The sequence below is a fragment of the Ovis aries genome, chromosome X (genome assembly GCF_016772045.2).
Source record: "Ovis aries strain OAR_USU_Benz2616 breed Rambouillet chromosome X, ARS-UI_Ramb_v3.0, whole genome shotgun sequence".
Lineage (NCBI taxonomy): Eukaryota > Metazoa > Chordata > Mammalia > Artiodactyla > Bovidae > Ovis > Ovis aries.
In genome coordinates this window covers 52,539,314-52,611,402 of record NC_056080.1, presented here as the reverse complement: position 1 = coordinate 52,611,402, position 72,089 = coordinate 52,539,314, and the positions used below count along the sequence as shown (strand labels likewise).

Sequence of the window (72,089 nt, the reverse complement as noted above, 5' to 3'; positions counted from 1 at the left end):
TCTAAATATGCTGTCTAGGTTGGTCATAACTTTTCTTCCAAGGAGTAAGCGTCTTTTAATTTCATGGCTGCAATCACCATCTGCAGTGATTTTGGAGCCCCCAAAAATAAAGTCTGACACTGTTTCCACTGTTTCCCCATCTATTTCCCATGAAGTGATGGGACTGGATGCCATGATCTTCATTTTTTGAACGCTGAGTTTTAAGCCAACTTTTTCACTTTCCTCTTTCACTTTCATCAAGAGGCTCTTTAGTTCTTCTTCACTTTCTGCCATAAGGGTGGTGTCATCTGCATATCTGAGGTTATTGATAGTTCTCCCAGCAATCTTGATTCTAGCTTGTGCTTCATCCAGCCCAGCATTTCTCATTATGTACTCTGCATGTAAGTTAAATAAGCAGGGTGACAATATACAGCCTTGACATACTCCTTTCCTGATTTAGAACCAGTCTGTTGTTCCATGTCCAAGTTCTAACTGTTGCTTCCTGACCTGCATCCAGACTTCTCAAGAGGCAGGTCAGGTGGTCTGGTATTCTCATCTATTTAAGAATTTTCCACGGTTTATTGTGATCCACACAGTCAAAGGCTTTGGCATAGTCGATAAAGCAGAAGTAGATGTCTTTCTGAAACTCTCTCATTTTTCAATTAGCCAACGGATTTTGGCAAACCAATTTCAGCAACACAATAAAAGAATCATACACCATAGTCAAGTGGAATTTTTCCAGAGATTCAACAATGGTTCAACATCCACAAATGAAACAAATATTCACAAAATGATAAAAATCATATGATCATATCAAAAGAGATAGAAAAGACATTTGACAAAATTTGACATGTGTTTATGATTTAAAAAAAAAAAACTCTCAATATAGAGGGAACATGTCACAGCATTATAAAAGTCACAGAAGACAAGCCCACATCTAACATCATACTCAGTGGCTAAACACTGAACGTATTTCCTCTAAGGTCAGAAATGAGACAAAGATGCCCCCTTTCTTCACTTTTATTCAACATAAGATTGGAAGTCCTAACCACACCAGTCACACAAGGAAAGGAAATAAACGGAATCAAATTGAAAATGAAAAGTAGAATTGTCATTCTTTGCAGATGAAATGATACTACATATGGAAAATCCTAAAGACACCATGAAAATATTATTAGAACTAATAAAAACATTCAGTAAAGTTGTAGGATACAAAATTAATATACAGAAAACAGTTGCCTATGGACACTGGAGGCAAGAACACACAAGAATAGGGCCAGATTAGAGTCTGAGCTGTCCCCACAGCAAGACCAGAGACCAGCCCAGTATTGAAGAGCTTCCTAGGGAGGTGGGGGTTCCCTGCCTCACAGTGAGTGAAAGGACAGTGACAGCTGAGGCCTGAGAAAAACTTTTGTATTATTCTTATATTTTGATTTGTTCTGCAGTTAGTTATGCATTTTTTCTTTCTCTTTTTTTCCTATGTTGCTGTGGTTGTTGATTTTATTATTACTCTTAACTCTATCCAAGCTTTTGAGAACTTTTTTAAAATCATACTTTTTATTCCCTTTATGTATTTCTACCTCACAATTGGATTTTTGTGGCTTTGTGGTTTGGGGTTTTTTTTGTTGTTGTTGTTGTTTTAGTTCTCTGGGTTTTATTTTTGGTCTTTGTTTGTTTGTTTTTCTTATTGCTCTTTCCCTGTTATAGTTATTCTTTAACATATATAAATCTTTTTATATACTTCTGTTCAACTTTCATATTATATTTTTTCTTTTTTCTTTTATTTTTTTATTTCATCATTTTGTTAGTTTGCTTTGTTTTCCTTCCTTTATTCCCATGTGACACTCTGCTTTGGTTTTGTTTTCCAATTTGTGTTTTAGTTAGTTTTGTTTTTAATTGGTCAATATCATTTTTGGTCTTCTTTGCCCAGTTATATTCCTGTACTTTCTTTATTTGGACTGTTTTGGTCTTGTTTGTGTGTGTGTGTGTGTGTGTGTGTGTGTGTGTGTGTGTGTATGTATGTGTGTTCCTTTGTTTTTGTTATTATTTGTCTGATTTTGTATTTACCATTTGTCCAGTGTTCATTTAGTTTTTGTTTTTCTGTTTGTTTTAATCCCCTTTAATGCCATAACAAATGGCTTGTGAAACCTCTGTCCCCTGGCCAGAGATTGGGTCTGAGCCTTTAGACTGGGTGCGTTGAGTCCAGGACTCTAGACTGCCAGAGAACTCCTAACTGCATGGAGTAGTAATTAGTGAGAACTACCACAAAGACCTCCACCTGTATACAAGATGTGGCATCACCCAAATGCCAGCAGAACCCATTGCAGGACACCTCACTGAAAAAAGAAAGACAAAAACACAAACCCAATCATCAGCAGACAGTCTCCCCACAGACATCCCAAAACATATCACCTCACACAGCCCTGTGGACCCGAGGATGAAAACACTTCTCCTCCCACCAGAATGGAGGCACAAATCCCTCCCAACAAAAAGCCTACAAAAGCCACTGGACAAACCTTACCTACTGAGGGCAGAAACCCAAAGGAAGAAGTAATTGGACCCTAGAGCCTGAGAAAAGGAGGCCTAAAAGACAGTACGTTAGAAAAAAAATGAAGAGATGGAGAAATATAAGGCAAATGAAAGAACAAGGTAAAAATTCACAAGACCAAATAAACTAAGAGGAAATGGGCAAACTACCTGAAAAAGAATTCAGAGTAATGATAGTAAAGATGATCCAAAACCTCAAAAATAGAATGGAGAAAAAGCAGGAATTAACTAACACATTTAACAAAGACCAGGAAGAAATAAAGGAAAAAAAGAGACAAAAAACACAATTACTGAAATTAAAAATACTCTAGAAGGAATAAATAGTAGAATAACTGAGGCACAAGAATGGATACTGAGCTGGATGATTCAATGGTGGAAAAACTCCTGAAGAGCAGAATAAAGGGAAAAGAATGAAACTAATTGGAGACAGTTTCAGGGACCTCTAAGCCAATATTAAATGCACCAAAATTCAAATTATAGGGGTCCCAGAAGAAGGGGGAAAGAAAGTGACTGAGAAAATTTTTGAAGAGATTATAGTCAAAAACTTCCCTAACATGGGAAAGGAAAGCCAATTGAGTCCAAGAGGTGCAGAGGGTCCCATACAGGATAAACCCAAGGAGAAACATGCTGAGACACATACTAATCAAATTAACAAAGATTAAACACAAGGAAAGAATATTAAAAGCAGCAAGGGAAAAGCAACAAGTAACATACCAGGGAAACCCCACGTGGTTAACAGCTGATCTTTCAGCAGAAACTCTGCAGGCCAAAAGGGAATGGCAGGATATATTTTAAGTAAATAAAATAAAAAATGAAGTCGCTCAGTTATGTCCAACACTTTGCGACCCCATGGACTGTAGCCTACCAGGCTCCTCTGTTCGTGGGATTTTTCCAGACAATAGTACTGGAGTGGATTGCCATTTCCTTCTCCAGCATATTTAAAGTACTGACAGGGAAAAATCTACAACAAAGATTACTCTACCCTACAAGGATCTCACTCAAAATTTATGGAGAAATCAAAAGCTTTATAGACAAGCAAAAGTTAAAACCATTTAGCACCACCAAACCAACTTTACAACACATGTTAAAGGGACTTCTATAGACAAGAACCACAAGAGAAGGAAAAGACCTACAAAAACAAATCAAAAACAATTAAGAAAATGCCAGTAGGAACAGATATATCAATAATTGCTTTAAATGTAAATGGATTAAATGCTCCAACCAAAAGACAAGACTGGCTGAATGGATACAAAAACAAGACCCATATATATACTGTCTACAGGAGACCCACTTCAGACCTAGATACATATATAGATTGAAAGTGAAAGGACAGAAAATTTTATTCCTTGCAAGTGGAAGTCAAAAGAAAGCTGGAGCAGCAATTCTCATATGAGACAAAATCGACCTTGAAATAAATAATAAGTTATAAGGAAGGACACTACACAACAATCAAGGGATCAATCCAAGAAGACATAACAATTGTAAATATTTATGCACCAAACCGAGTACCTCAATTCATAAGGCAAACACTAACAGACATAAAAAGGGAAATTGACAGTAAAATAATAATAATAAGGGACTTTAACACCCCACTTACACCAATGGACAGATAATCAAAAGAGAAAATAAGGAAATACAAGCTTTAAATGACACATTAGACCAGATGGACCTAATTGACATCTTAAGGACATTCAATCCAAGCCCAGAAGAATATACATTTTTCAAGTGCACAAGGAACATTTTCCAGGAAAGACTATATCTTGGATCACATATATCAAGCCTCAGTAACTTTAAGAAAATTGAAATCGTATCAAGCATCTTTTCTGATAACAACACTATGAGACTAGATATCAGTTACAGGGGGAAAAACTGTAAAAGGAAAAAAAAAACACAAATAAATGGAAATTAAGCAATACGTTTCTAAATAGCAAACAGGTTATTTATGAAGTAAAAAGAGAAATCAAAAAATTTCTAGAAGCAACTGACAATAAAAAATGACAACCCAAAATCTATGGAATGCAGTAAAAGCAGTTCTAACAGGAAAGTTTATAGCAATACAATCCTATCTCACCAAACAAGAAAACCATTGAATAGACAACCTAACTTTACACCTAAAACAACAGAAAAAAGATGAACAAAATAATCCAAGGTTAAAGTGAAAGTGAAGTCACTCAGCTGTGTCCGACTCTTTGCAACCCCGTGGACTGTAGCCTACCAAGCTACTCTGTCTGTGGGATTCTCCAGGCAATAACACTGGAGTGGGTTGCCATTTCCTTCTCCAGGGGATCTTCCTGACCCAGGGATCGAAGCCGGGTTTCCCACATTGGAGGCAGTCGTTTTAACCTCTAAGCCACCAGCAAAACCCATAATCCAAGGTTAATGGAAGGAAAGAAATCATGAAGATGAGAGCAGAAATAAATGAAAAAGAAATGAAGGAAACAATAGTAAAGATTAATACAACAAAAACCTGGTTCTCAGAGAAGAGAAACAAAATTAACAAACCATTAGCAAGACTCACTAAGAATAAAAAAAAGGAAAATAATCAAATCAACAAAACTAGAAATGAAAAAGAAGAGGTTACAACATATAATGCAGAATTACATAGGATCCTAAGAGAATATTATGAGCAACTATATACCAATAAAATGAACAACCTGGAAGAAATGGACAGATTCTTAGAAAAGTTCAACCTTCCAAGACTGAACTAGGAAGAAATAGAAATTATGAACAAGCCAGTCACAAGCACTGAAATCAAAACCATGATCAAAAATATCCCAAAAAACAAAAGCCCAGGGCCAGATGGCTTCACAGGTGAATTCTATCAAACATTTAGAGATGAGCTAATGCTTATCCTTCTGAAACTCTTTCCAAAAATTGCAGAGGAAGGAATAATTCCAAACACATTCTACTAGGCCATCATCACCCTGATACAAAACCCATATAAAGACATCACAAAAAAAGAAACTTATAGGACAATATCACTGGTGAACATAGATGTAAAAATCCTCAACCAAATTCTAGCAAATAGAAAAGATCATACATCATAATCAAGTTGAATTTATCCCAAGAATACAAAGATTCTTCAATATACTCAAATCAATCAACGTGATACACCATATTAACAAATTGAAAAATGAAAACCATATGATAATCTCAATGGATGTAGAAAAAGCTTAGACAAAATTCAGCACCCAGTTATGATTTTAAAAAAACTTCAAAAAATGAACATAAGAGGAACCTACTTCAACATAATAAAGGCCATATATGATAAACCCACAACAAACATCATTTACAATGGCAAAAACCTGAAAGCATTTCCTCTAAGACAAAGAACAAGACAAGGGTGCCCACTCTTGCCACTATCATTCAACAAAGTTTTGGGAGTCCAAACTGTGGCAATCAGACAAGAAAAAGAAATAAAAGGAATCCAGATTGAAAAAGAAGAAATAAAGATATCACTGTTTGTAGTGAAAGTGAAAGTCATTCAGTCGTGTCTGACTCTTTGTGGCCGCATGGATTTTTCTAGGCCAGAATACTGGAGTGGGTAGCCACTCCTTCTTTACTGCTGAGTCACCAGGGAAGCCGAAACACTGGAGTACATATATCTTTTCCAATTATAGTTTTCACAGTGTGTATGTCCAGTAGTGGGATTGTTTGGTCATATGATAGAGAGCTAATCAGTGAATTTAGTAAGGACCTAAACAGACATTTCTCCAAAGAAGACATATAGATGGCTAATAAACACATGAAAAGATGTTCAACATTGCTCGTTATTAGAGAAATGCCACTCAAAACTACAATGAGATATCTCTTCACACAGGTCAGAATGGCCATCATCAAAAACTCTACAAACAATAAATGCTTGAGAGGGTGTGGAGGAAAGGGAACCCTCTTGCACTGTTGGAGGGAATGTAAATTGATACAGCCACTATAGAAGACAGTATGGAGGTTACTTAAGAAACTAGAAATAAAACTATTATATGACCAAACAATCCCAATACTGGACATATACCCTGAGAAAACTATAACTGAAAAAGAAATATGGAGGAGAACAAGATAGTGGAGCAATAGGTGGATATGGAGTACATCTCTTGAGACACAGAAGTGCATGCAGAACACCAGCTGAGAGGAGACAGGAGTACCTGACTACCAGAAAATAATATATAGAACTGTCACGAGAGTGTATGTTCCTCAGTTCTTTGTCTCATCACAACAAAGATTTGGAGTGATGGACATTAAAGCCTCCTTGGCATGTCACTGCTCTCAGGTCTTGGATAGACCATGTTATAGCTCTCAGGTCTTGAAAGAACCATGTTATAGCTCTTAGACAAATCAGTGTTACAGCTCAGTGTTACAGCTCTATTTTATTTAGAAGATAGCAGGAAAACCAATGTCTGAGGTGTGAGGGCACGTCGATCCAAAGACTTGAAGAGAAGAGTGCCCTAGCTCACGTTGGGGGGGGGGGGGGGCAGAGAGAGAGAGAGCTAGCTTTGGCTCCTCTTTTTATATGTTTATTTCTCCCTGGGCCTGTCCTATGTAAATTGGGCCAGCCAGGAGTGTTGTTTGTTTTACCTGAGGTCCTTACTCTGGTCCTCGGACCTTCTTTTTGTTCTATTTTCACAGGCTTTTCCCTTCTTTGTCTTTTAGCCACTGCCATTTTGGACTCCTTTTCCCTATTCTACCTACCTAACAGAACCAAGCAAAACTTGGTAGGATGAAGGAACTAGGGGGAAAAACAGGAGTGTTAGTAGGACTGAACCTGCCCTCAGCAGGTGGGGGAACTGAATCAGGGGTCCGATCCCCACAGCGGGGCAGTTGAGTCACAGGAGAAACATTTAAGGCTGAGAGTGAAATCTGATCTGTGGCAGCCTAAATGGAATGAGAATCAGACAGTCCTTGCCAAAGCCATACATACCCTGGACAGGAACACTGGTCTCCTGGAAGGTGCAGAGGCTGGGAGATGGAGTTTAGAGATTTTGGAGCAATCTCAGGGTGAGGGCTGCTGTTGACTGTGGAGAGTCAGATTGAGAGGATGTGAGGGAGGAGATCTTGGTGGGAAATGCCTGGGGAGGAAAGCTGGGGAGCCATGGAAGCAAGGTGATACTGCTGAGTCATGCTTAGGGGGTGGAGCCATCATCATAGCCTCTCTCTTCCCAGGTGCCAGCATCAGCAGCTGAACAATAGGGAGGCTGACCCATCAAACGCCTGATGCACTGAACTACAGAGTAGGACCCCACTCAGAGTGCTCCTTTAAGTGTCTGACGTGCAGATCTACAGAGTAGGACCCCAGCCAGGGGGGTCCCTCTATGTGCATGAGGCACTAAACAACAGAGAAGGACTCCAGGCAAGGGAGTCCTCTAAGTGCCTGAACAGGCGGAGCTTCAGAGAAAGACTGGCCAAAGAGGCCTTCTGATCGCCAGCTACAAGAGGCTCAAAAAAAGACTCTGATAGGGCCATAACTCATGCAGCCGAGCACACTTGGTGCCACCAGGGTCCCTGCAAACCAAGCAGCTGTGCCACCTTCATGCTCAACCCTCACTGGGGCAGAGCTGCCACAGGCAAAAGAAAAAGTCTTGCGTCTATGTATGCAGGGTAGCTTCAATTCTATCCAACTCTTTGTGACCCTGTAGACTGTGGCCTGCCAGGCTTCTCTGTCAGAGAGGGGATTCTCCAGGCAAGAATACTGGAGCACTATATTTCCTTCTAGAGCACTATATTTCCTGCTCCCCTAGCTGCCAACCTCCCTGAGTACCTGGTGCCTCCAGAACCCCTTCGACCCAAGCATCTGTACCACCTCTAAACCTGGCCCTCACAGAGGCAAACCCAAGCCCTCCAGGGCAGCCTCAGGAACTAAACCCCAGTGGATGACCCACATGTGGAGGTGGAAATAAAACCACAATTGAAACCCAGGGGCAGTGTGGCCAAGGAAGAAGATCCAAAACCTTCCCACCAGTTGTAAAAGCTGCAGATTAAATCCACATGATCAACTAAGCAGACTCTGTGATGATGGAATATATAAAAGGCCATCGAGAGCTCCCACAAAAGAAATCACACTAGCTCTGATAGCTGTGGACATTGGAGGCAAGAACAAAGAGTGGGACCAGATTAGAATCTGAGCTGCCCCCATAGCAGGTCCAGAGATGAGCACAGGAAGGCATCCTAGGGAAGTAAGGTGGACTGTGACTCTCAGTGAGGGAAAGGACTCTGAGAGCAGTGACTCAAGAAAAACATTTATTATTCTTATTTTTTGACTTGCTCTGTAGGTTCTTTCGGATTTTTTCCCCTTTTTTATCCTCCTCCCCGCCCCCGTCCCATTGTAGTTGTCAATTTTATTGGCAGTAAGAAATCCAATTAAGCTTTTGAGCTTTTTTTTTTCCTCAGTCACATTTTTTATTGTTGCCATAAACCTCTGCCACTCCATTGGGCTTTCGCAGTTCTGTAGAGTTTTCCCCTTTTTTGTGCTTTTCTCTTTTTTTAAGTTTTTTTCTTTTTTAGTTCTTTATTTTTTAAATTTTAAAATCTTTAATTCTTACATGCGTTCCCAAACATGAACCCCCCTCCCACCTCCCTCCCCACAAAATCTCTCTGGGTCATCCCCATGCACCAGCCCCAAGCATGCTGCACCCTGCGTCAGACATAGACTGGCGATTCAATTCTTACATGATAGTATACATGTTAGAATGCCATTCTCCCAAATCATCCCACCCTCTCCCTCTCCTTCTGAGTCCAAAAGTCCGTTATACACATCTGTGTCTTTTTTCCTGTCTTGCATACAGGGTCGTCATTGCCATCTTCCTAAATTCCATATATATGTGTTAGTATATTGTATTGGTGTTTTTCTTTCTGGCTTACTTCACTCTGTATAATCGGCTCCAGTTTCATCCATCTCATCAGAACTGACTCAAATGTATTCTTTTTAATGGCTGAGTAATACTCCATTGTGTATATGTACCACAGCTTTCTTATCCATTCATCTGCTGATGGACATCTAGGCTGTTTCCATGTCCTGGCTATTATAAACAGTGCTGTGATGAACATTGGGGTACATGTGTCTCTTTCCATTCTGGTTTCCTCGGTGTGTATGCCCAGCAGGGGGATTGCTGGGTCATAAGGTAGTTCTATTTGCAATTTTTTGAGGAATCTCCACACTGTTCTCCATAGTGGCTGTACTAGTTTGCATTCCCACCAACAGTGTAGGAGGGTTCCCTTTTCTCCACACCCTCTCCAGCATTTATTGCTTGCAGATTTTTGGATCGCAGCCATTCTGACTGGTGTGAAGTGGTACCTCATTGTGGTTTTGATTTGCATTTCTCTAATAATGAGTGATGTTGAGCATCTTTTCATGTGTTTGTTAGCCATCCGTATGTCTTCTTTGGAGAAATGTCTATTTAGTTCTTTGGCCCATTTTTTGATTGGGTCGTTTATTTTTCTGGAATTGAGCTGCATAAGTTGCTTGTATATTTTTGAGATTAGTTGTTTGTCAGTTGCTTCATTTGCTATTATTTTCACCCATTCAGAAGGCTGTCTTTTCACCTTGCTTATAGTTTCCTTTGTTGTGCAGAAGCTTTTAATTTTAATTAGATCCCATTTGTTTATTTTTGCTTTTATTTCCAGAATTCTGAGAGGTGGATCATGGAGGATCCTGCTGTGATTTATGTCTGAGAGTGTTTTGCCTATGTTCTCCTCTAGGAGTTTTATAGTTTCTGATCTTACATTTAGATCTTTAATCCATTTTGAGTTTATTTTTCTGTGCGGTGTTAGAAAGTGATCTAGTTTCATTCTTTTACAAGTGGTTGACCAGGTTTCCCAGCACCACTTGTTAAAGAGATTGTCTTTACTCCATTGTATATTCTTGCCTCCTTTGTCAAAGATAAGGTGTCCATATGTGTGTGGATTTATCTATGGGCTTTCTATTTTGTTCCATTGATCTATATGTCTGTCTTTGTGCCAGTACCATACTGTCTTGATGACTGTGGCTTTGTAGTAGAGCCTGAAGTCAGGCAAGTTGATTCCTCCAGTTCCATTCTTCTTTCTCAAGATTGCTTTGGCTATTCGAGGTTTTTTGTATTTCCATACAAATCTTGAAATTATTTGTTCTAGTTCTGTGAAAAATGTGGCTGGTAGCTTGATAGGGATTGCGTTGAATTTGTAAATTGCTTTGGGTAGTATACTCATTTTCGCTATATTGATTCTTCCGATCCATGAACATGGTATATTTCTCCATCTATTAGTGTCCTCTTTGATTTCTTTCATCAGCGTTTTATAGTTTTCTATATATAGGTCTTTACTTTCATTAGGTAGATATATTCCTAAGTATTTTATTCTTTTCGTTGCAATGGTGAATGGAATTGTTTCCTTAATTTCCTTTTCTACTTTCTCATTATTCGTGTATAGGAATGCAAGGGATTTCTGTGTGCTGATTTTATTCCTGCAACTTTACTATATTCATTGATTAGCTCCAGTAATTTTCTGGTGGAGTCTTTAGGGTTTTCCATGTAGAGGATCATGTCATCTGCAAACAGTGAGAGTTTTACTTCTTCTTTTCCAATTTGGATTCCTTTTATTTCTTTTTCTGCTCTGATTGCTGTGGCCAAAACTTCCAGAACTATGTTGAATAGTAGCGGTGAACGTGGACACCCTTGTCTTGTTCCTGACTTTAGGGGAAATGCTTTCAATTTTTCACCATTGAGGATAATGTTTGCTGTGGGTTTGTCATATATAGCTTTTATTATGTTGAGGTATGTTCCTTCTATTCCTGCTTTCTGGAGAGTTTTTGTCATAGATGGATGTTGAATTTTGTCAAAGGCCTTCTCTGCATCTATTGAGATAATCATATGGTTTTTATTTTTCAATTTGTTAATGTGGTGAATTGCATTGATTGATTTGCGGATATTGAAGAATCCTTGCATCCCTGGGATAAAGCCCACTTGGTCATGGTATATGATCTTTTTAATGTGTTGTTGGATTCTGATTGCTAGAATTTTGTTGAGGATTTCTGCATCTATGTTCATCAGTGATATTGGCCTGTAGTTTTCTTTTTTTGTGACATCTTTGTCAGGTTTTGGTATTAGGGTGATGGTGGCCTCATAGAATGAGTTTGGAAGTTTATCTTCCTCTGCAATTTTCTGGAAGAGTTTGAGCAGGATAGGTGTTAGCTCTTCTCTAATTTTTGGTAGAATTCAGCTGTGAAGCCGTCTGGACCTGGGCTTTTGTTTGCTGGAAGATTTCTGATTACAGTTTCAATTTCCGTGCTTGTGATGGGTCTGTTAAGATTTTCTATTTCTTCCTGGTTCAGTTTTGGAAAATTGTACTCTTCTAAGAATTTGTCCATTTCTTCCACGTTGTCCATTTTATTGGCATACAACTGCTGATGGTAGTCTCTTATGATCCTTTGTATTTCTGTGTTGTCTGTTGTGATCTCTCCATTTTCATTTCTAATTTTATTGATTTGATTTTTCTCTCTTTGCTTCTTGATGAGTCTGGCTAATGGTTTGTCAATTTTATTTATCCTTTCAAAGAACCAGCTTTTGGCTTTGTTGATTTGTGCTATGGTCTCTTTTGTTTCCTTTGCATTTATTTCTGCCCTAATTTTTAAGATTTCTTTCCTTCTACTAACTCTGGGGTTCTCCAATTCTTCCTTTTCTAGTTGCTTTAGTTGTAGACTTAGGTTGTTTATTTGACTTTTTTCTTGTTTCTTGAGGTATGCCTGTATTGCTATGAACTTTCCTCTTAGCACTGCTTTTATAGTGTCCCACAGGTTTTGGGTTGTTGTGTTTTCATTTTCATTAGTTTCTATGCATATTTTGATTTCTTTTTGATTTCTTCTGTGATTTGTTGGTTATTCAGAAGTGTGTTGTTCAACCTCCATATGTTGGACTTTTTAATAGTTTTTCTCCTGTAATTGAGATCTAATCTTAATGCATTATGGTCAGAAAAGATGCTTGGAATGATTTCGATTTTTTTGAATTTGTCAAGTTTAGATTTATGGCCCAGGAAGTGATCTATCCTGGAGAAGGTTCCATGAGCACTTGAAAAAAAAGGTGAAATTCATTGTTTTGGGGTGAAATGTCCTATAGATATCAATTAGGTCTAACTAATCTAATGTATCACTTAAAGTTTGCGTTTCTTTGTTAATTTTCTGTTTAGTTGATCTGTCCATAGGTGTGAGTGGGGTATTAAAGTCTCCCACTATTATTGTGTTATTGTTGATTTCCCCTTTCATACTTGTTAGCACTTGTCTTACATATTGCGGTGCTCCTATATTGGGTGCATATATATTTATAATTGTTATATCTTCTTCTTGGATTGTTCCTTTGATCATTATGTAGTGGCCTTCTTTGTCTCTTTTCACAGCCTTTGTTTTAAAGTCTATTTTATCGGATATGAGTATTGCCACTCCTGCTTTCTTTTGGTCTCTATTTGAATGGTGTATCTTTTTCCAGCCCTTCACTTTCAGTCTGTAAGTGTCCCTTGTTTTGAGGTGGGTCTCTTGTAAGCAGCATATAGAGGGGTCTTGTTTTTTTATCCATTAGGCCAGTCTTTGTCTTTTGGTTGGGGCGTTCAACCCATTTACGTTTAAGGTAATTATTGATAAGTATGATCCCGTTACCATTTACTTTATTGTTTTGGGTTCAGGTTTATACACCCTTTTCATGTTTCCTGTCTAGAGAATATCCTTTAGAATTTGTTGGAGAGCTGGTTTGGTGGTGCTGAATTCTCTCAGCTTTTGTTTGTCTGTAAAGCTTTTGATTTCTCCTTCGTATTTGAATGAGATCCTTGCTGGGTACAGTCATCTGGGCTGTAGGTTATTGTCTTTCATCTCTTTAAGTATGTCTTGCCATTCCCTCCTGGCCTGAAGAGTTTCTATTGAAAGATCAGCTGTTATCCTTATGGGAATCCCCTTGTGTGTTATTTGTTGTTTTTCCCTTGCTGCTTTTAATATTTGTTCTTTGTGCTTGGTCTTTGTTAATTTGATTAATATGTGTCTTGGGGTGTTTTGCCTTGGGTTTATCCTATTTGGAACTCTGTGTTTCTTGGACTTGGGTGATTATTTCATTCCCCATTTTAGGGAAGTTTTCAACTATTATCTCCTCAAGGATTTTCTCATGATCTTTCTTTCTGTCTTCTTCTTCTGGGACTCCTATAATTCGAATGTTGGGGCGTTTCATATTGTCCTGGAGGTCTCTGAGATTGTCCTCGTTTCTTTTAATTCGTTTTTCTTGTTTCCTCTCTGATTCATTTATTTCTACCATTCTATCTTCTATTTCACTAATCCTGTCTTCTGCCTCCATTATTCTACTATTTGCTGCCTCCAGAGTGTTTCTGATCTCATTTATTGCATTATTCATTATATTTTGACTCTTTTTTATTTCTTCTAGGTCCTTGTTAAACCTTTCTTGCATCTTCTCAATCTTTGTCTCTAGCCTATTTATCTGTGATTCCATTTTGATTTCAAGATTTTGGATCATTTTCACTATCAATATTCGGAATTCCTTATCCAGTAGATTCCCTACTTCTTCCTCTTTTATTTGGTTTGGTGGGCAGCTCTCCTGTTCCTTTACCTGCTGAGTATTCCTCTGTCTCTTCATCTTGGTTATATTGCTGCGTTTGGGGTGGCCTTTTTATATTCTGGTAATTTGTGGAGTTCTCTTTATTATGGGGCTTCCTCACTTTGGGTGGGGTTCTATCAGTGGCTTGTCAAGGTTTCCTGTTTAGGGAGGCTTGTGTTGGAGTTTGGGTGGGTGGAGCTGGGTTTCTTCTCTCTGGAGTGCAGTGGAGTGACCCGTAATGGGTTATGAGACATCAAAGGTTTTGGGATATTTTTGAGCTGCCTGTATATTGAAGCTCAGGGGAGTGTTCCTGTGTTGCTGGAGAATTTGAGTGGTATGTGTTGTTTTGGAACTTGTTGGCCCTTGGGTGGAGCTTGGTTTCGGTGTAGGTATGAAGGCATTTGATGAGCTCCTATTGCTTAATGTTCCCTGAATTCAAGAGTTCTCTAATGTTTTCAGGCTTTGGATTTAAGCCTCCTGCTTCTGGTTTTCAGTTTTATTTTTACAGTAGCCTCTAGACTTCTCCATCTATACAGCACCGATGATAAAACATCTAGGTTAAAGATGAAAAGTTTCTCCACATTGAGGGACACTCAGAGAGGTTCACTGAGTTACAAGGAGAAGAGAAGATGGAGGGGGTAGTTAGAGGTAACTGGAATGAGATGTGGTGAGATCAAAAGAGGAGAGAGCAAGCTAGCCAATAGTCACTTCCTTATGTGCGCTCTATAGTCTGGACCACTCAGAGGTTTTTACAGAGTTATACGGGAAAGAGGAGAGGGAGGAAGTAGACAGAGGTGACCAGGAGGATAAGAGAGAGGAATGAGTAGGAGAGAGACAAATCCTGCCAGTAACCAGTTCCTTAGGTGTTCTCCACCGTCTGGAACACACAGAGATTCACAGAGTTGGATAGAGAAGAGATGGGGGAGAAAAGAGACAGAGGCCACCTGGTGGAGAAAAAGGAGAGTCCAGAGGAGGAGAGAGTGGTCAAGCCAGTAATCTCACTCTCAGGTAAACTTGGGTAGTGAAGTTTGGGTTTTTAAATGTACAAAATTGACAACAAAAACCTAAGAGCAAAGATTAAAAATCTAGAGTAGAGATTGGATTTTCAAAGATACAATATTAAAGAAAAGCAGAAGGAAAAAGGAAGAAAGAAAAAAAGAATTATTAAAAAACAAACAAACAAACAAACAAAAACCACCAACAACCATCCAAAGACTATATATGGTGTTTGCCTTAAAAAAAAAAAAAGTCTTTTTTTTTAATAGTAATAATAGGTTATAGAAATAAAAATTAGGGGAGAAATAGAAGACTTAGCAATTTTTTAAAAAAAGTTAGAAAAAAAAGAAAAAAGAAAAAAAAACAAAAAAGCAAAAAAAAAAAAAAGGAATGATTTTAAAAATAGTAAAAATATATCTAGCCCTTCTCTGGTGTTATGGGCCGTGTGGGATCACTTCCAAGGTGGTTCCCTCTGCTTAACTTCTTCTGTTTGCTGGTTTTTTAGGCTCACTAAGTCAGTCACGCTGTGGGGAGGGGGGATGCTGCAAACAAATAGCACTGTCGTGTGCACACAGTATCTCTGCCCCGCTTGACCTGTCCCTTCTTGAGGCGCACAAACTGCTCCGGCTCTACGATGCTCAGCCGGGAACCGTCTGGGGCCGGCCCTAGGCTGTGTACACTTCCCCGGTCCAAGCCGCTCAGGTTCGGGGCTCAGGCAGCCCTCAGAGGCACAGATTCGGCTGGGACTGCGCTTTGTGCCCTTCCCAGGTCCGAGTAGCTCAGGAGTTTGGCGAGCGCAATCGCCGCGGCTTGTCACCTTTTCTGCCACTGCTGCTCAGCTCTCTGGGTGGACCGCTGGCGCACCCGGTGAGGCAGATTGTGACTGTCCAGCACCCCAAGAAGTCTTAGCAAAGGAGCCTGCTTGCAGTTAGGTAAGTAAAGTCTCTCCGGGTCTGCAATTGCCCCTTTCCAGTCCCTACGGCTCTGGCTGCCTGTCCCCGGCGGGGGATGGTCAGCAGCCGGCTTTTTCCGTTCCATCCTTTGTTCTGTGCTCGGTCCTGGCGGTGTCTTATGTTCGAGCTTTTCGCGTGGTAGCTATCCCACAGTCTGGTTTGCTAGCCCAAGTTAGATCGTTCTGGTTGCGCGTGGGGCGTTCCTGCCCGATTCTTACAAAGCTCTGCAGCCCGCGCCTCCCGCGCGTCCCTGCCCTGCCCCCACTTCCCAATGGCGGATGCAGGCGTCTGTGCTGCTTTTCCGCTGGGGGAGTTACTGTTGGGCTTGTAATCTGTTGGTTTTAATTATTTATCTATTTTTCCTTCCTGTTATGTTGCCCTCTGTGTTTCCAAGGCTCGCCACAGACTCGGCAGGGAGAGTGTTTCCTGGTGTTTGGAAACCTCTCTTCTTCAAATTCCCTTCCCGGGACGGGCTTCCCTTCCCGGGACGGAGCTCCCTCCCCACCTCCTTTGTCTCCTTTTTCGTCTTTTATATTTTTTCCTACCTGTTTTTGAAGACAATGGTCTGCTTTTCTGGTTGCCTAATGTCCTCTGCCAGCCTACAGAAGTTGTTTTGGGGAGTTTGCTCGGCGTTGAAATGTTCTTTTGAGGAATTTGTGAGGGAGAAAGTGGTCTTCCCGTCCTATTCCTCCGCCATCTTTCCCTAACTCCTCCCTCGTTTTTTAATTTTAATTTTTTAAACCTGCTATTATTTTTTCTACATTTATTCCTTTTTTTGCTTTTCCTACTGTTCTTTTCCCCTTTCAGTTAATCTTTAATGTATATAAATCTTCTTTATCTATGTCTATTTAACTTTCATAACTATTCTTCCTTTCTTTTCTTTCTCTCCTTTCCTCTCAACATATCTGTTAGTTTTATTTTCATTGCTTTATTCCCCAATTGGCACCTTGCTTTAGTTTTGTTTTCCAGTTTGTGCTTTAATTACTTTTGTTCCAGTAGATATAATTTTTGGTATCCTTTGTTCTCCAGGTCAATCTATTGTACCTTATATTTGTTGAACTGTTTTGATTTTGATTATGGGTGGATATGTACATGTGTATATTCAGTCACACTTTCTATTGTTATAAACCTCTGCCTCTACACTGGGTTTTTGCAGTTCTGTGGAGTTTTCCTTTTTCCCCCTTTTTTTCTTCTTCCTTTTTATTTTTTTTCATTTTTATATTTTTAATTTTTTTAACCTATTATATTTTTTCTACATTTATTCCTCTGTTTGCTTTTCCTACTGATCTTTTCCTCTTGCAGTAAATCTTTAATGTATATAAATCTTCTTCACCTACCTCTATTTAACCTTGCATATCTATTCTTTCTTTCTTATCCTCTCAACATGTTTGTTAGTTTTCTTTTAATTGCTTTATTCCCTGCTTGGGACCTTGCTTTAGTTTTGTTTTCCAGTTTGTGCTTAAGTTATTTTTGTTCATAACTAGTAAATATAATTTTTGATTCCCTCTGTTCACTGGGTCAATATACTGTACTTTGCTTTTGTTGGATTGTTTTCACTTTACTCATGGGTGTATATGTATATGTGTATATTCCATTATTTTAATTATTATTTGCCTGATTTTGTAACTGTGATTTGTCTGGGGTTCATCTTTGGTTTCTTGTTTTTAGATATTTGTTTAATCTCACTTAATGCCATAACAAACCACTTGTGTAATCTTCATTCCCAACCAAAGATCAAGCCATGAGCTTCTGGAGGAGGAGCACTGACTCCAAGACCCTAGACTACCAGAGAGCTAACCCTAAGGAGTATCAAATAGTGAAAACTCACACAAAGGAAACCACTTGAATACAAGACCCTGCATCACCCAACCACTCTGTGCACCCTGTGCAGGATGTTTCATCTAAATAACAAACAAAACAAAAATACAAACCCAAGCATCAGTAGACAGGATTACCACCTCACTCAGCCTTGCCCATCAGAGGAAAAACAAACAAAAACTCAGCACACTGGGAAAACTGGTCAACCACTTGTAAAAGAATTAAATTAGAACACTTTCTAACACCATACACAAAAATAAACTCAAAATGGATTAAAGATCTAAACATAAGACCAGAAAACATAAAATTCCTAGAGGAAAACACAGGCAAAACACACTCTGAGATAAATCACAGCAGGATCCTCCATGACCCACCTCCCAGAGTAATGGAAATAAAAGCAAAAATAAACAAATGGGACCTAATTAAGCTTAAAGGCTTTAGCACAACGAAGGAAACTATAAGCAAGGTGAAAAGACAGCTTTCAGAATGGGAGAAAATAATAGCAAACAAAGCAGCTGACAAAGAATTCATCTCAAAAATAAACCAGCAGCTCCTGCAGCTCAATTCCAGAAAAATAAACGACCCAATCAAAAAATGGGCCAAAGAACTAAACAGACATTTCTCAAAGAAGACATACAGATAGCTAACAAACACATGAAAAGATGCTCAACATCACTCATTATCAGAGAAATGCAAATCAAAACCACAATGAGGTACCATCTCACACTGGTCAGAATGGCTGCTATCAAAAAGTCTACAAACAATAAATGCTGGAGAGGGTGTGGAGAAAAGGGAACCCTCTTACACTGTTGGTGGGAATGCAAACTAGTACATCCACTCTGGAGAACAGTGTGGATATTCCTTTAAAAACTGGAAATAGAACTGCCATATGACCCAGCAATCCCACTGCTGGGCATACACACCGAGGAAACCAGAATTGAAAGAGACACATGTACCCTAATGTTCATCGCAGCACTGTTTATAAAAGCCAGGACATGGAAGCTACCTCAATGTCCATTGGCAGACGAATGGATAAGAAAGCTGTGGTACATATACACAATGGAATATTACTCAGCTATTTAAAAGAATGCATTTGAATCAGTTCTAATGAGGTGGATGAAACTGGAGCCTATTATACAGAGCAAAGTAAGTCAGAAAGAAAAACACCAATACAGTATATTAATGCATATATATGGAATTTAGAAAGATGGTAATGATGACCCTATATGGAAGACAGCAAAAGAGACACAGATGTATAGAATAGTCTTTTGGGCTCTGTGGGAGAAGGTGAGGGTGAGATGATTTGAGAGAATAGCATTGAAACATGGATATTATCATATGTGAAACAGATCGCCAGCCCAGGTTCGATGCATGAGACAGGGTGTTCAGGGCTGGTGCACTGGGATGACCCTGAGGGATGGGGTGGGGAGGGAGGTGGGAGGCGGGTTCAGGATTGGGAACGCATGTACACCCATCGCTGATTCATGTCAATGTATGGCAAAACCACTACAATATTGTAAAGTAATTAGCCTCCAATTAAAATAAGTTAATTAATTTTTAAAAAAAACTCAGCACAAATCTAACCCTATACAAAGCTCACTTAGACCACTGGACCAATCTTAGGAGGGCAGAAACCAAAAGGAAGAAAGAATTCAACATTCTTCAAGGAAAGAATTCAACTTTCCTTGAAGCCTGTGAAAGGAAACCTCAAATACTACACAAATAAAGGAACAAACTAGAAACCCAGAAGTATAAATAAATGAAGAGGTAATAGGCAAACTCCCTGAAAAAGAATTCAGAATAATGATAGTAAGGATGATCAAAAACCTTGAAAACTGCGGGGGACGACCCGTGAAGGGTTAAGTCTTGGGAGCTGCTCGGCAGGTATGCAGAGCCTTAGGCATGTTCCTAAGCTCCCTGTCCCACCACCCTCAAGAATTTTTATAGCCCTTAAGGCTCCAAGATGTTTGGTTTTGGCAACATTTCATAGAAGATAGATTATCTTATCATGTATACTTCATAGAAGATAGATTATCTGATTGTGTTCTGTATACAATGGTAAGGGTCTGGTGATTGTATCTTGAGATTAAAAACAACCTTGTGAATGTCATAAGTCACGTACTTTACCCTATATATACTGCAGCACAATAAAGAAAGGCATCAGCCATTTTGGTCTGATCCTCTCAACCCCATCTTTTGTCTCTCTCTTATTTTTCTTAGCGGGGACGCTCCGTTCTCTCCCTGTGCAGGTGCGACTCTTGTTTGTGCTGGCCGCGGCAGAAAACAGCATGGAAAAAAATGCAAGAATCAATTAACAAAGACCTAGAAGAGTTAAAGAATAAACATACAGAGACAAACAACACAAAGGCTGAATTTAAAAACACTCTAGAAGGAATCAATAGCAGAATATCTGCAGAGGAAGAACAAATCAGTGAGCTGGAAGATAAAATAGTGGGAATAACTTCTGAAGAGTACAATAAAGTAGAAAGACTGAAAAGAGCTGAGGACAGTCTCAGAGACCTCTAGGACCATATAAAATGCACCAACATTCAAATTATAGGGGTCCCAGAAGAAGAGAAAAACAAAGGTATGAGAAATTTTTTGAAGAGATTATAATTGAAGATTTCCCCAAGATAGAAAAGGGAATAGTCAACGAAGTCCAGGAGGTGCAGAGAGTCCCATACAGGATAAACCCAAGGAGAAACATGCAAAGACCCTACTGATTAAACTAACAAAGACTAAACACAAAGAAAGCTTATTAAAAGCAGCAAGTAATATATAAGAGAAACCCCATATGCTTATCAGCTGACCTTTCAGCAGAAACTCTGCAGGCCAGAAGGGAATGGTAGGATATATTTAAAATACTGAAAGGGAAAATTCTAAAACCAAGATTACTGTACCCAGCAAGAATCTCATTCAAAACTGATGGAGAAATAAAAAGCTTTTCAGACAAGCAAAGGTTAAGAGAATTCATTACCACCAAACCAGCTTTAGAACAAATGTTAAAGGGACTTATATAGTCAAGAAATACAGGAGATGGAAAAGATCTACAAAATCAACCCCAAACCATTAAGAAAATACAATAGGAACATATATATCAATAATTACTTTAAATGTAAATGGATTAAATGCTGCAACCAAAACACACAGACTGGCTGCATGGATACAAAACAAGACTCCTATATATGCTACCTACAAGAAACCCATTTCAAACCTAAAGACACATGTAAACTGAAAGTGAGAGGAAGGAAAAATATATTACATGCAAGTGGGAAGCAAAACAAATCTGTAATAGCAATCCTCACATAAAACAAAATAGACCTTAAAATAAAGAAGATTACAAGAGATAAAGAAGGATACCACATAATGATCAAGGGATCAATCCAAGAGGAAGACATAACAAGTGTAAATATCCAACATAGGAGCACCCCAATACATAAGACAAACACTAATAGACATAAAAGGAGAAATTGACAGTAACACAATAATAATAGGAGAATGTAAAACCACACTCACACCAATGGACAGATCATCAAAACAGAAAATAAATAAGGAAACAAAAGTCTTAAATGATAAGTTAGATGAGATAGATCTCATTAATATCTTCAGGACATTGCATCCAAATGCAGAAGAATACACCTTCTTCTCAAGTGCACATGGAACATTCTCCAGGAGAACCACATCTTGGGTCACAAATCAAATCTCAGTAAATTTAAGAAAATTGAAATTGTATCATGCATCTTCTCCAACCACAATGCTATGAGAATAAATATCAATTACAAGGAAAAAAGTGTAAGAAACATAAACACATGGAGATTAAACATCACGCTTCTAAATAACCAACAGTTTCCTGAAGAAATCAAAAGGGAAATTAAAAAAATTCTAGACACAAATGACAATGAAAACACAACAACTCAAAACCTATGGGATGCAGCAAAAGCAGTTCTAAGAGGGAAGTTTATAGCAATACAATTCTACTTTAAGAAACAAGAAAAACATCGAATAGACAAACTATCTTTACATCTAAAACAACTGGAAAAAGAAGAACAGAAACACCCCAAAATTAGTAGAAGGAAAGAAATCGTAAAATTCGAGCAGAAATAAATGAAAAAAAAATGAAAAAAAATAATAGGAATGATTAATACAAATAAAAGCTGGTTCTTTGAGAAGATAAACAAAATTGACAAACCTTTAGCCAGACTCATCAAGAAAAAAAGAGAGTAGCCAGACTCATCAAGGAAAAAAGACAGAAGAATCAAATCAACAAAATTAGAAATGAAAAAGGGAGGTTACACCAGACAATGCAGAGAAACAAAGGATTATAAGAGACTATTATGAACAACTATATGGCAATAAAATGTATAACCTGGAAGAAATGGAAAGATTCTTAGAAAAATTAAATCTTCCAAGACTGAACCAGGAAGAAATAGAAATTACGAACAACCCAATTACAAGCACTGACACTAAAGCTGAGATCAAAAATCCCCCCAAAAAGCAAAAGTCAGGACCAGATGGCTTCACAGGAGAATTCTATCAAACATTTACGGAAGAGCTAATGCCTATTCTTCTAAAACTCTTTCTAAAAATTCCAGAGGAAGGAACAGTTCCAAACTCATTCGATGAAGCCACCATCACCTGATACGAAAACCAGACAAAGAAAACACAAAAAAGAAAACTACAGGCCAATATCACTGATGAATATAGATGTAAAAATCCTCAACAAAATTTTATTGATACTCAAACAGAATTCAGCAACACATCAAAAACATGATCAAGTTTGGTTTATTCCAGGGATGCAAAGATTCTTCAATATATGAAAATCATTCAAGTGACACACTGTATTAACAAATTAAAATATTAAAACCACATGATAATCTCAATAGATGCAGAAAAATCCTTTGACAAAATTCAGCACCCATTTATGGTTAAAACTCTTTTATAATGGGCATAGAAAGAACCTACCTCAACATAGTAAAAGCAATATATGATAAGTTTACAGCAAACATTATTCTCAATGGTGGAACCTAAAAGCATTCCCCCTAAGATCAGGAACAAGACAAGGGTGTCCACTTTCATCACTAACATTCAACATATTTCTGGAAGTCCAGTTCAGTTCAGCTCAGTTCAGTTCAGTCACTCAGTCGTGTCCGACTCTTTGCGACGCCATGAATCACAGCACGCTAGGCCTCCCTGTCCATCACCAACTCCCGGAGTTCACTCAGACTCACGTCCATCGAGTCAGTGATGCCATCCAGCCATCTCATCCTCGGTCGTCCCCTTCTCCTCCTGCCCCCAATCCCTCCCACATCACAGTCTTTTCCAATGACTCAACTCTTCACATGAGGTGGCCAAAGTATTGGAGTTTCAGCTTTAGCATCATTCCTTCCAAAGAAATCCCAGGGTTGATCTCCTTCAGAATGGACTGGTTGGATCTCCTTGCAGTCCAAAGGACTCTCAAGAGTCTTCTCCAACACCACAGTTCAAAAGCATCAATTCTTCAGTGCTCAGCCTTCTTCACAGTCCAACTCTCACATCCATACATGACCACAGGAAAAACCATAGCCTTGACTAGACGGACCCTTGTTGGCAAAGTAATGTTTCTGCTTTTCAACATGCTATCTAGGTTGGTCATAACTTGTTTTCCAAGGAGTAAGCGTCTTTTAATTTCATGGCTGCACTCACCATCTGCAGTGATTTTGGAGCCACAAAAAAATAAAGTCTGACACTGTTTCCACTGTTTCCCATCTATTTCCCATGAAGTGATGGGACCGGATGCCATGATCTTAGTTTTCTGAATGTAGAGCTTTAATCCAACTTCTTCACTCTCCTCTTTCACTTTCGTGAAGAGGCTTTTTAGTTCCTCTTCACTTTCTGCCACAAGGGAGATGTCATCTGCATATCTGAGGTTATTGATAGTTCTCCCGGCAATCTGGATTCCAGCTTGTGCTTCCTCCAGCCCAGCATTTCTCATGATGAACTCTGCGTATATGTTAAATAAGCAGGGTGACAATATACAGCCTTGATGTACTCCTTTTCCTATTTGGAACCAGTCTGTTGTTCCATGTCCAGTTCTAACTGTTGCTTCCTGACCTGCATATAGGTTTCTCAAGAGGCAGGTCAGGTGGTCTGGAATTTTAATCTCTTTCAGAATTTTCCAGTTTATTGTGATCCACACAGTCAAAGGCTTTGGCATAGTCAATAAAGCAGAAATCGATGTTTTTCTGGAACTCTCTTGCTTTTTCGATGATCCTGAAGATGTTGGCAATTTTATCTCTGGTTCCTCTGCCTTTTCTAAAACCAGCTTGATCATCTGGAAGTTCACGGTTCACGTATTGCTGAAGCCTGGCTTGGAGAATTTGGAGCATTACTTTACTAGCATGTGAGATGAGTGCAATTGTGCGGTACTTTGAGCATTCTTTGGCATTTCCTTTCTTTGGGATTGGAACGAAAACTGACCTTTTCCAGTCGTGTGGCCACTGCTGAGTTTTCCAAATTTGCTGGCATATAGAGTGCAGCACTTTCACGGCATCATCTTTCAGGATTTGAAATAGCTCAACTGGAATTCCATCAGCTCCACTAACTTTGTTCGTAGTGATGCTTTCTAAGGCCCACTTGACTTCACATTCCAGGATGTCTGGCTCTAGGTGAGTGATCACACCATCGTGATTATCTGGGTCGTGAAGATCTTTTCTGTACACTTCTTCTGTGTATTCTTGCCATCTCTTCTTAATATCTTTTGCTTCTGTTAAGCCCAAACCATTTCTGTCCTTTATCGAGCCCATCTTTGCATGAAATGTTCCCTTGGTATCTCTAATTTTCTTGAAGAGATCTCTAGTCATTCCCATTCTGTTCTTATCCTCTATTTCTTTGCATTGATTGCTGAGGAAGGCTTTCTTATCTCTTCTTGCTATTCTTTGGAACTTTGCATTCAGATGCTTTTATCTTTCCTTTTCTCCTTTGCTTTTCGCTTCTCTTCTTTTCACAGCTATTTGTAAGGCTTCCTCAGACAGCCATTTTGCTTTCTTGCATTTCTTTTCCATGGGCATGATCTTGATACCTGTCTCCTGTACAACATCATGAACCTCATTCCATAGTTCATCAGGCACTCTATCTATCAGATCTAGGCCCTTAAATCGATTTCTCACTTCCACTGTATACTCATAAGGGATTTGATTTAGGTCATACCTGAATGGTCTAGCAGTTTTCCTTACTTTCTTAAATTTAAGTCTGAATTTGGCAATAAGGAGTTCATGATCTGAGCCAGTCAGCTCCTGGTCTTGTTTTTGTTGACTATATAAGGCTTCTCCACCATTGGCTGCAAAGAATGTAATCAATCTGATTTCGGTGTTGACCATCTGGTGATGTCCATGTGTAGAGTCTTCTCTTGTGTTGTTGGAAGAGGGTGTTTGCTATGACCAGTGCATTTTCTTGGCAAAACTCTATTAATCTTTGCCCTGCTTCATTCCATATTCCAAGGCCAAATTTATCCGTTACTCCAGGTGTTTCTTGACTTCCTACTTTTGCATTCCAGTCCCCTATAACGAAAAGGACATCTTTTTGGGGTGTTAATTCTAAAAGGTCTTGGAGGTCTTCATAGAACCATTCAACTTCAGCTTCTTCAGCGTTTCTGGTTGGGACATAGACTTGGATTACTGTGATATTGAATGGTTTGCCTTGGAAACAAACAGAGATCATCCTGTTGTTTTTGAGATTGCATCCAAGTACTGCATTTCGGACTGTTTTGTTGACCATGATGGCTACTCCATTTCTTCTAAGGGATTCCTGTCTGCAGTAGTAGATATAATGGTCATCGGAGTTAAATTCACCCATTTCAGTCCATTTTAGTTCGCTGATTCCTAGAATGATGATGTTCACTCTTGCCATCTCTTGTTTGACCACTTCCTTGACTTGATTTAGGGACCTGACATTCCAGGTTCCTATGCAATATTGCTCTTTACAGCATCGGACCTTGCTTCTATCACCAGTCACATCCACAGCTGGGTATTGTTTTTGCTTTGGCTCCATCCCTTCATTCTTTCTGGAGTTATTTCTCCACTGATCTCCAGTAGCATATTGGGCACCTATTGACCTGGGGAGTTCCTCTTTCAGTATCGTATCATTTTGCCTTTTCATACTATTCATGGGTTTCTCAAGGCAAGAATACTGAAGTGGTTTGCCATTCCCTTCTCCAGTGGACCACATTCTGTCAGACCTTTCCACCATGACCCGCCCATCTTGGGTGGCCCCACGAGCATAGCTTAGTTTCATTGAGTTAGACAAGGCTGTGGTCCTAGTGTGATTAGATTGACTAGTTTTCTGTGATTATGATTTCAGTGTGTCTGCCCTCTGATGCCCTTTTGCAACACCTACCATCTTACGTGGGTTTCTCTTACCTTGGAAATGGGGTATCTCTTCACGGCTGATCCAGCAAAACGCAGCTACTGCTCCTTACCTTGGATGAGGGGTATCTCCTCACCGCCGCCCCTCCTGACCTTGAATGTGGAATAGCTCCTCTAGGCCCTCCTGCGCCCACACAGCTACCGCTCCTTGGACGTGGGGTTGCTCCTCCCAGCCACCGCCCCTGGCCTCGCACGTGGAGTAGCTCCTCTCGGCTGCTCCTGTGCTGTCGCAGCCTGGCACCCTCAGCTGTCGCCCCTGACCTCAGACACAGGGTAGCTCCTCTCGGCTGCCACCCCTGACCTCGGACGTGGGGTACCTCTTGGCCATTCCTGCGCCGTCACAGCCTGGTACTCTCAGCCACCACCCCTGACCTCAGACATGGGGTAGCTCCTCTTGGCTGCCACCCCTGACCTCAGATGTGGGGTATCTCTCAGCCATTCCTGTGCCGTCACAGCCTGGCACTCTCAGCCACCACCCCTGATCTCAGACACGGGGTAACTCCTCTTGGCTGCTGCCCCTCGGGCATAGGGTCCTCCTGGCCTCTGCCCCTGCCCTCGGACGTGGGGTAGCTCCTCTCAGCCACACTATGTGTGCTGGTTGCAGCCACCCAGCTATGTGCGCCAGTCACAGCTGCCCGCACCAGCTACAGCAATTAGAGAAGAAAAAGAAATAAAAGGAAACCAGATTGGAAAAGAGTAAAGCTGCCACTGCTTGCAGATGACATGATACTGTACATAGAAAATCCTAAAGATAATATTAGAAAATAACTAGAGCTAATCAGTGAATTTAGTAAAGCTGCAGGATACAAAATCAAGACACAGAAATCACTTGCATTTCTACATACTAACAAGGAAAAATCAGAAAGAGAAATTAAGGAATCAATCCCATGCACCATTGTAAAAAAAAGAATTAAATATTTAGGAATAAACTTACCTAAGGAGACAAAAGTACTGTACACAGAAAATTATAAGACACTAATAAAAGAAACAAAAGATGACATAAACAGATGGAGAGATATTCCATGTTCCTGGGTAGGAAGAATCAATATTGTGAAAATGACTATACTATCAAATGCAATCTACAGATTCATTGTGATCCCTATCGAATTACCAATGGCATTTTTCATAGAACTAGAACAAAAAATTTCACAGTTCATATGGAAACACAAAAGACCCTGAATAGCCAAAGCGGTCTTGAGAAAGAAGAATTCAGCTGGAGGAATCAACCTTCCTAACTTCAGATTATACTACAAAGCTACAGTCATCAAGACAGTATGGTACTTGCACAAAAGCAGAAATATAGGCCAATGGAACAAGATAGAGAGCCCAGAAATAAACCCCGGCACCTATAGGTACCTTATTTTTGACAAAGGAGGCAAGAATATACAATGGGGCAAAAACAGCCTCTTCAATAAATGGTGCTGGGGAAATTGGATAGCTACATGTAAAAGAATGTAATTAGAACACTTCCTAACACCATACACAAAGAGAAACTCAAAATGGATTAAAGACCTAAATATAAGACCAGAAAATATAAAATTATTAGAGGAAAACATAGGCAGAACACTCAATGACATATGTCAAAGCATCTTTTCATGTGTTAGCCACATGTGTTAGCCATCTATATGTCTTCTTTGGAGAAATGTCTGCTGAGGTCTTTTTCCCACTTTTTGATTGGCTTTTTGTTTTTCTGGTATTGAGTTGTATGAACTGCTTGTATACATTGGAAAGCAAGATACTCTGACTCACCTCCTAGAGTAATGGAAATAAAAACAAAAGTATACAAGTGAGACCTGATTAAACTTAAATCTTTTGCACGGCAAAGGAAACCATAAGCAAGGTGAAAAGACAACCCTCAGAATGGGAGAAAATAATAGCAAATGATTAATTTGCTACAAAGTAGAAAATAACAAAGGATTGAATTCCAATGTATACAAGCAGCTCATACAACTCAATACCAGAAAAACAAACAAGCCAATCAAAAAGTGGGGAAAAGACCTCAGCAGACATTTCTCCAAAGAAGACATATAGATGGCTAACACATGAAAAGATGCTCAACATTGCTCATTATTAGAGAAATGCAAATCAAAACCACAATGAGATATCACCTCACACTGGTCAGAATGACCCTCATCAAAAAGTCTACAAACAATAAATGCTGGAGAAGGTGTGAAGAAAAGGAAACTCTCTTGCACTGTTGGTGGGAATGTAAATTGATACAGCTACTATGGAAGACACTATGCAGATTCTTTTAAAAACAAGGAATAAAACCACCATATGATCCAGCAATCCCACTCCTAGGCATATACCCTGAGGAAACCAAAATTGAAAGAGACATATGTATCCCATTGTTCATTGCAGCACTATTTACAATAGCTAGAACATGGAAGCAACCTAGATTTCCATCGGCAGATGAATGGATAAAGAAGTTGTGGTACTACACAATGGAATATTACTCAGCCATTAAAAGGAACACATTTGAGTCAGTTCTAATGAGGTAGATGATGAACCTAGAACCTATTATACAGAGCGAAGCAAGTCAGAAACGGAAAGATAAATACCATATTCAGAATCTATAAAAATGAAGAATTTATTTACAGGGCAACAATAGAGAAAAAGATATAGAGAATGGACATATGGACATCGGGAGAGAGGAGGAGAAGTTGTGATGTATGGAAAGAGTAACATGGAAACTTAAACTACTATATATAAAATAAATAGCCAAGAGGAATTTACTGTATGGCTCAGGAAACTGAAACAGGGGCTCTGTATCAACCTAGAGGAGTGGGATGGGGAGGAGGATGGGAGGGAGGTTCAAAAGGGAGGGGGTATATGTATACCTATGGCTGATTCATGTTCAGGTTTGACAGAAAACAGCAAAATTCTGTAAAGGAATTATCTTTCAATAAAAAATAAATTAATTGTTTTTAAAAACTAGAAAAAGATATATGTACTCCAGGGTTCAGGCTTCCCTGGTGACTCTGTGGTAAAGAATTCACCTGCAATGCAGAAGCTTCAGAACACCTGGGTTTGATCCCTAGGTTGGGAAGAACCCCTAGTGCATGGAAACCCACTCCAGTATTCTTGCCTGGAGAAGCCCATGGACAGAGGAACATGGTGGGCCATACTCTTTGGGTCACAAAGAGTTAGACATGACTGAAGTTAGCAGGCACACATGCACCCCAATGTTCAATGCAGCACTATTTACAATAGCTAGGACATGGAAGCAACCTAGATGTCCATCAACAGATGAATGGATAAAGAAGCTATAGTGTAAATATACAATAGACTATTACTCAACCATTAAAAGGAACCCTTTTGAGTCATTGCTAATAAGGTGAATGAATCTAAAGAATATTATACAGAGTAAAATATGTCAAAAAGAGAGAAATAAATATTGTATATTAATACATTATAATGCATTAATTAATACATTATTGCATATATGGGGCTTACCAGTGCATACCAGTGGCTCAGCTGGTAAAGAACCCACCAGCCAATTCAGAAGATTAAAGAGATGCAGGTTGAATCCCTGGGTTAGAAAGAGGCCCTGGAGAAGGAAATGGCAACCCACTCCAGTATTCTTGCTGGGGAAATCCCATGAACAGTGGAGCCTGGCAGGCTACAGTCCATGGGATTGCAAAGATTTGGACACAAGTGAGCAGCTGAACAACAATCAAAAGTGGGTAGGAGACCTAAACAGACATTTCTCCAAAGAAGACATGCAAATGGCTAATAAACACACGAAAATATGCTCAACATTTCTCATTATTCAGTTCAGTTCAGTTCAGTCGCTCAGTTGTGTCCAACTCTTTGTGACCCCATGAATCGCAGCATGCCAGGCCTCCCTGTCCATCAATAACTCCTGGAGTTCACTCAGATTCACATCCATCGAGTCAGTGATGCCATCCTGCCATCTCATCCTCTGTAGTGCCCTTCTCCTCCTGCCCCCAATCCCTCCCATCATCAAAGTCTTTTCCAATGAGTCAACTCTTCGCATGAGGTGGCCAAAGTACTGGAGTTTCAGCTTTAGCATCATTCCTTCCAAAGAAATCCCAGGTCTGATCTCCTTCAGAATGGACTGGTCGGATCTCCTTAGAGAAATGCAAATCAAAACTACAATGAGATATCACCTCACACTGGTCAGAATGGCCCTCATCAAAAAGTCTACAAACAATAAATCCTGGAGAGGGTGTGGAGAAAAGGGAATGCTCTCGCACTATTGGTGGGAATGTAAATTGATACAGCCACTATGGAAGACAGTATGGAGACTGCTTTAAAAACTAGGAATAAAACCACCATATATGACCCAGCAATCCCACTCCTAGCCATATACCCCAAGGAAACCAAAATTTAAAACGGCCAATGTTCCCCCAATGCTCATTGCAGCACTATTTGCAATAGCTATATCATGGAAGCAGCCTAGATGTCCACTGACAGATGAATGGAAAAAAGCTGTGGTACCAATGGAATACTGCTGTTGCTGCTGCTGCTAAGTCGCTTCAGTAATGTCCAACTCTGTGCAACCCCATAGACGGCAGGCCACCAGGCTCTGCCGTCCCTGGGATTCTCCAGGCAAGAACACTGGAGTGGGTTGCCATTTCCTTCCCCAATGCATGAAAGTAAAAAGTGAAAGTGAAGTTGCTCAGTCATGTCCGACCTCAGCGACCCCATGGACTGCAGCCTCCCAGGCTCCTCTGTCCATGGGATTTTCCAGGCAAGAGTACTGGAATGGGGTGCCATTGCCTTTTCTGACAATGGAATACTACTCAGCCATAAAAAGGAATGCATTTGATTCAGTTCTAATGAGGTAGATGAACCTAGAGCATATTATACAGAGTGAAGTAATTCAGAAAGAGAAAAACAAGTACTGTATATTAATGTATACATATATGGAATCTAGAAAGATGGTAGTGATGAACCTATTTGCAGGGAACCAATGGAAAGGCAGACACAGAGAAAAAGCTTGTGGACACAAGTTGGGGAAGGAGAGTGTGGGACAAATGGAGAGAGTGGTATGAAACCATATACACTATCATATAGACAGCAAAATAGATAGCCAGTGGGAATTTCTGTATGATTCAGGGAACTCAAACCAGGCCTCTCTGACAACCTAGAGGGGTGGCATGGGGTGGGAGGTGGGAGGAAGGTTCAAAAGGGAGGGGATATATGTGTACCTTTGGCTGATTCATGTTGATCTATGATGTATGACAGAAACCAGCATAATATTGTGAACCAATCCTTCAATTAAAAGTAAATTAATTTTAAAAATCAGTTACCTTTGTATACACTAATAATATATTATTTGAAAGTTCAGTTCAGTTCAGTCACTCAGTCATGTCCGAAACTTTGCAACCACATGGACTACAGCACACCAGGCCTCCCTGTCCATCACCAACTCCCAGAGTTTACTCAAACTCATGTCTACTGGGGAGAAGGCAATGGCACCCCACTCCAGTACTCTTGCCTGGAAAATCCCATGGACAGAGGAATCTAGTGGGCTGCAGTCCATGGGGTCACTGAGAGTTGGACACGACTCAGTGACTTCACTTTCAGTTTTCACTTTCATGCATTGGAGAAGGAAATGGCAACCCACTCCAGTGTTCTTGCCTGGAGAATCCCAGAGACGGCAGAGCCTGGTGGGCTGCCGTCTATGGAGTCGCACAGAGTCTGACATGACTGAAGTGACTCAGCAGCAGCAGCAGCAGCATGTCTATTGAGTCGGTGATGCCATCCAACCATCTCATCCTCTGTCATCCCTTCTCCTCCTGCCTTAAATCTTTCCCAGCATCAGGGTCTTTTCCCATGAGTCAGTTCTTCGCATCACGGGGCCAAAGTATTGGAGTTTCAGCTTCAGCATCAGTCTTTCCAATGAATATTCAGGATTGATTTCCTTTAGGATGGACTGGGTGGATCTCCTTGCTGTGCAACGGACTCTCAAGGGTCTTCTTCAACACCACAGTTCAAAAGCATCAATTCTTCGGCACTCAGCTTTCTTTATAGTTCAACTCTCACATCCATACATGACTGCTGGAAAAACCATAGCTTTGACTAGATGGACCTTTGTTGGCAAAGTAATGTCTCTGCTTTTTAATATGCTGTCTAGGTTGATCATAACTTTTCTTCCAAGGACTAAGTGTCTTTTAATTTCATGGCTGCAGTCACCATCTGCAGTGATTTTTGGAGCCCCCCAAAATAAAATCTGTCACTGTTTCCATTGTTTCCCCATCTATTTCCCATGAAGTGATGGGACCAGATCCCATGATGTTAGTTTTCTGAATGTTGAGTTTTAAGCCAACTTTTTCCATTCTCCTCTTTTACTTTTATCAAGAGGCTCTTTGGTTCTTCACTTTCAGCCATAAGGGTGGTGTCATCTGCATATCTGAGGTTATTGATAGTTCTCCCAGCAATCTTGATTCCAGCTTGTGCTTCATCCAGCCCAGCATTTCTCATGATGTACTCTGCATATAAGTTAAATAAGCAAGGTGACAATATACAGCCTTGACGTACTCCTTTTCCTATTTGGAACCAGTCTGTTGTTCCATGTCCAGTTCTGACTGTTGCTTCCTGACCTGCAACCAGATTTCTTAGGAGGCAGGTCAGGTGGTCTGGAATTCCCATCTCTTTAAGAATTTTCCAGTTTGTTGTGATCCACACAGTCAAAGGATTTGGCATAGTCAATAAAGCAGAAATAGATGTTTTTCTGGAAATTAATAAAACAATTCTATTTACAAGTTGCATCAAACAAAATTAAATTACCTGGGAATGAACCTAATCAAGAAAGTAAAAGATTCATACTTGGAAACTGAATAAATTGATGAAAGAAATTGAAGATGACAAACAGATGAAAAGACATACATGTTCATGGACTGGAATAATTAATATTGTGAAAATGACCATATTACTAAGGATGATCTAAAGATCTGATGCAATCCTTATTGAAGTACCAACAGCATATTTCACTAAACTGGAACAAAGAATCCTAAATTTTCTATGGCATCACAGAAACACATACAAGCTTGAGTATTTAAAACAGTCTGAGAAAGAAGCTGGAAGTATCACACACCCTGATATCATACTATACTAAAAAGCTACACTAATCAAAACAGTATGTTACTGGCACAAAAACATCACTAATCATCAGGGAAATGCAAGTAAAAACCACAATGAGATATCACATTACATCTGTCAGAATGATTATTATCAAAAAGACTACAAAACACAAATGTTGGTGAGGATATGGAGAAAAGTGAACACTCCAGCACTGTTGGTGGGAATGCAAATTGGTGCAGCCAATATGGAAAACAGTATGGAAATTCCCCAAAATTTAAAAATATAACTGTCATAAGATTCAGCAACTCCACTTCAGAGTATTTATCCAATGAAAATGAAGATGCTAATTTGAAAAGATATGTGCACTTCAATGTTTACTGCAGCATTATTTGCAATACCCAAGATAGTAAAGCAACCCAAGGGTCCATTAACAGATGAATGGATAAAGAAGATATGGTACTGTATCTCAATAATTTTAAAAAATTTTTAATACATTGAATTGGGTTCAATTGGATGGAAATGAAAATAAATCATATGAAAATTTGAGGAACAAAGCTAAAGCAGTGCTAACATGAATGGTTCCACATTTGTAATCTACCAATGTAATTCATCACATCAACAGACTGAGAAAGAAATAACATATATCAACTGATACAGAAAAGCATTTGACAAAATTTCAACATCCATTGATGATATATATTAAAATAATAATAATAATAATAATGCTCAGGCTTCCCTGGTGGCTCAGAGTTAAAGAATCCACCTGCCAATGCAAGAGCCACAGGTTCAATCCCTCATCTGAGAAGATGCCAGGGAGTAACTAAACCTGTATACCATAACTATTGAGCCTGTGCTCTAGAGCCCAGGAATTTTAACTATTGAGCCCATGTGCCACAACTACTGAAGCCCACACATCCTAGAGCCTGTGCTCTGTAACAAGAGAAGCTTCTGCAATGAGAAGCCCTAGACCTCAACTAGAGAGTAGCCACCACTCGCCACAACTAGAGAAAAGCCCACACCTCAATGAAGACGCAGCATGGGCCAAATTGAAAAATAAATTTAAAAAAATACTCAGAATAATAATGATAGAAATTTTCTTGATTTGACCAACAGCATCTAAAAAAGAAACTACAACTAATATTATACAAAATGGTGAAAGACAATGTATTCTCCTGAGATATGGAACACAGCAAGAATTCCACTTTCATCACTTCAATTAAACACTATACTGGAAGTTCTCACCAGTACAATGAGAAAGAAAACAAAATAAAAATCATATCTATTGAAAATATAGAAATTAAACTGTTAAAATTTGCAGAAGGCAAAGTAATCTACATAGAACATTCCGAGATATTTGCATCTGAATTCAGAGTTCCAAAGAATAACAAGGAGAGATAAGAAAGCCTTTCTAAGTGAATAAGGCAAAGAAATAGATCAAAACAATAGAATTGGAAAGACTAGAGATCTCTTCAAGAAAACTAGAGATACCAAGGGAACATTTAATGCAAAGATGGGCACAATAAAAGACAGAAATGGTAAGAACCTAACAGAAGCAGAAGATATTAAGAAGAGATGGTAACAATACGCAGAACTATAGAAAAAAAGTCTTAATGACCTAGATAACCATGATGGTGTGATGACTCACCTAGAGCCAGACATCCTGGAGTGTGAAGTCAACTGGGCCTTAGGAAAAGCATCACTACAAACAAAACTACTGGAGGTTATGGGATTCCAGCTGAGCTATTTCAAATCCTAAAAGATGATGCAGTTAAAGTGCTGCACTTAATATGCCAGCAAATTTGGAAAAATCAGCAGTAGCCACAGGACTGGCAAAGTTCAGTTTTCATTCCAAACCCAAATAAAGACAATGCCAAAGGTTGCTCCAATCACTGCACAATTGCACTCATTTCACATGCTAGCGAGGCAATGCTCAAAATCTTTCAAGCCAGGCTTCAATATTATGTGAATCAAGATCTTCCAGATGTACAAGCTGGATTTAGAAAAGGCAGAGGAACCAGAAATCAAATTGCCAACATCTGTCAGACCATGGAAAAAGCAAGGGAATTCCAAAAAACATCTACTTCTGCTTCACTGATTATGCTAAAGCCTTTGACTGTGTGGATCACAACAAACTGTGGAAAATTCTTAAAGAGATAGGGATACCAGACCCCCTTACATGCCTCCTGAAAAATGTGTATGCAGGTCAAGAAGCAACAGTTAGAACTGGACATGGAACAACTGACTGGATCAAAATTGGGAAAGGAGTATGACCAAGATGTATATTGTCACCTTGTTTATTTAACTTATATGCAGAGTATATCACATAAAAGGCTGGGTTGGATGAAGCACAAGCTTGAATCAAGATTGCTGGGGGAGGGGACTTCCCTGGTGGTCCAGTGGCTGAGACTCCAAGCTCCCAATGCAGGGTGCCTGGGTTCGATCCCTGGTCAGGGAACTAGATCTCACATGCCACAACTAAGAGTTCCCCTGCCCCAACTAAGACCTGGTACAGCCCAAAATTTGGTAAATAAATAAATGTCAGCAGACATTACTTTGCTGACAAAGGTCCATAACGTCAAAGCTATGGTTCTTCCAGTAGTCATGTATGGATGTGAGAGTTGGACCATAAGGAAGGCTGAGGGCCAATGAGTTGATGCTTTCAATCTGTGATGCTGGAGAAGACTCTTGAGAGTTCCTTTGACAGCAAGGAGATCAAACCAATCAATCCTAAAGGAAAGGAATTCTGAATATTCATTAGAAGAACTGATGCTGAAGCTGAAGCTCCAATACTTTGGCCACCTGATGCAGAGTTGACTCATTAGAAAACACCCTGATGCTGGGAAAGGTTGAAGGCAGAGGAGAAGGGGACGGCAGAGGATGAGATGTTTGGATGGCATCATCAACTCAGCAGACATGAGTTTGAGCAAACTCTAGGAGATGGTGAAGGACAGGGAGGCCTGGCGTGCTGCAGTCCATCAGGTCACAAAGAGTTGGACATGACTGAATGACTGAAATACAACACTGATGAGAAAGACATCTTTTTTTGGTGCGAGTTCTAGAAGGTCTTTAGACCTTCTAGAGGTCTGCATAGAACCATCCAGTTTCTTCAGTGTTAATGGTTGGGGCATAGACTTGGACTGCTGTGATTTTTAATAGTTTGCCTTGGTAACGAATTGAAGTAATTCTGTTGTTTTTGAGATTGCATCTAAGTACTGCAGTTCAGACTCTTGTTGACTACGAGGGTTACTCCATTTCTTCTAAATAACTCTTGCCCATAGTAGTAGATATATGGTCATCTGAATTAAATTCACCCATTCAAGTCCATTTTAGTTCACTGATTCCTAAAATGTCGATGTTCACTCTTGCCATCTCCTGTCTGACCACTTCCAATTTACCTTGATTAATGGACTTAACATTCCAGGTTCCTATGCAATATTGTTCTTTATAGCATCAAACTTTACTTTCAACACTAGACACATCCACAACTGGGCGTCGTTTCTGATTGGCTCAGCCTCTTCCTTCCTCCTGGAGCTATTTCTCTGCTCTTCTCCCGTAGCATATTGGACACCTACCAACCTGGAGGGGATTCATCTTTCAGTGTCATATCTTTTTGCCTCTTCATCCTGTTCATAGGGTTCTCAAGGCAAGAATACTGCAGTGGTTTGCCATTCCCTTCTTCAATAGACAATGTCTTGTCAGAACTTTCCACCATGACCCATTGGTCTTGGGTGGCCCTACATAGCATTGCTCACAATTTATTAAGTTAAACAAAGCTGTGATCCATATGATCATTTTGGTTAGTTTTCTGTGATTGTGGTTTTCATTCTGTCTGCCTTCTAAGGATAAGAGGCTTGTGCAAGCTTCCTGATGGGAGGGACTGGGTGTGCAGAAAACGGGGTCTTGCTTTGGTGGGCAAGGCCGTGTTCATTAAATCTTTAATCCAACTTTCTGCTGATGGGTGGGACTGTGTTCCCTCCCTGTAGTTTGGCCTTGATGGCAAACCATGGTAGGGGTAATGGTGACCTCCTCCAAAGGGACTTATGTTAGCACTCTGTGCCTCCCAGGACTGCTGCTGTCAGTGCCCCTGACCAGCAGCAGGCCACTGTTGACCCATGCCTCTGCTGGAGACTCCCAAACACTCACAGACAAGTCTTGCTCAGTCTCTTGTAGCATCACTGCTCCTTTCCCCTGGGTCCTGATTGTGTGCCAAGTTTTGTTTGTGCCCTCCAAGAATCTCTGTTTCCCTAGTCCTGTGGAAGTTCTGTAATCAAATCCTGCTGACCTTCAAAGTTAGATTCCCTGGGAATTCTCAGTCCTTTTGCTGGATCCCTAGGTTGGAAAGTCTGTTGTGTGGCCTAGAACTTTCACAACAGTGTAAGAACTTCTTTGGTATAATTGTACTTCAGTTTTATTTGTAATTGATTAAACCTGGGATCAACCCAATGTCCCTTCAACTGGGGAATGGATAAGCTAATAATGGTACATTCATACAATGGAGTATATCTCGGGTAAGGGACTATTAAACCCAACAATGTAGGTGAATCTCAAATGAATTATGCTTAGTGAAAGAATCCTGTCTCCAAAGGCTCCATATTGTATAATTCCATTTATATGACATTCTCCAAAAGATAAAACTATAAGGAGAAAGAACCAATCAGGTTTCCCATGAGTCAGAAGCAGGGAAGTTTTTACTATAAAGTAGCCAGTATGAATTTGACAGGGGAGGGCAAAGGGTAATGGAACAGTTCTGTACCCTAACTGTGTTGGTTACACAACTCTATGCATTTGTCAATGCTTATTGAACTGTACACCAGACATTTGTTATTTTATTCTATGTAAATTTTTTAATAAAAAATTTTAAAACATAAAAGAGGTTCCCAGGTGACTCAATGGTAAAGACCCTGCCTACCAATGCAGGAGATGCAGAAGACATGGGTTTGATCCCTGGGTCGGGAATATCCCCTGGAAAAGGAAGTGGCCACCCACTCCAGTATTCCTGCCTGGATAATCCCATTAAGAGAGGAGTCTAGCAAGCTACAGTCCAGAGTCAAAAACAATTGAATATGACTGAGCACACACACACACTGTGGCAGTGGCATAAAGTAAGCCTGCATGTTGTATGATTCTTTTTACATGACATCCATATTAAGGCAAAACCATAGGAGCAGAAAAAAAAAGATCAGTGGATCTGAGGGTGGGGGTAGGGGTTGACTACAAAGGGTCCCGAGAGTTTGGAGGTGATGCAAACTATCACATATCTTGATAGTGATGGTAGTTCACTACTGTATATTTTTGTGCAAACTCACAGTACTTACACTATAAAGGGTAAACTTTATTGTATATAAATTATACTATTAAGGCAAGAGGGAAAAGACTCAAGAAACATTTTTTAAAGCCTGTGGAGATCTCCTTGGTAGTACAGTGGCTAGAAATCTGCCTAGCAATTCAGGGAACATGGGTTTGATCCCTGGTCTAGTAAGATTCCACATGTCACAGGAGCAACTAAGCCTGTGCACCACAACCACTGAGACTGTGTTCTTCAACTACTAAAGCCCACATGCCTAGAGCCTGAGAAGCCACTGCAATGAAGAATACACCTCACTGGCCACAACTAGAGAAAGCATGAACAAAGCAATGAAGACCCAGTGCAGCCAAAAATTGTATTTTTTAAAGTTAGAAATTATTTAAAGAATTGTGATATGCTATAGAAAATCTGGAATCCCAAATTCTTATCCTGACATGAGTACCTTAGTTCTTCTGTTTGACTTGGACCAAATTTTGTTCCCTTACTGTTTCTTCCTTATCAAGATACCTATTTCTAGTACTTTATCTCTCAGAAGCACTATAAAAGATTTATGAAGTTAAATTATGTATTGTCATATGGTTTTTAAATGGCCTTAGCTGTCCTGGTACCCAATTTTTCACTGTAGCACTATTATCTTCCAGGAGTTTGCTAAGGTAATGTGAAGTTGGCCCCCATTAAAGGATATTTGGAGCAGAATTTTAGCAAGACTCTATTTTTAAAACCAAAAAAGAGAATGTATTAAAATTTTGATTAACAGAGGCTGGCACACCATAGGTACTTAATCAATGTTAAGAAGGCTGTACAATGCAGAGTAAAGGGCCTGGCATAGTTTTGATCACACCTAGGTCCCAATATACATGTATGTTATCTTGCCTACTTCCTGACAACTTTGAGCCTACATCTTACATTTGGAGAGGCTAACCTCTTACTGGCAGAATTGCACTGAATGTTAAGGGAGGTATCAGGGTATTGTGCTCAAGCAGTATGTAATTCTCTCCTCTGGCTGTGCCAGAATGCAGAAGTGGTCTGCACTTCCCTGCCAATCATCCTGCAGCCAAGGGCTCATCAGTCCATTACATGGTTCTAGTCTTAGGATTTAAATAGGTAAATTAGGGGGTAACAGCAAGAGGCAAGGCTAAGCTGTCAATGTGGTTCCAAAGATGAGGATGTGGAAGTTTGGGGTGAGGGGCAGACTGCAGTCTAAGACCCATTCCCTTCAAATGTGTCCAGTCTCTGGGAGACTGCTGGGAACTGAGGTCCTAAGCATGACTCAAACAAGCTCTGGTAAAGTAAGATTTGTGTTTCTGTTGCCATAATTTACCCAAATTCCTTACTGAGGAATGTTGACACTTCCTGGGCCTTTGTCTGATAGGGCAGGCTCCTCCAGAAGTAGCTAATAGTTTTAAGGGGTATAATGTTTAGAAAACACTGGGAAAGGAGCTGGTAGCTCTTGAGGATGCAGCCTATGAATAAATGACACCAAAACCCCTTTGAATCAAATGCTGGTACTGGGTGAGACATGGTGACACAAGGATGGGGCCCAGCCAGAGTACATCAATCAGTTCAAGGGATTCCCAACTCAGTCTGCCCAGAAATGCCCCATAACAAGCACCTACCAACAGGTGCCTTATTTTCCGTGTGAACAGTGTTTACCACACCTCAAACCAGCCAGGCTTGTGCGTTGTCTTCTTTCCTCTATCCTATCCCTAGATCCTTCCAGAGTCTCAGAATGCTCATCACTGTTCCCTTTACTCCCATTGCCACAGCAAGGATCTGTGGACTTGGGTGAGAGGAAGATGTGTGGCCTACAGCCCATTGCAGGGATGTCTTACTGCTAAGCTCTGTTGTGGACTGGTAGAAAAATCATCACACTCACACACATCCACACCCCCTCATAAGGAATCCCCAGATACACAGCAGTCTAGCCTCTAGTTGCAGTCTCTAAGAGGGTTTTGTGAGGGGTCAGCCCTCCAATCAGTCCAGCCTATAAGGTGGGGGATAAATTGTTGGCATAAGGGATCTTCTGATTATTTTATTTCTCTTGTAAACAGAGTAGGGGTTAAATAAAGGTATTGGGTTTGTCAGCTTTAGACACTTGGGACCTTTTTTTTCCTGGAGAATGAAGGGAAGTGGGTGAGGGGTTCTTTTAATATGCAGGTGCTTCAGGGAGAAGCAAACCATTTCATCTGTTATTTCCATTGGAACTGGAGTTGGAGAGGGAGGTGAGATCAGAGGATCAGTCACCAGCACTGTCATCAGCATTGCCAGAGAGATCAAGAGCGGACATCATGGAATCAGACAGCTTGCTGGCAAGTTTGTCTGCAGATGGAGAAAAACAGGAAGTCATTTGGTGGAGGCCAACAGGAGGCTTGCAGGAGCTAGGCTACATTTATCTTTGTCTGCACTAAACTCCCAAACTGTCTCCCTAACCGCCCACCACCAACACTAAACAGAACAACTGGTGGGCTACTGGCAGACCACTACTGAATCTCAGAGAAAGACCCATTTGTCTACCTGTGAAATGATCACCCCAAAATAGCTTGTATCTCAGTCACACTACTGAGCTTCAAGTGTATTTATCTCTTCCTAGTATCAAAACAGCTCTTTTCTTTTACTATGTTGAACTTAGCACTCTGCCATCAGCAGTGCTTTTTAAGACCCCCAAAGCTCTTACAGCAAACCGGCAGGATGGCAGTAGGGTCTTTGAACCTGAATGCTCACCTCCAGCTTTCAGCCACACCCTATTATTCCTTGGGATTTTCCTCAGACATAACCTCCTTCAGGAAGCCTTCTCTGATCACCTCTAACCCACCACAACCTTCAGGCTGGGTTAAGTTCCCTCGTTTTGTTTTCTATGTCTTCATAGTGATCACTTTGTGTTCCCGATGTCTGTTTTCTTATCTCCTCCTCACTCCAATAAGACCAGCAGTTAAAGAGCAATTAATCTCTGTATTCCCAGGACTCAGTGTACAATCAGGCCAAGAGAAAATGGCTATGAACATAGTCTAGTTCAAAGAACGGGGCTTATAGGATCAATTCATCCTAGGTTCACGTTTTGGCCCAAATACCTGGAGTATCCGGGACCCAGTTTCTTCACTTACTGAATGAGAATAAGACTTTTGCAACGAGTTAGTGAAAATTAGTATAGCATGAAGACTTAAGTGGACCAGCCACACAATGGACCACCATTAAAGTAAAGGGACTTCTTTTGTGAATTGATGGGGAAATATCTGTAATATATGTTGAGTGGAAAAATGATGTGGCAAATTGTATGTTCAGGAGACTAACATTTGTCTAAAAAAGAGAACAAGGAATATATAGATATTTGCCTGTATACCTACCCCAGGAATGAGATACAAGAAATTAACTGGTTGCCTCTGGGGGGAAGCCTGGAACTAGGGGACTGGAGGAGACTTTACTGTATATCCTTTTGTATGCTTTGGATTTTGAGTGTTTTATCTATAGATAAAGTAAACATATGTATGTAGCTTGAAAGCTTCTTAACACATAGAAAGCAATGATAAATAAATGGTGGTATTTGATACATAAGACTAGGCCAGTGGTTCTCCAAGTGTGGCCCCCAGAGGAGCAACATCAGCACTGACTAGGAACCAGTTAGAAACACAAATTCTCAGCCCCCGCCAACGGCCAACCTACTCAACTAGAAACTCTGGGGGTGGGTCCCAGAATCCTGTGTTTTAATAAACCTCCCAAGCAATTCTAAAATAAGCTACTTAAGTTTGAGGACCACTCTGCTAGCAGGTGATACTCCTAACCCATCCCTGCCCCCTAATCCTGGAAGAGGGTTGGACACATGGAGATGCTCATTTGGGGGCCCTTAATTAAGGCCTCAGGTGGTTCCTTTTTGGAGCACAGGAGGGTGGTCAGGTCCTCCCACCTGCACGCTTTTGGATCTTCTTCTTCTTCTTCATGGCAGATGCCAGAGCCTGGCCCTGCTGCAGGGGGTCTGTCTCCATGATCCTCTGAAGCACTGGGCGGCGGTCCACTGGGCAAACATCCACCATGCTATTGCTCCTAGGGTGAAGGTCCACATTGCGCTTAGCCCATCCCATCTGATGACGGTTTGGATTGGTGCAATACCCAGTAAGATCTCCAATCTGGGGAAAGTGAGGACAACAGTGAGGTCTGGGCCCCCAAAATAACTCCAAAGACTTCTGCAAAGGAGGCAGGGACAGGCTTGCATTAAGAACAGGAGTCTGGAGTTACACAGAACTAAGCTTCAAGTCTGGCTCTACCACAGATTGGCAGGTGCTTATTCTTTCAGCCACAATTTGATCATCTGTCAAATAAGGGTGGGCAGTGGGTAGCTTGCCTGGTTTTTACAAGAATAAAATGAAAAAGTAGAACTACTTGTCAATGACAATTGACATTACAATGATTCTTTGTTCAAATGACCTTTTAAGGTCTTACTCAATTTAACAAATATGTTCCAACATCTATCTTATGCCCAGTTCTGTATGGGGAAATGCTGGAGAAATGATTCACATGTACACCCATTTTGGGGATGCAACCAGGCTAAAGAGGAAAAAACCCAACCACACCAGAGGCTGAGGGCATGGTGGTAGTCAACATACTGCTGATGGAAGGGTCATTCCTGACTGAACACTGGAAAGCACAGCGCATACCTGGGCACCTGAAAGGGTATCTACTGGGCTGGAGTAGAAGGTACACAGGGTCAGTAAAACATAATATTGACAGAAAGCTCACTATGTGCCAGGTACATTTCCAAGCATATACATGTATGTGTGTCATATACATACATATGAATATGTATACATGTACTCACATACATGTACATATTAACTCATTTAATGCTGGCAACAATGTCTTTGACAAACAAGGTAATTAAGGTCACACAGCTAGTAAGCAATGGAATAAATCAGAACCCAAGCAATCAGAATTCTATATGTATGACTACCTACTACACTACAGCAGGGGAAAAGTAATGCTATAAACCCTACAACTCTGGGGTTGCAGGGGGTGGGCACCATTTACAACACAGCACACCTAATGTTATCTCCCAGAGTTGGACAATGGAGTGGCCCTACTCATGGCCCTGAACCTGAGCCTGGAACTTATAATACAGAGTAGGGAATTACTGCTGGTCCATGAGGAAAAATGGTATGTTCTGGGTGCCTGTGGGCTCAGTAAGAAATACTGGGGGATGGCCTTAAACTCACAACTTTAAACTGATTTTCCTATAAGCACTAGGGAGAGTTTTGAAACTATGTGAAAATGGGAATGGGCATAATTCCTACCACTACCCTAAGGCAGGTCTTATCTCTTACAGAGCACAGGCAAGAGTTTCCTTCATAGACTCCCTACCTCTATTTCGGCTCCTTTCTTTCCAACTTGATTCTTACTGCAGTCACTGGAGTGATAGTTCTATTATATAAACTTGACCATGTCACTTCCCTGCCTAAGGAACCCTTCCAGATATTATGTAGCCATCAAAAATGAAGGGCAGTTAAGTAATTTTATGGAACAATCTACACTGTGAATTTGTAAGTGAAATAAGCAATGTGTAGAACAATACAAACAGCATATGACTATTTGGATTAAAATAGATTCGCTATCTGCTTTTATGCGTATGTGCATGAAGATGCAATAGCTCTGAAAGGACATTCAAGTCTAATAGTGATTGCCTCCAAGGAGAGGGCAGGGTGGCTGGAATAGAGAAGCAGGAAAGATTTACTTCTACTGTATACCCTTTACCTTTTTTTGGCGGCAGGGGGATGGGGAGCACCCTGCACGGCTTGTGGGATCTTAGTTCCCCAGGGATTGAATCCAGACCTTGGCAGTGAAAGCATAGAGTCCTAACCACTGGACTGCCAGGGAATTTCCTACCTTTTCAGTTTTTTTACCATGTACCTAGTCAAAATATCTTAAATAAACAAAATGGGAAAAAATTTAAACCCTTTGCCTTTCCTCCTCCCACACAAGACAGCCAACTTTCAGTGTTTACCTATTACCCATGGTTTAAAGTCAAACTCGAGGCCTTCAGGGATCTGACATCAGATTCACCCTTCCCTGCCTCTAACCTGACTCCAGCCACCTCAGACCACTAGTGATTTCTGCAAAATACCATGCTCTCACCCTTTCAGTTCTTGGCACATGCACAGGCTGAGCCCCTGCCCCAGGGCTACTGCCCCTCCTGCCCAGAAAATTCCTCAAATTTCAAGATGTGGCAGAAGTATCAGAGTCCCGAGGGAAGACTTCCCTGGCTCACAGCAGTATAGGTTACGGCCCTCAGATTCAAGCTTTCCCACCCTCTGCCCTGAATCCCTGTGTCTCTCTCATCAGTGTAGATATCTATGGCTTAAACCACTAAACTGTAACCTCTCAAAGGGCAAAGACAGGGGGGACTGGCAGATGAAGAGGCTGAAAAAGCCTCCAGAGATCACAGTACAGCACAGCATATCAACTTGATCCAGTAGGTGCTGGGGAGCCATGAAAGGGCAAGTGACCTTTGGGACCTGCCATATAGATGGGGAAACAGTGGAAACAGTGTCAGACTTTATATTTGGGGCTCCAAAATCACTGCAGATGGTGATTGCAGCCATGATATTAAAAGACGTTTACTCCTTGGAAGAAAAGTTATGACCAACCTAGATAGCATATTCAAAAGCAGAGACATTACTTTGCCAACAAAGGTCCGTCTAGTCAAGGCTATGGTTTTTCCAGTGGTCATGTATGGATGTGAAGTTGGACTGTGAAGAAAGCTGAGCACTGAAGAATTGATGCTTTTGAACTGTGGTGTTGGAGAAGACTCAAGAGTCCCTTGGACTGCAAGGAGATCCAACCAGTTCATTCTGAAGGACATCAGCCCTGGGATTTCTTTGGAGGGAATGATGCTGAAGCTGAAACTCCAATACTTTGGCCATCTCATGTGAAGAGTTGACTCATTGGAAAAGACTCTGATGCTGGGAGGGATTGAGGGCAGGAGGAGAAGGGGACGACAGAGGATGAGATGGCTGGATGGCATCACTGACTCGATGGACGTGAGTCTGAGTGAACTCCGGGAGTTGGTGATGGACAGGGAGGCCTGGGGTGCTGCGATTCATGGGGTCGCAAAGAGTTGGACACAACTGAGCGACTGAACTGAACTGAACTGATATGAGACATATGTCCAGGTCAAAGACAACTGGAAGATTAGGCTAGGGTTACAGGAATGGTAGGCCAGAAAGACACCAAGAGCATCTATTAAGATTTAGGAGAGAAGACACACTTGGTGACTATGTATAGGATCCAAGATACCAGTTAGTGGGAAGGACAAGTCAGGGATGTCCAGGTTTGTAACTTGAACAGCTGGGTGGATAGACGGGGATCCTGTTCTCTAGGGTTAAAGCTGGGCTGGGAAAGCTGCCTGAGAGCATATCTCCTCCTTGGATCTGCCATTGGTTTGCAAAGGATATATCCTGCCTACAGCCAGGGTGCCCACAGGGAGTGAATAAATGACCCGTACCTCCCCACTAGTATAGGTGGACCTCATGGGAGCCAGGTGGAAGGGATTGACCATTTCCCAGAGCCCTTGGGTAGAGGAGAGGGTTACCATGAAGAACAAGACAGGTACCTTATACACGGTGGTTTTATTTTCCATGGCATCTGCTATTTTCACCATCGGAGAATGGAGCCACTTGATCTCCATTTCGAGCGGGTCCATGTCACCCAACAGCTCATCCGATTCTCCAGTGGCCAAGCCTTTAACACAATCAATACCACTGTCAGGGCCTTCGCTCCTTTCTGCTACCAGCCCCCTGGTCAGGCCTCAGTGGAAAGGATATGTGGACACTGCCCAGGGGAGTAAAGAAGGAAGGCTCTTTTATTCCTGCTGGGAGGCCATACAACAAAGGATTAAAGGTGCGGGTTTTCCACTTGCCTGACAGTCTTGAAACTTCAGCTTCCTCATCTGAAAAGCAGAATGCCACAAGCCCTGTAACACAGGGCTGCTGTGAATCACAGCAATGGGTGCCTGAAATGCACTGGCCTGAGACACTGCTCTATAAATGGCAGCTATTGGGATTCCCTCCCCAGGACCAGGCCTCTCTCCCTATTTCGCTGGTGCCTTGTCTGGAGCTGGCCTCTACTGCAGACCACAAAAGTGCACATTGCCCTGGGCCCATACTACCCTCGCCACCTCTTCTAAACTTTGCCCCATCTCCTTCCCTGGGCCTCTAATTGCTAATCACTCTTTAAGATTCAACACTAGGGCAACTAGGAAACTCTTGATTATTAACCACTCCTTCTTCTCAACTTCCAGGACCTCAATCATTTGCTAAAGTGCATTCTCACTGCCAGAGTCCAACTTGCCCTCACATACAGCCCTATAAATGTAAGCTCTAATTCCTCCCAAATGCCCACTTGACAGAAAAGTAAAGTTCAGAAAGAGGGCTGACTTGCCCAAAGCTTCAAGGGGAATATATTCTGAAGCAGGCAAGCCTCTTGTCCTCATTTGTAATCCAAGCCAGGCTAGCCAAGACTTTCTCCACTACCCCAGAGTGTCCACAGACAGGCCCAGAGAGCACCGGGCACCTTTCTTGGGTGGGGTAGAAAAGGAAGGAGCTGCAGATGGTAGAATAGCTGAAGAGAATAAACTTCCCACAGGAGTTTCTGAAAGTCATACCTTTGTACTCCAACAAATAACCATCTTAATAACAGCTAATATTTACCAAGCATGTGCTATATGCCAGGCACTAGGTTTTACATATTAAATAAGTCTCCACAACTATCTTATCAGGTACGTGCTATCATCCCATTGTACAGATGATGTCATCCGTCATGGAGAGGTTAAGAAATTTGTGCAGCACTACACAGCTAACAAAACTCAGATTTTAACCCAGGCAGTTCATTCTTCTAACCACTCAGATACACTGAGCTAGAAGAGTCTTCAACAATAGGACAAGAGAGCTAGTTTGAATGCCACATCTGCCTGTCACTGACCATGTGCCATTTAGCAAATATCACCTTTCTGTGTCTCAGATGCCTCACCCACCAATGGGGACAAGGGTAAAAATGCAGAAATGGACATGCAATATCCATGTCAATGGCTGTGACAAAACCTGGGGCAATGAGAAGGGTTTTCTTTTTTGTTTCCTTTCTTAATTTGAGGATAATTGCTTTACAATGTTGTGATGGTTTCTGCCATACATCAACGTGAATCAGTCATAGGTATATATATATATGCCCCTCCCTCTTGAATCTCCCTCCCACTTCCCATCCCATCCTACCCCTCTAGATTGTCCCAGAGCACCAGATTCAGCTCCCTGTGTCATACAGCAAATTCCTACTGGCTATCTATTTTACATATGGTAATGTATATGTTTCAATGTTACTCTCTCTATTCATCCCACCCTCTCCTTCCCTCCATTATGTCCACCAGTCTGTTCTCTATGTCTGTGGAGAGAAAGGGTTTTTGAGAGAAGTATCTCAGTCCACTCCAGGCCTCAAGAGATGGGGAAAGGAAACTCACGCTTCCTAAACACTTTATCATGTTCCAGGTACTTTGTTGATTTTTTTGTATCTACTAAGAGCCCACAGCCAGCCACCCCTCCACTCCACTCCACCACCACCCTATCTTCCTGTGACCCAAATTACAATTCTTCACTTTGTGGGAAAATACATTAAAGATGTTTAAAATAGTTCTCCCCAAACCAGACTAGGGCCAGAGCATGGGGAGGTCAACTATGGGACCTGTTGTCAGGTGTGTGTGGCTCCACCAGGACAGGACCAGTTGCTGGGCAGGCCAACCCACTCAACCCTACTTACATTCCATGGTGTCTTCATTGGCTTGCTCGGTATCCTCAATGTCAAAGACCTCAGTCATCTCCTTAACGATCTCAGCACTGAGATGGGTAGGCAGAGTGTGGGTGGAGGGTGGAAGTGTATAGAAGCTGATCTTCCCACTGCATTGGGAGTTGGGAAGAAACTGACGTTATTAAGGCAACAAATGACAAATGAGGACTTTGCTGGTGATCCAGTGGTTAAGAATCCACCTGCTAATTCAGCAGACATGGGTTCGATCCCTGGTCCAGGAAGATTCCACACGCCACAGGGCAACTAAGCTCATCGCCACACCTGCTGAGCCCCACACACTGCAACTACTGAAGCCCATATACTCTAGAGCCTGTGCTCCACAATAAAATACTGAAATGAGAAGCCCACACACTGCAACTAGAGAGTAGCCCCCACTCACCACAACTACAGAAAGCCCACACATAGCAACAAAGACCCAGCATGGCCAAACATAAATAAATGAATAAATAAAAAATTTAATTGTTTGTTAAAAAATGCTGATGACCAGTCAAAGAAAGGATGAGTTTTCAAGTCAGAAACAGTGAGGGTCAACTAGAAAGTCCAGACAGTAACTTCTGAACAAGAGGCTGAATTGCTGGATAATCACTGGGCATGAGTTGCCGAGCAGGATATGACCTGATGCCTTGGCCTTCCCTACGCAGGAAGTCAGGCTGCCCCGCTGCTGCAGTGAAAACAGATGAACCCCCTTGTGGAGCCTGACTCCCAGAAGGCCTCACCCTTACCCCTACTCACCTCACCCAGTCAGCCAGGACAGCTTTGGCTGCCTGCTCCTGACTGTATACACCCCCCTTCTTCTTCTTCCCCAAGCGGTGGGCCACTGCAGTCAGAAAATGCTCAGTGGTCTGAAACCCAGAGACACCATAATAGCTGGAAATCTGGTAGAGAGAGGAAGAAATCATGAGTAAGAAAGAAGGGCCCTTATAGCAAGGCAGGTAGCAGAGCCCTGCATACCTCCTCCAGGTTGCAGCGTTGCAGGATGGTCTCCACCGGGGTCACAGGGTCCGCCAGCTTCTGCACGTGAATGCAATTGCGCAGGATAGTGCCCACCTCTGAGTTGGGTCCTGGGACAATGCCCGGAGCATCCAGCAGCCTGATGAACTTGTCCAGGTAGACCTCCTGCATGAACCTGGGTCAGGAGAGGGGAGATAAGAGAGGACGTAGGACAGTGATGAGCCCAGATGTATCTGGCATCCTCTAAGCCAAGCACCCAGTGGAGAGAAGGAATGTGACAAATGGCACACAGATGAAGGTGGAGAGATGTGGGGTCTGATTCTAGTCTGATTCACTTCCACCACCAGGGACTAAGCTGCAGGACCACAGGCAAGCCTCTGACTCTCTGACCCTGTTGCTTCATCAAGGAAGCAGAGCTGCTTACTCAGAGCCCAATCTTGCATGATTGTCAGGAGGCTTCAAGGAGCTGTGGGTGGTGGTGGGGGGGTGGACACCCAGCTGGGTGCCTGGCCCAAACCCAGGATGTGCCAGGTAAATGAGGGCTATTAATGAAACTCCCATGCTTACAGCAGAATCAGAAGCTGGTCCAACATAAGGGACAGGGATTGAAGGCATGGGAGTTGGGAAATGGTAGGGTGAAGGACCTGTGAAGTAAGAGAGCAAGCAGGTACTTACTTGGTGACCCCAGGAACGGCTCCCACACTACACGCACGGCTGCGCTTCAGACTATTGATCAGGCTGCTCTTCCCAACATTGGGAAGGCCTACAAAGGAGCAGCAGATAGCTCAGGGCAGGAAGGGTCCTCAGAACTATTTGAGACAGCCTGTGTGTGGGAGGCCCAGGCAGGGGCAGTGTGACCAGGCCATGGGAAGCCAAAAACAGAGCCTGGCCTCCTGCCTTCCTGTCCAAGGCCCTGACCAAGCCCCTCCATGGCCTTTCTATCCCTTTCCTCTACATGTGAGCACTCTGGCTAGATGTGTTCCTCTCACTAGATATGACACTCACCTCCCACTTACAACCAGCTTGGGAAAGGTACTGGATGCAAGGCCTCTGTGACACAATCCAATGGATGGTGGGCACTGGGAAGTGTCATAAAACAGAACCACCCATCGTGGTGTATAATTCACCTGGCAGGGGGTAGGGAGTGGGAGGTGGGGCTCCTCTCTGAGATGTCAGTCTTTGAACTTTCTGTCTGTGGTATGTTTTTCTGTTTGGGCATCTGTAAGCACCTCTCGGTCTATGGATGTCCTTGTCTATTTCTCACTCATTGGGTCTCTCATTCCTACCATTCCCCTTCTCTGTGTGCTAGAACTTACATGTGCACTAGTTATTCCGATAGATGTGCCTGTGTGTATATCCCTTGTGTGTAGAAGTCTCAGTGTATCTTCTCTTGGCTGTTCTCATTCTAAATACTATTGCTTTTCCCATTTCTGTCTTTCTCTCTGTGTATCTAAGCAACTCTTTCTCTGCCAGTTTGTCTCACTTTCTCTCTTTATGGCCATTGTCCTTTCTCTCAAATTCTCCCCACGCCAGCAATTTTGCCTCTTTGTTAATTCCCTCTATGCCAACTCCTCTCAGCTCTTTCTGTATCTGGTCCTTCTCTCAGTGGGCTTGTCTCTCTACATGAATCACTGTGTCTCTTTTTCTGTGTCTCCCTAGTCCTCTCTCTGCCTCGATTTCTCTATATATACATATACATCTGTCTTGTCATAGATGTGTGTCTGTGTCTCTAACATGATTGTGTCTGAGGGTCAAATGCATCTGGGTACACGTGTCTCTCTATGGCTCTGTTTGCTTGGAGGGGAGTTGGCTAAGTGTGTGGGAAGGGCTTGGTCTCCATGTATCTTGGCTCTGGATCTGTATGTGTCTTCATATGTGTGGATCTGTACATGTGTCTGTGGATCCATATGTGTGTATAGGTCTGGGTGTATATTCTTCAGTGTCTGTCTGCATCTTTGTTCCTGCTTCTTTCTATGTGCATCTCCCTCTGAATCTCTTTATCCCTGAGTTTGACTCACTCATTCTTTCCTTGGGTATACATGTCTCCCTCCCTACTCATATGAGAGGGTCTCAGGCCCTCTCATATCTCTCTCTGTAGGCCTCTACACACATTTTTGTGATCATATCTCCCTCTGTCTACATGCCTCTGTCATTCAACTCTGTCTTCCTTCTCTACTCCCTACCAATCCCACATTTGGTTTTCCAGATATATTTCTGTATCTATTCAGGTATTTTACCTTTTTCTGTTTCCAGCTGTTTCTCCAATGTTTTTTTTTCCTCTTGGCTTCATTTCTTTTCCCTGCTGGTCTATCTCTGCCTCTCTCAACTTCCTGGTTCCTTTCCCAACAGCTTTCTTTCAGTGCCCTGGGCTCCAGGTTTGAGCCTCAGCTCTGTTTTGTCTCACACAGGGGTGAACCCTGCAAGTCCCTTTCCTTTCTCTGAGCCCTAGTGTTCTTATCTATGAAAGGGAGATGTTCACCCCTCTCTCCCACAGCTCTGGTGGGATGCATACATATGTGCTCAGTCATGTCTGACTCTTTGCAACCCCATGGAATGTAGCCCACCAGGCTCCTCTGTCCATGGGATCTCCCAGGCAAGAATACTGGATGAGGCAACCATTCCCTTCCCCAGAGTGGTAGGATGACATGGGTCAACTCTAAGCCCAACCCCACACATGTAGTCCATGGTTTTAATACTCCAACTACAGTGGTGATTCTGAGTCTGCCTCCCCACGTCCACCAATCCAAATTACAAATCACAAGAGCCTTCCTAGGACTTCCTTGGTGGCACAGCGGGTAAGAATCTGCCTGCCAATGCAGGGGACGGGGTTCAATCCCTGATCCAGGAAGATTCCACATGCCTCAGGGCAACTCAGCCCATGGGCGCTGCAACTACTGAAGCCTGCGCACCCTAGAGCCCATACTCCACAATAAGAGAATCCACCATAATGAGAAACCCAAGCACTGCAACTAGTGAGTAGCCCCCACTTGAAGCAACGAGAGAAAGCCCATGCAGCAACAAAAACCCAGTGCTGCCAAAATAAATAAATACCTTAAAAAAAAAAAAGGACCCTTCCTGAATAGCTCCTCTCCTCCCTAGCCAAAAGTAACATGAAGTTCCCAGAATCCTTTCCCCCCAATGAAGCCCCTACACAAGGAAGAAGCCTGGGCCCCATAACCTCCCCTGAGGCCTTACCCACAACACCCACACGGATATGGGTGCGCACTTCACCAAGGCGGCAATAGTTCCCCAGAACCCTCATGAGGTTTTCAGCTCCAAAGCAGGCTTTGCTTTTCAGCAGTGACTCAGAGGCTTGATCCACTGGCACACTGCAGCGATTCTGGAAAATGAGGGGTATTACAGAAGAGGCATCAGATGAGAGATGTGGTCTGAGCAAAGATTTCCAAATTTCAGGGCTGACTCCGTTATCACCGAGATCCCCAGCATGAAGCGAAGGGCTTCTTACACAGGCCCTGAACGAACACGTGCCATTTCCCTGCTTCCACAAGGCCTATTTTTTCCAGTTTTTCCATCTCCAGTCCTCTGTCTCAGTCTCTGCCTAGATACACATCGCTTGCCTCCCTCAACAGGAGCAAGACAGCCTCCTCACCTCTAAGCAGGCCGGGTTTGAGTTCCAACTCTGCTTCTCACAGGTATGTGGCCAGCAAATTCTGATTCCATTCTCTGGGCTTCAGTGAACCCTGTCTACACAATGAGAACATTTGCCTCCCTGTCCAGAGAAAGAAGAGATACTGTCCGGCCCACATAGAGCCTACCTTCCCTTGATTCCTCACACAAGACAAGGCCATTTCAGCCTCCATCTCTTTATTCCTGTTGCCACCTCCTCTGCCCAGAATGCCCTTTCATCTCTTCCTCTGTCCTTACTTACCTACCATAGTACTGCAAAATAGAAATTGACTTAAATATCCATTAATAAGAAATAGGTTAAGGAGCTATATCCTTAAAGTGGAATACAGATCAAAGAAAAACCTGTTATAAAAGGATGCTTATCACATTTTTGATATCTAAAAGGCAAAAAATTATAAAGGAACTACCATGTTTCTCCCAGATGAACAGAGATTTACATGTTTAATGATATCAAATATTGGCAAGGGTGGAGGGAAACAGGCCCTCTCACACATTCATCTGTCCCAGTAGTGGGAAGATAAATTGGTATAGCCACTTGAGTGAGGGTAGAGGAGGGAGGTGGGGCTGGGGAGCAATTTTTCAGTATCTAGGAAAATCTAAAATGCAAAATAACTATGACCCAGCCACTCTACCTCTCAGTACCCAACCTACACAAACACTTGCTGACTAGCCAAGAAGACGTGCAAGGGTATGCATTATAGTACTGCTTATAATGATAAAAAAAATTGAAAACTTTATTTAGTGTAAAAAAGGTAGAACTCTATAGAAAGATCTTCAAGGGAAAAAAAGTACACCGCAGGATGACATATATGATACACGCAAGAACTATTTTCTCTATATACAAATCCACATATAATATAAAGCACAGAAAAACATCTGGAAGGATACACATCAAACTAACAATGGTGGTTAATCTGGTATATGGATAAAGGAGATTGGGATTAGGGGTAACAGTGAAAGGATATTCAAGTCTCATCTATACAGTTGACCCTTGAATGGGTAATAGTGAAAGGATATTCAAGTCTCATCTATACAGTTGACCCTTGAACAACATAGGTTTGAATGGTGCAGGTCCACTTACATGCAAATTTTTTTCACTAATAAATACTACAGTACTACATGACTTGCAGTTGGGTGAATCTGTAAATGCAGAACCACAGATACTGAGGTCCAACTAGAAGTTATACATGGATTTTCCACTGTGCAGAAGGTGGATGTCCCTAACCCTTGTTTAGTTCAAGGGTCAACTGTAATTGTTTTTACTTTTTCTACTTTATTTTTTAATAAGTAAGTTTTACACTTCGTACAAAACTGAAAAAAATGTCCCCCAGGACCCATTTTCTCTCCTTAGAAGCAACAAATGTTTCTGTACACTTTAATTTAGTCTGACATTGAAAACATATTTCTATGTTAATAACAGAATTAGAAAACATATTTCTATGTTAATAATAGAATTAGAAAAGAGTGTAGCCCCAGGCTACTGTGTAAGAGGCTAGATGTTTCTGGCCCCAGCTTACCAGGTTTTTGACCTGATGCTGGGTACTGGCCTTGAAAGCCACAGTTGGCAGCTCATTCCGAAGGTATTCCAGCCACTTCTCCACAACCTCCTTAGGGACCAGGTCTAGGAAAAATAGGAATGGATAGGACTGGTAAGAACATCACCTCATGGCTCACTCCAAAGATGCAGCCACCCACAACCCAGGCTTGGCCCACTTTCTGCCAACAGATATCTCCCTAGCCTGCCAGTTCCTGTCCAGTCCCCAGGTTAGTCAGAAAGGACAGTCTAGTCTAGGGGACAAGTTGGCCCTCTCTAAGTAGACCTGTTTCCTCAAGGACAATGGGTAACCAGCTATATTCCTAGATGCCTTCCTTCCAGACCTGGGGCCTCGTACCAGAGGCCTCCCAAAGACTTTCCATTCCCTCCCTGGATTATTCTAGGTTGGGCCAAATGTCAAAAATAACCTTGAAAAGAATGGCTACCATTTATGAAGTACTGACCATGTATGTACCAAGCACTTTATCATTAATTCTCACAATGATCCTATGAGATTGGGACAATCACAGCCCATTTTACACCTAGAAAAATGGAAGCTCTCTGGTGACATGACTTGTCCAAGATTCCAGAGAAAATAGACATCAAAACTGGAATGAAACCCAGACCAGAGTGACTCCTGAGTGCATCCATGTGCTCTTATGCCCCATCTGGGATCCAGCATGAGGGAGAAGAGGAACTCTCTAGCACTGGCCAGGCACAAATAAAGCTCTAAATGGCAAAAACAGGGAATTTAAAGGCAGACAGGCTATAACTCCATTCTCAACTTCTGTTATACTGTGTGGTGTGTGTGTGAATGTTTCAACAAGTGACTTTACCTCTCAAATCCCTAGCTTTAAAAACTCAAACAAGAATTCCTACCTTGCACAACTATTATGAATACCACTGAGTTGTTGTGTCTCAGGGCCTCGTCCAAGCTAGTCTTTTAAGAAGGCTTGGCCCCTGCCCTGCCTTACCCAATCCTGCCCAACACCTACCAATCTTGTTCAAGACCAGGACCAGCTTCTTGTTCCCTTCTGCCTGTAGGACAGTTTCTTCCATTTGGAAGCAGCGGCAACCCAATGGGTCCCTGGAATCCAGGACTTCCAGAATCACATCAGAGTATTCCACCACCTGCAGGGCAGGGAAGAGGGTAAGAAAGCAAGGAAAGAACTGGGCAGGAATCAAAAGGCCCATGAAAGAAGAGGTCTTCCTCTTAGGAAAAACAGAAATAGAGAAGATACAAGACTGGATTGGTGCCCTCCCTAAAGGGCCTTAAGAAATGGGCCCCCATACCTTATGGAACTCCTTGTAATAAGCCTTCCTTGTAGCCTCATCATCCAGTTGAGGAAACATATTTAATTCTTGCAAAACTTCCTCCTAAAGGAAAAAAAAGAGGATGGTCCAGGGGAGGAGAGTGAGAGCCGTCTTTGGCAACCATGGGAAGCTGGGAGAGTCATGTGAGTCCCAGCCCACCATGAGCAACAAAATTAAGAAGAGGAAAGGACAGACCCACATGGTCCATGTGTGTGCCTATTTATAAGTTTGTGTTTGAGTACCAGCTAGAGGACCAGGTATGCACCTGAGTGTATAAGGGAGGAAATTTAAGAGGGAGGTGTAAGTGAGAAAAACAATCTATGGGGAACATGCGATGGAGGAAGTAAAATGTGTACTTTATACTAGAAAAGAAACTTTGAACTGGAAAGCGTATATTCTGTGAGATGAGATTATACGCCAGAAATACAGTAAGAAGTCCTAGAAAGAAGTCAACTCCTCTCTTAACTTTCACTTCACACTTTCAATCTTTCTCTCCCCCGTGCCCCAGTCCTCCCCACTCCCAATCCCCAGTCTGTGTTTCAGCTTGGGAGAAAGAACCTAATCAGGGCTCTCCAATCACAGATACAGCTCTTCACCTCCTTCTCACCCTCCCTCCATGTCCCTACCATTTCCCATCCTCTCTGAACTGGTTCCCTACTCCCCCTCCAAAAATCTCACACCCTTCCTCTTCCCTTTTCACAGAGCAATGGCAAAAGATGCTTTTGAGCAAGCCCACACCAGTCCTACTGAGGGGCAAAAACTGCTCTCTCACCTTGCGCTCAAACTCCTCTTGGCGTCGCAGGACATCCTGGCAGTAGCTTTCAATGGTCCTGCGTCGGTGTCTCTCTTGCTCCCGGGCAGCCTGCTGCTTCTCCCTCATCTCCCCAACCTAACAAGTGACCATACAAAAGGGCTGAAGCTGATGAGGTCTGCAATCTAAGAGGGATGGAAGATCAAGAGTAATAGGGAGCAGGTGACAGAGAAAGAAAACAGTGTGACTTGGCACAGGTGGTAGGAGCAGGGATACGGGGAGGGAGAAGACGTGACAGCAAGAGATAGAGATAAGGGGTTTGAGGGAAAGAAAGACAAAGAGATGAAGGAGGGGAAAGCACGGCAGACACTAATACAAGGAAAGTATATAAAGCTGAGAGAGATCATGTCCCAGGCAGTGGGAACCACTTAGGACCAGAGAGGTGGGGAAAAATAGGCCCTGGGACGACAGAGGATGAGATGGTTGGATGGCATCACCAACTCGATGGACATGAGCTTGAGCAAGCTCCAGGAGTTGGTGATGGACAGGGAAGCCTGGTATACTGCAGTCCATGGGGTTGCAAAGAATCAGACACGATTGAGTGACTGAACTGAACTGAACTGAACTGAACTGAACTGACTGGGATATTCCATCCTATAAAGAACAGCAAAAGAAACTAGAGAAAAGGAAGGACATCCAGGAGAGAGAGATAACAGGAAAACCAAAGTGACAGTGTTTCAAAAAAAAAAAAAAAGCCTGCATATGTAAAATAGATAGCCAATGGGAATTTGCTGTTTGACTCAGGAACTCAAACCAGGGCTCTAGAGGGGTGGGATGGGGAGAAGGGTGTTAGGGAAGTTCAAGAGAGAGGGGACATGTGTATACCTATGGCTAATTCATGCTGATGTGTGGCAGAAACCAACACAATACTGTAAAGCAATTATCCTTCAATTACAAATAAATTTTTTTAAAAAGCATGGTCTCAAATGCTGAGAATTGAATAAGATGAGGGAAGAAAGCAATCCATGAGTCTGATGTCAGAGAACATGCTGGTGAGACTGGCAGGGTCATTCCAGTGGAGCAGTGAGAACAAAAACCCAGATAGCCATGAACTGGGAGGTGAGCAAATGGAGACACTAAATCAAGTATCAAAGCAACTGCCCTTTCTTTCCTTTTCACAAACAGCCTCAACAACCCTAACAATTCTGGCCTTTGCCTTTCAAATTTCCATGGACCTGGCAGTCAAGTCAGGTCCTCTCTCTCCCCCAAGGGAAAGGGCTTACCCTCTTCTTCTTTAACTCAGCCTCCCGACTGGCATGATCATTGGAGTGGACAAACTGGGGAAAGGAGGCCACTTTGGTGGCTGCTTTCTTCCCATTCTGCTTTGCAGGCTGATTACCAAACAAGAGAAAAAAAAATGAAGAGTTAATGAACCCATAGAAATCACTGTTCCGGGGTGGGGGGGGGTGGTTTAAAGCTGCTCATAAGTAGATTTGTGGGATGAAAGAGGAGAGAAGCAAACAAAAAGGGCTCTGTCCCCAGAGGTCTGTCCATATGACCAGAGAGACCCTTCTTCCCCTAGCTAGGCAGGGACTAAGTAAAGAAATATCAGGAAAGGTGGGGGTGGGGGTGGGCAGTAAGTAGAAAGGTTTCCCAAGTAGAGGCCAAGGGAATACTAAATAGCTCTCCAAGTGCAGCCCTTGGAATAGCAGTAGCATCATCTGGGCACTTATCAGACGCTGAGACAGACCCACTAAATCAGAAACTCAAGCAATCTGTGTTTTAACCAACACTCCAGGTGATTCTGGAGGGCTAAAGTTTGAGAACTTTAACCATGCTAAAATTTAAGAACTGCTGCTCTGATGCAAGTCCTATTTGTCCACAACTTTCCCAGCCTGACCGGGAGCTTCAGGAGCTGCGCCAAAGACTGTTTGAGTCCTGCCTCTCCATGAGCAATAGAGACTTGGGAATTAAGACTCAAGTCCCAGCTGAGCTACCTTGAACCTAGGAACTTTCTCATTGAGGGTCAGTTTCTTCATCTAAAAAACAATGAGATTATGACAATCCCTATCAAGGTAAACTAAGCACAAAGCAGTATATGGCTTGTGGTGGGAACTTAATAAATGTTGCTGCTTCTCTGCTGAAGCCACCCAAATGGCTTTTGGGAAAGCCAAATCTGCTGATTCCAATGTGGTGCTCTATTTGGAGTCATCCAATATCTATTTGGTTTTGTGGGCCTCTTCTGGGGTGGGCAACCTGTTCCCAACCTTGTCCCCAACAATGGATATACCTTACCTGAGAGTGGTACCAACTTACCTTCTTGCAGCCTTTGGAACCTTTACCTGGCTTTTTATTTTCTGAAAAAAAAATAAAAGCCATCATCCACCTACCCAACATTCTTTGAACCTTAATGGAGGTCAGGCAACACTGGGAATCTAAGGAAGCCTCAGAGACCATGTCTCTCTAAGCACACAAGACAGACAGAGCTGGCAGCTACAGTGTCAGAAGAGGTACTGGATATAATGTTTCAGTGAATACCTGAAACATTATATCCAGTGCAAACTGAAACAATTCTTAAGGGAATCCTGTGAAGAGAGCAATAGGAACATATACTTATAACTTCTCTCTTACAACTTCTAGCTGACAATTTTGGCACCAGGCTGAACTGGGGGGCTGGCAGCATGAGAAGTGATCTGAGGAGTCCCACCCAGCTAAACCAGAGTAGATGCCCTCAGCCCTTGGAGAGAGAACTGTCCTTTCCTGCTGACCCTGTTCATGCCATTGCCTCCCAAGGGAATTACACTACTCAGCCAAACTGCAGTCTCCCTTTGATTTAAGGAGCAGAGAGCTCACCTTCTACAATCACACCTTAACAAAGCCTAGGAAAGTAAAAGGCCTCTCCCCACTTCAATGAGAAGTCCCTTCTGTCACCTCCTTCACAACTGGCCTCTCAGAAAAAAATGGCGTCCCATAATTATCACCATTTGCAAAGGGGCTAAAGGAATTCCTACAGGAAGAGGTTCTAGAAGGTCAGGATATACAAATAAATATAGGATCAGCTTGAGATTATCAGACAGAGGACAGGCTCCAATCACATCAGGTGGTTCACATCAAAGCAGTGTTACTGTAGGAAACAGAGGATTTAAATACTACTTATTCTTAAGGAGATTCAAGAAGATACTTCAAAGGAACTGTATAAGAAAAAGATTCCCAAAACTTGATACTGAATAAAAATTCAATCAATGTAGTGAAAAACAGAAGAAATATCACTAACAACCAAATTAATAAGCTAGAAGGTCAAGGGAAAAGCTTCTTTAAAACAGAACAAAAATACAAAGAAAAGTATAATATAGAAAATGGAGAATGGACTCAAGAGAGCTAGTATCTAAATTAAGAAGAGTTCCAGAAAGAGAAAAGATACAAATGGAGAAGCAATTATTTTTAAAAATACTATATAAACATTTTCTAAATTGAAAACAGGATTCAGGTGCATCAAGATTAACAAAAAAAGACACATATGGCTCAGAGGTTAAAGCATCTGCCTGCAATGCAGGAGACCTGGGTTCAATCCCTGGCTCGGGACAATCCCCTGGAGAAGGAAATGGCAACCCACTCCAGTATCCTCGCCTGGAGAATCCCATGGATAGAAGAGCCTGGTGGGCTACAGTCCACAGGGTTGCAAAGAGTCAGACACGACTGAGCGATTTCATGAGTCTTGAGATGATGCCCTGGACATATACTGATGAAATTTCTGAGCCCCAAAGACAAAGAGAAAATCTTGTAAACTTCCAAATAGAAGGCATTCCCAGCAAAGGAGAAACAGACAGCCTTCTCAAAGCCACAATTCTGAACACTTAAGACAGAAGAATAATCATTACAAAGTAATGAGACCAGGGACAGTATTCCAAGTTAAATTTCTACAACTGACCAATAAGATCACTCTTATGTGAAGGTAAAGGAAATTTTCAGATGCAGAAAGATTACCACCTGCATTCGCCTTCTGGTAAAATGACTTGAAGTATATCAGTAAAAATAAGCATAAAACCATGCTAAAGGTCTCACTTTGGAAGAGTAGGATAAAAATAGTTATTATTTAACTTTGATAAAGTGATACAGAAATTTAGTTACATGATAAAGTGATACAGAAATTTAGTTACACTTGATTTAAATATGAATGCAATTACCAACATAATTTTAAGTACTGGTGGAGGATTTAACTTGTTAAACTTTTTAGAAGTAATAAGGGAATAAGAAGAAACAAACAAAAAATATAAAATAAGATAGTAGAAATCAGACCAAACATATTAGTTATCATAATTAAAGTAAATGGACTGAATTTCCCTGTAACAAAAAAATCAGATCCCAAGTCTTTTCTTCCACAATATTCACGTTGCAATGAAAAGAATGTGAGGCTTCGAATTAACCAGGTCTGGCCATTTTACTCAACAATTTTCATCAACCTAACTTCCCTGCAAAATGAGTGCCATGATGAAAGAAAATACATCACTTAGAGGGGAAAAAACATCTGCTTCAGAGAGAAGGAAGGGGAAGAGAAACAGGGAAGAAGGTAGGGGTGCATTCACCACTCACAAGAATGCAACACCCAGGAGCCCCTGTTATTGTTCTTTAATAGCTTCAGAGAGAAAACAACTACCATTTTTTAGCCAGCCAGAGCTAGGTTTCTGTTCTGGTTCAATAACTACCTACCTATATGACCTTGAAGAATTTTCTTAAATCTGAGCACCAATATCGCCATCTATCAACTCTCACTGATATTCAGCAGCAGAAGGTAGGGGAGATGCTTCATGGTACAGCTCTCCATATCCTGGGCTAGAGATACCCTGGACCCAAATGGTAATGATAATGATTAAATCTAGGAAGGTTACTCAGAAGCCCTAGAAAGAGTGTTCAAATACAATTTCAACTGTTGTACATTTTTGAATGGCCATTAAAAAGGAGAGTGTGTTTTATTATTTGAAAGAAAAATAGTCTCAGACATTCCTCTCAACTATCTTCAAGCACATTTGTTCAACCTCCCAGAGACTTCCAAAACACTGATGCCACTTGGTTCTTCATTCAGTGGCCACCCCATTTCCCTCCCTGTGCAGCTTGTACAGTCTGCCATTATGATGGATTACACAGCTGTGCAACCAATCACTGATGGCTGTAAATCTTTTAAATGTCTTTAACAAGTAATACAGTCATACAGTTCCAAAATAAAACCATGTCAGATGTAGAAAACAAACTTACAGTCACCAGTGCAGGAAAGTGGGGGGATAAACTGGGAGATTGGGACTGACATATACACACTACTATAAAAAATGGGGTTTCTCTGGTGGCTCAGACAGTAAAGAATCTATCTGCAATGCAGGAGACCCAGGTTTGATCCCTGAGTCGGGAAGATCCCCTGGAAAAAGAAATGGCAACTCACTCCAGTATTTTTGCCTGGGAAATCCCATGGGCAGAGGAGCCTGGCGAGCTACAGCCTATGGGGTCGCAAGAGTTGGACATGACTGAGCTACTCAACAACAGTAGTAACATCAGAAAAGAATCTAAAAAAGAGTAGATATATGTATAACTGATTCACTTTGCTATACACCTGAAACTAACACATTGTAAATCAACTATACTCTAATAAAAATTATGAAAAATAAATAAAAACGTGTATTCTCAGGTCTCCCTCCCATACTTGTCCCTAGTCCCTGCAGTCCTCTCACCACAAGAAACCACTTTATTAGTTTGTCACGCATCATTCAGTTTCTTTGTGCAAATATAAATATATATTCTGATTTTCCCATTTTCTCCCAAGGAAGGTAATATACTATGTACTCCTGTCAATAACTTGCTTTTTTCACTTAACAAATCCTGGAGATCTTTCCATCTAACTGTTTTTCCACACTACTTCACTTCTTTTAATTGCCAGGGTTCCTTTGATGCATATACTCTATTTAACCAGCTAATTATTGTCTTTTTCATCACTATCAATAATTGTTACCAATAAAAATTAATTTTGAAAAATAGAAATTCTATTATTATCTTGTATTTGATGTTCTCACAGTACAAACTAATTTTGTTCACTCTTCTTGTGTTGCTTGAAGAAATGATTATTTGTTTTTGGTACTGACATAACCAAAGCCCGACTCTTGATGAAATTTTTATCACTATATAAAGTAAGTGAATTTTCTTTAACCAAGCCCTACATAGGCAGGGCCACCATTCACACAGAATACAAGGCCACTGGGTTGCACAATTTTCATCCAGTCTATCCAGTGTGCTATCCACATGCTATTTTCTCCTTGGGCTATGGCAGGATAAAGGCAGAGGAGCACAAAATCTGTCCTACCACTCTTGCCTTATCTCTTATAAGGAAGAGTCCATGTATCACATTTGTCTTCTCCTTCTAGACTATAAACATCATGGTGGAAGGAGAGGGAATTAAGTTAGCATTATTGAGACATTCTAGTGCCTGACACACAGTAAATGTCCAATAGCTATGCCTGGTCATGCTGCGCCCTTGGGACAAAAACATAAACCAGGCGTCAGTGAGAAGTTAACAGCATGGTAGAAAAGACAAGGGCTTCCCTGGTGGCTCAGTGGTAAAGAATCCGCCTGCAATACAGGAGCCACAGGAGACAAGGGTTCGATCCCTGAGTCCGGAAGATCCCCTGGAGAAGGGCATGGCAACCCACTCCAATATTCTTGCCTGGAGAATCCCATGGACAGAGGAGCCTGGTGGGCTATAGTCCATGGGGTCGCAAAGGGTTGGACATGACTGAAATGACTTAGCAGCAGCAAAAGAGATAGACCTAACCTACAGAATTAATAGCCCTGGTTCATATGGGTGCACAGACAAGTGGAAACCAAGGGAGGTGGTTAACAGCAGCAATTTCCAGAGAAAGTGATATACAGGACGAATTTCCAGAGGAAGTGATGTATAAGTTAAAATCTGAAAAACAGGCAAGAGTTATCCCCTTAAAGGATGAGAGGGAAAAGGAGTCCTGAAGGCAAAAACAACAGCAATTTACCCACACTGTGTTATCCATAGCTCAAGAGATGTCAGACAACAATTCAGTGGCAGAACACTGTATGCATCCTCTGAAGGGTTAAATTCCAAAGAGAAATGAAGGCTGAATCTTTTAATAGAGTGCTTATTATGTGCCAGGCACTCTTCTAAGTGTTCTTCCTATTTTAATGCATTAAATTCCCACAAAAAAGATCTCCACGACCCAGATAACAACTCAGATAATCTCTATGGTATGATCACTTGCCTAGAGCCAGACATACTGGAATACAAAGTCAAGTGGGCCTTAGGAAGCATCACTACGAACAAAGCTAGTGGAGATGATGGAATTGCAGTTGAGCTATTTCAGATCCTAAAAGATGATGCTGTGAAAGTGCTGCACTCAATATGCCATGAATCTGGAAAACTCAGCAGTGGCCACAGGACTGAAAAAGGTCAGTTTTCATTCCAATCTCAAAGAAAGGCAATGCCAAAGAATGCTCAAACTACTGCACAATTGCATTCATCTCACACACTAATAAAGTAATGCTCAAAATTCTCCAAGCCAGGCTTCAATAGTACATGAACCAAGAACTTCCAGATGTTCAAGCTGGATTTAGAAAAGGCAGAGGAACCAGAGGTCAAATTGCCAACATCCACTGGATGATCAAAAAAGCAAGAGTTCCAGAAAAACAACTACCTCTGCTTTACTGACTATGCCAAAGCCTTTGATTGTGTGGACCACAGCAAACTCTGGAAAATTCTTAAAAGAGAGGGAATACCAGACCACCTGACCTGCCTCTTGAGAAACACGTATGCAGGTCAGGAAGCAACAGTTAGAACTGGACATGGAACAACAGACTGGTTTCAAATAGGAAAAGGAGTACATCAAGGCTATATATTGTCACCCTGCTTATTTAACTTCTATGCAGAGTTCATCATGGGAAATGCTGGGCTGGAGGAAGCACAGGCTGGAATCAAGATTGCTGGGAGAAATATCAATAACCTCAGATATGCAGATGACACCACCCTTATGGCAGAAAGTGAAGAAGAACTAAAGAGGCTCTTGATGAAAGTGAAAGAATGAAAAAGTTGGCTTAAAGCTCAATAGTCAGAAAACTAAGATCATGGCATCTGGTCCCATTGCTTCATGGTAAATAGATGGGGAAACAGTAGAAACAGTGACAGACTTTATTTTGGGGGGCTCCAAAATCACTGCAGATGGTGACTGAGCCATGAAATTAAAAGATGCTTGCTCCTTGGAAGAAAAGTTATGACCAACCTAGACAGCATATTCGGAGAAGGCAATTGCACTCCACTCCAGTACTCTTGCCTGGAAAATCCCATGGACGGAGGAGCCTGGTAGGCTACAGTCCATGGGGTCGCTACGAGTTGGACATGACTGAGCAACTTCACTTTCACCTTTCACTTTCATGCACTGGAGGAGGAAATGGCAACCCACTCCAGTGTTCTTGCCTGGAGAATCCCAGGGACGGTGGAGCCTGGTGGGCTGCCATCTATGGGGTAGCACAGAGTTGGACATGACTGAAGCGACTTAGCAGCAGCAGCAGACAGCATATTAAAAAGCAGAGACATTACTTTGCCAACAAAGGTCCGTCTAGTCAAAGCTATGGTTTCTGCAGTAGTCATGTATGGATGTGAGAGTTGGACTATAAAGAAAGCTGAGCACTGAAGAATTTATGCTTCTGAACTGTGGTGTTGGAGAAGACTCTTGAGAGTTCCTTGGACTGCAAGGAGATCCAACCAGTCCATTCTGAAGGAGATCAGTCCTGGGTGTTCATTGGAAGGACTGATGTTGAAGGTGAAACTCCAATACTTTGGCCACCTGATGTGAAGAACTGACTCATTTGAAAAGACCCTGATGCTGGGGAAAGATTGAAGGCGGGAGGAGAAGGATATGACAGAGGATGAGATGGTTGGATGGCATCACTGACTCAATGGACATGAGTTTGAGTAAACTCTGGGAGTTGGTGATGGACAGGGAGGCCTGGCATGCTGCAGTCCATGGGGTCACAAAGAGTTGGACATGAATGAGCGAATGAACTGGATTGAAATCGTCACAACACTATTTGGCAAATACTATTTATTTTTATTTCTTTCTTAAGTAGGAACTATTATTATTCTCCTCTTCCCCCACCCCACTCCCACCCATTTTGTAGATAAGGAGAATGAAGTTAAGTAACTTGCCCAAGGCCACACACATGCAAGTGGACGAACTGAGATTCAAACTCAGTCTGGCTCCACAGTCCATGCTCTTAACCACTGGCACAATCTATGATACCAACTTATAGGTATAACTTGTAATAAAGAAAAATGCTAAGCTGTGTTAGGGTTACAGACAGTGTAATATGGTATTTACCACTATTCACCCACAGTCTCTCGATCAAGTCACTTAACCTTGCTGAGCTTTGGTTTCCTTATCTGTAAAATGGGTATGGGGGATAACATGAGGGAAAACAACAATAATATCATACATAAAAGACAGACTGAATGATCTGGCTTATACTGGGCAATTTTTTAAAGCTGCCTTGAAATACTATATTTATTAAAGCTTAGGACTGGGAAGGAGCAGTAAAAGAAACTCACTGTGTCTAAGTTTCATCATGATGACTAACTTGAAAGCAGGTAGATTCAAATCTGCAGGCTTTTGTTTCCTGTCGGAATGGGAGAAGAACCAATTTGAAGACAAACCGGGGAACCACAATGCCACAAGCTCCCTTCTAAGCCCCCTGAAGGCAAAATAAAACGTTAAAGAACATGATAAGGAAGCCCTAACAATTAGGGGAATTTGAGTGAAGGGGTTATACTGGAGCTGGTGTCTGGTATGGCTGAATATAATTATTAATAATAATATAGGGAAGGTAGGTGTAAACCTCTCTTCCTGGGTGGAGTCAGTGCCTCAATGCATCAGATGGGATCCTGGGTCCTCAATCCTCCACCCTGTAGTGTTATATACCTTAGGTAAGGGACTAGCTCTAAACTTCTCTACTCTAAGGGCAGAGGGGTATGCAAGGACAATCTGCTTCTACACACAGTACTTACTACATCTCTTTTCCCCAAATAGGGAGTTCTATGTCTCATCTATCCTGGGAGTGAGGTGAGGGGGGAGACATATCCTAGGGGATAAGGGACCTCTGAATAGAGCTTTTTTTCTGTATGTCTATGTAGACTGAGATCAGTGCAAAATCTTGGTGGAGGCGGTGGGGGGGGGGGGGAATCTGTGTCTGTATATATAGCTGGGGTCTGTTCCTTGGCAGATTCCTTGATTGCAGGGAGAGCAAGATGCCTTTTGTCAGTCTACTCCAGGATACAGAGGAACTGGAAAAATTGGCACAGTGGCTGTGTGCATCTCTGTTGCATGCAAGAGGAGCACAGGTCTGTACATTTGTGTGTGTGTGTGGGGGGGGGGGGTGTCTTGAGTCTCTTTACCCTAGGGAGGGCCATGGGATGGGACTGATATGCCTACCTCCACTACAAGATGACATTAGTTCATTAGTGCCATGCTAACAAAGGGGGGAATTATTCAGCTTTCCATGAACAGGGCCTGCACCCTGACTGCAATGGACTATTCTAGACCCTTCCAGGGAAGTGGGAGGGGCATCATCTGCTTATCTTGCATACCTATTGAAGTCTTTAGTGTGGTAACACTGAAGGAAAAGGACCTCTAGTTGTCTACGTGGGGGTGGGGGAGGGATGGTTTCCTATGGGTTTTTTTTTTCCCCCTGGATGGAGAGTAAAAGGTCTGAACTCCTCTACCTTGGATAAGGGGGAGCCCATATGCACTGCACTGTGGGATGATCAGTGATGTCACTGCCGCTCAATATTGCAAGGCACCTCTCTGCTCCTTTGGGGTCTCTCCTTTCCTACAGTTGGTGATTCTAAATCCTTGGAAGGGCAGGGGAGAAGGAATGATCTGCGTCTACCTAAAAAGAAGAATAAATCTGAGTCCCTCTTCCCCGGGGGACCCAGAAAGGCAGTTCTCTCTCTTCATTGGTCAAGGCCTGCTGCTGTTTGCTGCAGGGCATTTTTGGTGGGTCAAGCCTTAACAAATTCAGTAAGCCAGCACCTGGGAAGAAGATCAGGCCTGACTTTCCTCAATGGGTACTCACTCTAGCCTAGAAGGGGTATATCTGCAGGTTCTCTATGGGCTGAGGCTTGTGCCTCGAAACACTTAGGGAGGGGTGGTCTAGCACTTCTGCAGGAATGGTCACAGAGCATCAGTCAATTAGTTTACACAGGGGCAAGGTAGGGAGGTCTCTAGGTCTTGACGCTAAGGGAAAGAGGTTCACTCAACTGTTTATTAGCTCTTCGGTTCTAGTGGTCGGGCGGGGGTGGGGGTAAATACATCAAAGCCTCTGTCATAAGGGAAAAGGTGAGCTGAAGTGGACCTGCCAGTAGAAATCTGCGCGGTTCAGCCTCGTGAGAAGGGAAGCTATACCTCTTTATAGGGGAGTGTCGATGTCGCCACACCTTTGGGGTGCCCACGCCCATCTACACTGGGAAAGTGCGGAATGGAACCTCACTACCCTAAAGGGGGAGGGCACTCCACGCTTCTCCACATAAGCGGGGTCTGTAACTCTCCATAAAGGGTGTTCAGGGGTCTACTGGAGAAGGGAATGGCAACCCACTCCAGTATTCTTGCCTGGAAAATTCCATGGACAGAGGAACCTGGCGGGCTATACAGTCCATGGGATTGCAAAGAGTCGGACACGACTGAGCGACTAACACACACACAGGGGTCTATGCCTATCTAGATAAGGTGGTCCATGCCCCTCTACTCGCAAGAATGAGTTTGGGCGTATGTCCACGTGCCGAGCAATCCCTGTCTCTCATCCAGGCCCTCTACCCTGAAAGTAACCTGACTCTTTACCTCTCTGTTCTGGGGCTGAGGAAGCCTTTGGTTTCACCTCAAACAGTTGATCCTTTCCGCGCGGCCGGCTAAGTGAGCTCTCATCACCAAAAAAAGAAATTAGTTTCTTACCTCCACTTCCGGCGGAGCTCTGAGAAAAGAAGACAGCACAACACTGTTGGCCCAGGGACTGCACTCGCGCCGCTAATCTTCGACTTCCGGATCCCGGTCTCGCCGAGCCGGTTCAGTACTTTGAGCGTCCCCGGGGGTGGAGCTTCGGATTGACCGTTCGTGCCCGCCCGTCCCTTCCCCGCGGCCCCGCTGGCTCCGCCTCCCGGCTGCGCAGTAAGGTAAGGTTATAGCTGAGGGGGAGGTGGGGAAGAGGGAGGGGCAGCGGTTCATCGGCTGGTGTGGCCATGTGACCTACTTGTAAGCCAAGTTCTTGTCTGCGGGCCTCTGCCTGTGCCTAAATACGTGTGTTCTCGAATCTTAGTGACCAAGCTTTCTCCAGGGCCGCATCAGACAAGGGTCGGGGGTCGGTGTCTTTGTCTACAATGGAAGATGGCGACGGGCAGGGTGTGAGAAAATGGCTGCCTGGGTCACATGTTTTGCCGCGTATACCCACCTGAAATGACTAGCTACTCCCAGCAACCATCCCGGCATGCAGGGTACCAGACAAACCCTGAGGGACCCACTCGGAGCTCTTTCTGCATTAGCAAAGATCTACGGCCAGGCCCGGGAACCCGGACAACTGGAAGTCTCTCCCACCCATTTGCTTTCTTTTCCTCCTCCTCCCTCCTTCCCTCAGGTTCCAGAGCGGCATCTGCTGGAGGGAATGGATTTATCTTTGGAGTAGTGGCAAGTGAGGGTTTACTTAAGAAACCATCTCGGGGAACTCCTGACCTGGCTGGAGAATAAAGTCTCCCTGTTAAAAAAAAATAATTATGTATGAAAATGTCTTTTTCCTGATAATTTAGTTCCAGTGACGGCTCTTCCTCTAGCCTAAACTTTGGGGTGAGGCCAAGCTTCTCTATCCCAAGGATAGGTTCCTGGACTCCCTCTGCCTATTCCTACCCCTTACATACACAGGACTCATTGCCACTACATCCATGGACGGCATCTAAACTCTTTTCCCTAGAGAAACACAACTCTGGAGCCCAAACCAGCCCTGGCCACTTTCACCTTCCCCTTTGCATTCGCAAATTCTTTAAGACTTAACTCTTGTCGCTTCTTTGAACTTTCCCAGCTGGGTTAAAAACTCAGAGCACCTTGTTGCATTTATCTCAGTACGGTAATCATTGATGTTGCTGTATCTCCACAGGAGAGCAAATTCCCTGAGACTAGCGGCCTATATCTTTGAGCCCTCTGCAAGACCCAGCACAAGACAAGGCAGGCTTCAGCAAATATTTGTTAAATGGGTAAGTTTACAGGCCTACACCACAAATCAATGAGAAATGGACATTTTAGTAGATAGCACTGGAAAATTTCGCTTACCATAACAAGAAAGAGTAAACTGGATCCCTATTTATTTCCACATGAGATGGTAGAGAATATCTTTGTGACCTAGGACGGTGGAAGGACTTTTTAAACAAAGTCCTAAATGCACAAACCATGGGGAAAAACTGTATGAAGTCTTTGATAGGAATGAAAATTGGTACTACTACTTTAGAAAACAAGTAATCAGAAAAAAAGAAGTAATCCAAATAGTTGAAGATGGCCCTGGAACCCAGCAATTCTGTTAGAGATGTGCACATATATACATTAAGTCCTAGAGAAATTCTTACACATATACACAAGGAGGCATGTGCAAGAATATTCATTGCAAAATAAAAATTTTTTAAGCAGTAAAAAAAAAGTATTCATTGCAGAACTGTTAGTAATAGAGAAAAAAACTGAACAATCTAAAAGTTCACCAAGAGGAGGATAAGTAAATAGTTGTACAGCCACACAACAGAGTACTATATACAGCAGTGAAAAAAATCAAAGCAAAGTTGGGTATACCAATACACATAAATCTCAAGAACATAATGCTGTGATAAAATGCAAGTTGTCAAAGGATGCATGAAGTCTGAGACCATTTATATGGATTTTTTAAGCTAGAAAACAATTCACTATATTATCTATTATATAGATACATAAACAATATTTTTAAAACAAAGGAATTAAACATCAAATGCAGAATGGTGATTATGTTGACTAAAAAATTTGTCACAACCTGAAAGTAAAGAGTGTTTTATTTGGTAAGGATGTTTAGTACTCCCAGCCCAGGCAGCAGCATCTCAGTAGCCCTGAGATTACCCCTGGGGAAGAAAACAAGGGAAAAACATGAGAGAGAAATTGACAGGGACTTAGCAACTGTTTCTCTAATATTTTATCTGAGTACTAGGTACATGGGTGTGTGTTGTGTTATTCTTCATACTTCTTTGTATGCCTGAAGTAGTTCATATTTTTTAAGAAAGACTGTATCTGTAACAAAATTAATGATGTCTAAATGGTTCTCAAATTTGGCCAGCAGCAGAATCACTTGGGAAAGCTTATTAAAATACCAGTTGGTGGGCCCCACACCCAGAATTGTGTTTTAGTTAAGTCTGTAGTAGAGCCCAGGAATTTACATTTCTAACGAGTTCTCAATGATGATGATGATGATGAAGCTGCTGCTGCAAACCCAGGTACCACATTTTGAAAACTGACAGGGGAAATGAAGTTATCAATGAATTTAGTTTTCTTCATTGTGCTTTTCTGTGTTTTCCATGTATTCAATGAGTATATGTTACTTTAGGGAGAGGTTTTGTTGTTTTTTACATTATTTTTCATCTCTACTTCCCACTCTTATTTCCCTCATATAGACAACCATTTTAAAGTCTTTTATGCATATCTTTTTCTTTTTATGTGTTCTTGCAAAATGCATATTGTTTTACATGCATGTATTTCCCCCAAATTTTCATTTTTCCATTTTTCAAAATTCAGAACTGTTGAAAAAGTAGTGCAATAAAAGAGTATACTCTTAATATTTTGCCAGATTTGCTCTACTTTTCTTTATATGTGTATGTGTACATTTTCTTGCAGGCAGTATAACACCTCCTCACCCCTAAAAACTTCAGCACATATCTTGTAAAATAAGGACATTTTCCTACATAACTGCAGTACCATTATCACACCTAAGAAAACTTACTAATTCCATAATATCATAAATGATACCCTATATTCAGATTTTCCAGTTAAGCCCAAAATGTTCTTCAGTTCAGTTCAGTCGCTCAGTTGTGTCCAACTCTTTGTGACCCCATGGACTGCAGCATGCCAGGCCTCCCTGTCCATCACCAACTCTTGGAGCCTACTCAAACTCATGTCCATCACGTCAGCATGCCATCCAACCATCTCATCCTCTGTCATACCCTTCTCCTCCCACCTTCAATCTTTCCCAGCATCAGGGTCTTTTCAAATAAGTCGGTTCTTCACATCAGGTGGCCGAAGTATTGGAGTTTCAGCCTCAGCATCAGTCCTTCCAATGAACACCCAGGACTGATCTCCCCCAGGATGGACTGGTTGGATCTCCTTGCAGTCCAAGGGACTCTCAAGAGTCTTCTCCAA

At 42.0% G+C, this 72,089-nt stretch overlaps 1 protein-coding gene and 1 long non-coding RNA gene across 8 annotated transcripts; one reads left to right on the top strand and one right to left on the bottom strand.

The window, feature by feature from the left end:
• Positions 1 to 40,615: 40,615 nt before the first annotated feature.
• Positions 40,616 to 68,721, bottom strand: GNL3L (G protein nucleolar 3 like). Of its 7 annotated transcripts, XM_042242191.2 has the most exons (18): positions 68,634 to 68,721; positions 66,239 to 66,306; positions 61,339 to 61,472; positions 58,948 to 58,988; positions 57,915 to 58,022; positions 56,653 to 56,769; positions 55,860 to 55,943; positions 55,562 to 55,697; positions 54,550 to 54,653; positions 52,580 to 52,724; positions 50,060 to 50,147; positions 49,385 to 49,559; positions 49,166 to 49,308; positions 48,386 to 48,522; positions 46,500 to 46,529; positions 46,194 to 46,321; positions 42,498 to 42,717; positions 40,616 to 40,918 (listed from the first exon to the last, which is right to left on the bottom strand). In XM_042242191.2, the coding sequence occupies exons 3-18, from the start codon at positions 61,385 to 61,387 to the stop codon at positions 40,836 to 40,838; spliced, it is 1,788 nt and encodes a 595-aa protein (XP_042098125.1). In that variant the 5' UTR covers positions 61,388 to 61,472; positions 66,239 to 66,306; positions 68,634 to 68,721; the 3' UTR covers positions 40,616 to 40,835. The 7 variants fall into 7 exon arrangements, with proteins under 7 accessions (XP_042098125.1, XP_042098127.1, XP_042098128.1 ...); XM_042242193.2 differs by lacking the exon at positions 46,500 to 46,529; XM_042242194.2 differs by lacking the exon at positions 56,653 to 56,769.
• Positions 68,722 to 68,813: 92 nt separating this feature from the next.
• Positions 68,814 to 71,509, top strand: LOC105605453 (uncharacterized). Its single transcript, XR_003587522.3, has 2 exons — positions 68,814 to 68,851; positions 69,823 to 71,509. It is a non-coding gene; the product is annotated as an uncharacterized LOC105605453 (long non-coding RNA).
• The last annotated feature ends 580 nt before the right edge of the window (positions 71,510 to 72,089 follow it).

Coding starts and splice junctions, on each gene's coding strand:
- GNL3L (XM_042242191.2), bottom strand. CDS start 61,387: ATGGCGATATTGGTGCTCAGATTTAAGAAAATTCTTCAAGGTCATATA. Junction 52,725..54,549: donor AGCATCAGGTCAAAAACCTG/GTAAGCTGGGGC, acceptor CTCATTTTCCAG/AATCGCTGCAGTGTGCCAGT. Junction 49,309..49,384: donor AACGCTGCAACCTGGAGGAG/GTATGCAGGGCT, acceptor TCTCTCTACCAG/ATTTCCAGCTATTATGGTGT.